This window comes from Bemisia tabaci, chromosome 2 (genome assembly GCF_918797505.1).
Source record: "Bemisia tabaci chromosome 2, PGI_BMITA_v3".
NCBI classification, from domain to species: Eukaryota; Metazoa; Arthropoda; class Insecta; order Hemiptera; family Aleyrodidae; genus Bemisia; species Bemisia tabaci.
The window spans coordinates 58189471-58256262 of NC_092794.1; the positions used below are offsets into that span (position 1 = coordinate 58189471).

The following is a 66792-nucleotide window of genomic DNA, read 5'->3' on the forward strand; positions in this document are numbered from 1 at the left end:
TCAATTGACTTTTGAGGCTATGTATGGGTACACGTTGAACCAATCGATATCAATACAATCTTACGTATTGGATGTATCGAATACGACCCATGAGGCGAATCTGGAGTGATACAACTTCAGTCCAGTCCAGTTGACCATGATAGCCATGATGAAAAACATTATCTGGTCCAACATATTTGAGGAGTCGGGAAACATACTGGAAAGTTTGGAGACTTAATCGCAGCGGTAGAAAAGTAAACCATTTCATGGCATGGGGCAACTCCTGGGTCCGTCAAGTTCAGTTGACCTCTATTGTTATATTAGAGCCATATTAGCTTTTTCGTCACCAAAAACGAGAATTCCTCGAAAATCTCTGGCTGAAATCTACTTTCTAGGGAAACTTTGATTATGTAGGATAATACACACTTGGGGACAAAAGTGCGAAATCGCGTATCTCCGTTTGCAACGTTGCATATTTGCAGTTATTCTTCGTGGTTTCCTTGAAAAATAGTTAACGCTCATCGAAAACTTCCTTAATTTTTCCTCTCCATTAGCAGAATATTCTGTAAAAATGTCAAGCCATAAAGTTGGCTTTTTCTCGAAAAAACCGAATAGAAGCGGGCATTTTGAAACACCGCAATAGAGATCCGTAGTTTCGCACTTTGATCATTGATATGCACCCCGTTGGACAAAACTTATGGGGTCACCGGAATCGTGCGTTGTCATAAAACAACCATATCCTAACTTAACATAACCTTACCTAAATTAACATAACCCAACCTAACCTATAATCTCACTTATCAATTTGCACTTAAAACCGCAAGGGCTATATAAATGCCAAATTGTAAAATAAAATCAGGGCTGTTTCAACATTAGCCGGCATGTAAAAGGTCATCAATTTTGGTGGGAAATATAAAACAAATATGGTGGCAACATAGATATTTGTATAAATGCGCTTTTAGACACAGTTCTAGTCATGGGGTCATCAAAAATGGCATATATGTATATGGCATTGTGCTCTAATTTTGAAAAGCCACTAATCAAATCAAACTGTTTAGCTGACCGATATGCTTAAACCATCAAAATACAACCCCGTAACTAGCGCAACTGACCCATGGTATGGTCCAGCCCTTACACTCCTACTCATGCACGGTGCGTTGTGCCCTTCCGACAACGCAACGGTAGTGAACACGACGTGCAAACTGGACGCGAATCACGGAGTCAACAACTCATAGGCTGCAAGTGTAGCGGCGCTGGCGGTTCAACTTGAAATAGATCGTCCACAGACGCGGCGTCGCGCGTCGCGCATGATCCGGAGGCGCGTTCTTGCGAGACGTCATCAGAAGTCTTCGTTTAACGTCCTCATCGTCACCGATCATGAATGATAATCAAAGTTCAAGTTCAGTAGATAGAAACGGAAAGGACATTAAAACGTCCATTTTCTTCTACACATGGAACGCAACCTAGATCGTAATTTGAAATGTGTTCGTGGAGATTTTAATAGTTTTCTTTCATTTTATATTAAATCTTTTTTTTTTTTGGTACTGAATACAACTTTAGTTTTAACCCCTCCCCCCCCCCCCCCGATTGCGGAATTCCATTTCTTTTTTTTTTTTTTTTTTTTTTTTTTATTTTATCTAAATTCTTAGTTCAACGCTTTCTTACGTCTGACCTTGGGAAAAAGAAATGAAGTAAAACTCAAACCTTATACCTACATCTCAAGTAGCAGTGATTGCGATAAATAGCGATTTTTTCGGTTGGTTATCGCGATTATATCTGTGGCAATACATCGAGATATTATCGCATTAAAAATCGCGATATATGGCGATTAAATCGCAACAAATCGCAATATTTGGTTCGATAAAATCGTGATCAATTTTTGTCGATAAAGTCGAGATTAAATCGCAGCAAATCGCGATTTTTATTTCGAGAATATCGCGATAAATTGTCGGGTGATAAAAGCGCGATTTTATCGCGATATATTCGAGGATAATCGCTCAGATGTTGATGATCTGGCGATTTTATCGGTGATAAAATCGCAATATATAGCGATTTTTCCGTTGAGAAATGCTATACTTGGGACCGGGAAAATAGAAAATTGCCGTGTTTCTAGGGCAGCCTTTCGACACTGGTGATTCTTTCTATTCTAAAAGCCCGAATTAAAACAATATAAAGGTTCAACTGGAACTTTTGATCTTAGTATGGCTGCAATCATTCTTTTTTATGTGCGGGTTATGTGATCTAATAGTACAAAAAAGACTGTGGCATCATCTGAGCTGAATAAAAAAGCGAATTTTAGATTAGGATTTCCGATTAGGAAAAAATTGTCGATAAGTCTTAATGAGATGACGAATTATTACTTCCCCTATTCAGTTATTGGAGTGATTTTTGTGCCGTGAGAAAATGAAGAATAATATGTGAGTCAAGGCAAAAACTTATAAAAACAGTCACACTGAATATTTATCTATTAATTTACGTCGGATTCGTCTAAAACTTGCGGCACGCCTGTTTGACGAGGAAAAGTCTGGTTTAAAAAAGACCGAGAACGATACGGAGCCAGGAAGTTTTTTTTCTTAATGATACCTATAATATAATTTAGAGTCCCTTTATACCCAGAGTTGAGACAACTCACTTTTGGTTGGGCTGAAAGTGGCCTAAAAAAAAATCCAATTCTGATTGGTTCTCGCTCATGGAGTCCGAAACGAGTGCACCAAGATGGCGGTACCTCGAATGTGAACAAGAATAATGAAAATACTACCTAATTGTGGTTTATCAAGAGTAAATTGTTATTTCCATCGGTCTAAAATGAAAATAGATTAAGGAATTATTCACAAACCAATCTAATTTTCGTTTTAATTGATCAATTTGTTGATGTTGTTTTTGTGTGACAGACATCGCAGGATTCCTGATCCTTATCCCTCAATATCGTTCGTTTAGGTGCACTCGTTTCGGCCTCCATGGCCAGCCAAGGCCGGCTGTCAGTCAGCTGATAATCGAGTTGTCTTAACTCTGGGTATAAAGGGACTAATATACTTGCATGTGGACGTTGCAGGGATTTCTATCCTTCCTTATAGCCATGCTTGATATGGATTGCATTTTGCAAAAAGGAACCACTAGCATTGCAATGTTGCTAAGATTGTGCAACTTCATTTGTCTTGGAGGAAAACCCCGATTATCCATTAATTGTTTCTATTTTACTCGCTAAAAACTGTAAAATTAAGACAAAAATTACAATCTAAATTTCATAGTTTTTCACGATTTCCGCAATTTTATTGCAAAGGATGAAGTTGCACAATCTTAGCATCATTGCAATGCTAGTGGTTCCTTTTTGCAAAATGCAATCCATATGATCAAAGCTGATCTTCTGTTCAACTAGGTTCGCATTTAATTAAAATTGTGTTTTATTTTATCATTCTATTTCAAAAACAAACGTTCACTCTGATACTGGGAATATACATAGCAACCATCAATTTTTGTAAAATTCGTCGTCTCCCAGACGGAAGAACGTAACTCCATTCCAAGGTTGCAAAATTGACTCAAACAATTCAACATCGAACAAGAATAGACCTGTTCAATTTTTGTCAAAATTTGGTCTGATTTTCGCATAAAATCATAAGAAAAATCAGTGAATTTTTGAGTCAGAAATGCCCGAAATTCTCCTGGTAAAAATGCAATCTGTGCAAGGAAATTTGGCAACATTGAAATGCAGTTACGTTCCTTCGTGCGGGGAACGACGAATTAGGGAACATTTGTTCAAAATTTAACTCTGTTCGACCCTTTTATGCATTTCAGTTATTCTTAGATGGATGTATTTATAAAAATTGTTGCTACATCGTTTTGGTAAGGCTATATTTTAGAAATTTATGATTCAAGGGCAGACCAACCCCACCAGGCATTATATGGGCAAACAGTGAAAACTATAGGCACAGAAAGGCCGGCAAGAAGATACTGCACCCCCCCCCCCCTCCCCCGCCTGGGTGCGAAAGATAGCCAGGAAGGACGTTGGTGCCAAACCGCTCGGAAGATTTTCAGATGGAAACCTCTTAACTATGCACGAAATGAAGAATGAAATAGAGGGATAACAAAACCCGCTACAGAGTAGGGGACCTTGCTCGCTTGTTTGGTTCAGTATTCTGCAGTGCTAAGGAAGAACACCGTATGAGCCATCAGTCGTTGCCAAATTTCCTTCGAAAAACAACGAATTTTCAGGAAAAATTTCGAATATTTCTTCTCCGATTTTTTGGAGGATTTTGTTCGATATATGATATAAGTCCGAAAATTTGAAGGAAAAATATTCACAACTTCCTTCAAAAATGGATATTTTCTGAGAGGAAATTTGGCAACATTCGAATGCTCATACGGCGTTCTTCCTTAGCACGGCAGTAATGGAGATACAGTGCTGTCAAACTCTACTATCTGAAGACTCTTTTTTTTCTAATGTTGCGTTAAAGTCTCCAAAATGTACTCAAGGTTCAAAACCTTGTGCAACCCTGTTTTTTCCTGCGTGAGGCGATACATCTTCACAGAAGACTCCTTCTTTAACATTCTGCGTCAAGTCTCCAAAAATATTTTGGATATGATGTACATATTCCGAATACAAAAGACGTATTTTTTCGCGTCAATACTCGCGTTCGCTCCAGATTTGCTACGTATCAATGATGCCTGTAAAACCACCGGAGACACTAATATTGGATTTGGGTAAGAAAAACGATCAAATGCACAGAGGCAACCAGCTGCGGAGTAATTACTTCGTAGGTATAACTGAATGTAGAAAAATGCCGATAGATTCCTTCATTTTTTCCTTAAATTAGAGCAGCAATCGCGTTAAAAAACGGTTCCGTGACGAGCGTGACTTACGCATAACAGCACGATACCATTAAGGCATATAATTTCCGTTAGAGGGTGGAGGGGCGAGGGAGTGAAATTTCAAAAATAGAGACCGAGAGTAATGTTGCTATGCAAGTGCAATTATTGTGCATCGCCTTTATGTTACACGAAACCTGAACTTGCCTCCGATTTCTATATGCACACAAAACAAGTTTAAATGACGTAAGAATAGAGTAAATTTGTTTTATTGACCTACTTTAGGTTACTTTACGGATGGAAAGAAAAAAGTCACGAATTCTTCGTGACCGCAACATAGCAGTGCCTTTTATTCAGTTTTAAAAAATACAGTTGATTTGAAAGAAAATTTTAAGTTTAGTTCCAAATTCTCATCAATTTAGATGTGATTTTGGTTCCTCTTGCAAAAGGCAGTTAATTTTGTTGTAAAACTTGGGGAAGAACATGACAGGGGTTATCCCTAAAATTTTGGTACTACTCCAATGTTGCTGGATCATATGGGCATTTCCAATTGATTATGGTAGTAGCGCGACATCTGGGTTAGTAACCAATTTATTGGGGATACTACCACAGTTAATTGAAGATGCACTTATCATCCAACAACCCCTACCAGCCCTACCTCTTCTTCTCCGTAAAAAAAAAAAAAAAAAAAAAAAAAAAAAAAAAAAAAAAAAAAAAAAAAAAAAAAAAAAGGCGCAGAATCTTATCGACGTTTTGAGTTCCATTTTGTAAAATAAGGTCCATTTTATTCTAGAGAACAATATCGCAAAATCTAACCAACAACTATTGCTTTTAGCTCTATTCGCAAAAAGCAGCTCAATGTCGCGGAATAATAGATATAATGAGGGAAAAATTTGTTTGCCACGCATTTCTCTCCTCGCTGCGAGGTGCGACATCTTTCTACCTCGGTGAACAAGATTGGCAATAAAGAGTCTTGTCTCGCTGCATGTCAGCGACCAGCCAGGAAGGGGGAGGGGGGTGAACACTCCCGCGCTCGCGTATCCAGCCCGCAACATCCAGTAGTTTCGTTACTACAAGCAACAAAAAAACCGACTCCTAGCCAGGTTATTCTTCTTCTCGGCATTTTTCATCGGTATTTCTTTCGCGAGAAAGGAAGCCGGTAAATTGACGCCTATATGATTCAAGTTCAGGGGCGCGATGGTTTCAGAGGTTCAGTCGGTGAGTGCGAGTGGCGGCGTTTAGGACGAAATTTTGGCGATTTGCCCAACGGCTCACGTGCTCTTCCTAGTCACTGGGACTAGTGTTTTTGGAATTAGCAACGATGAAAAGTGTGGTGATAGTGCTTATCAGTGGTTTGATATGTCAAGTTTTCGCCTCGTTCCCGTTCCTCGTAGCGCCGCGGTCGGCCGGTGTGTCCAAAAAGTGCAGGATCCAAAGTGAAATCTACGCGCAATCTTTGGCTAATTTGACTCAATGGGCCGTCAAAAGTAAGTTCGACGTCAACATTTGAACACATTTCGACGGTGTAAGTCGGCAATCACATAATTCGGTTTGCGATGTTGCAAACTTCCTGCCATTTTTTTTTAACGAAAAACTACTCAACGGCAATGTTTTAAAACTGACGTGATATTTCTTCTCTGTGCGAAGAAAATTCTGCAAACATTTCAATGAATGATGTCAATTTGATCTCCTTTAAAAAAGTAACATAGAGGCGGAGATTTTCAGACACCGCAAATGAGATATGGGATTGCGGACTTAGGCCGTCGATTTCCCGGCTTACCTACTTACAGATTCCAGATAGATTTTAAAATACTCCGTTAAAATAAATAGAAACTTCCGACTATTGCTCACTGACCTGCGAAATTTTCCTTGGGACGACGGGAATGTTATTTAAGGGACTTGGAGGACAAGGCGCAAAAGCGCAGTTTTTGAAAAACTTGAGATTTTCATAAATTCAACTAAAACTAGTTTAAAAGTGTATTCTGTGAAAAATCCACAACTGAAATCAAACTTTACAGCATCAAAAAGTGAGTTTAAAATTCCTTTCCGCCAGAAGGCTCCATGTAATTTTACAACTTTAAGCACGTATTTCTCGAAATAGCAAAAACTGCACTTACACGCTTTGTCCTCCGAGCCCCTCATTTGTACCTGTGTAATACGGAACATAATTTTTTAATTTACCGATAGGAATATCGAAGAATAACAATACCATAATGGAAGTCTCTGTAGGACGGCCGGAATCATGTCATATCCTTTTTTTTTGGATGACAGAGATTCTTGTTACGACAACAAGAATCCGTTCATGACCATGAGAAACCAAATTTTTTCGAAAAATTAAAATAGAGACGAATAATATGTATTGAATGCTCGTTTTGATCCAAAACAAAAAGGTTGATGGTCGTTTTTTGACTACGAACGTAGAGTTGAATGGCTAGAATAAAAACTTTCTTATCTCTATTACGGCAAATAACAATCCCCTTATATGTTTTTATTATTTTTTTTTTTTTTTTTTTTTTTTTTAAGAAACTAATTAAAATATATCCTTGATCCTTTCTGAGAATGTTCAACCGACTGAAGAAAATTCAGAGAAAATTTCAAGAAAAACCAATGATTGTTTTTTTTTAAACGATAAAACACGAGCAAAGATGTGTTTCCTTGCTTTCAATCGGAGGTATGCATTTTACGACTGCGACGATTAAAAGCAATTAATACAGATAAAAAAGTTTTCATGTGAATTTTAAGACTCAGATCAATCTTCTATGTTCTTTCATTTTACCATCGATTGCCCTTACGAAGACAATCATCTTAAAGACTGATACTAATATTGCAATTTTACCATCATAAGTAGCTTATCAGCACCAGCATCAACTCGCAAGTCATGTAAACTCTTTGACCAAAGTGTGTGTTTTTTACGATCATTTAAAAGTCAAGACGTCGTGATCCTCGAAAATAATTCAAAGATCAAAAACTATCTCTTGACGTTTTACTCAGTTTATTCGAAGTTGGAAAACATGTTCAATGAAAAATTACCTTCACGTATATCACTGCCTCAATGGATATCATCGCACTAGAAAATACTAAAATTTGTGAGGCAACTTTTCCTCATTTTTGTTTAAAAATGGTTCATTTTATTAAAAGAGTCGTGAAGGCTATCTAGTTAGTGTTTCAAAGTTTCTAAAAATTTTCATGACAAATCAAAATATACGAGGGTTGAAATGGGGGCTCACACACACACACACACAAAATTGAATACGTTTATTTCGGATCCATAGGGGAAAGAGCTGAAATTCATCCAATCCAAAAACAGCGAATGCTTCTTCTGTACTTTAAATTCATTAAAATTCGAGCAATTTATGAGCTTAGGCTATTAAAATTCCGATAATTCTGCACGACATGTTTTATTCTGGACGGTGGCGTCGGTGTCGCTCGTATTTTTCTTCTTCTTTTTCTTTGCATTGTTCAGTGGGTGGAGGTACGTATGACGTCATACCAAAAATGACTATTTTACTCCACTTCCCTCCATCCAAGAACCGAGTGTTGGATTAGGCTTAGTATGCTTACAGAAAAATGTTTCATCTAATATTTCCCGGTAAGGCTCACTTTTTATATAAGCTGGAATTCCTCATAAATCAACCAACATGAAGTTTGCGCAAGAAGTGTTTATTTTTCTACGAAAAACACAGAGGTATCACACATTCTTTCCAAATCATCTTAAGAGCTAAAATAAAAAAAAAAAAAATCACTGTCCCAGTGTTCAGTTCTTAAGTTAGGGTCAAGGACCCACAAGTTAGGTATTCAATGTAATCCTAGCTCTTGTCATTTATTAACTAGCCCCTAAATTAATTTTTCTTGATACACGCGTGTAGTTGAAATTATTTATAAAGATTTGAAAAAAAAATAATAAAAAAAATCTTAAAATATTTTAATTGAGGGTGTTCGATGGGTTCAGGTGCAACTCAAGAATGAGTTGAACTCTCCATGTAGAGGAAAGACTACATAGAATTACAGGGTTGTCACTTCGTGTTACTCCGAATTTTTTAACACTCGTTCAATGATATTCATGGACGATGTCAAATATTTTGGTTAGCTTTTCTTGTGAAAATGTAAAAAATAATCGAAGATTTACGCGGAGATACGCACTTTACGACCTCAGAATTTGACATGTCAAGATGGTCATTTTTAGCTTGGAGTTATGACTTTTGTGCTTTGCTCATGCCGAAATGCGCCGACAAAATCTGGTTTGCAAGAAGTAAAAATTGACAGTTCGGAATACTGTTATATGTGTGAGAAAATTCAAATTTTGGGGCACCGCTTGACCAAGTTGGTGACGCATACTCTGCTTTGACACTAGTTGCAGTTATTTCACTTTACTGGACCGAAAGTCAATCCCAATCATCATTTTTTCCTCTCAAATTCATGCTGAAAATGATTTTTCAGCGTCGAAAAGTTTTTATGCCGTTTATCCTTATTAAATCGCCAAAAAATCTAGAATGAAAAGGCAATTAGAAGTCATATTTTGCGTTGACATCACTCTGTCGTCGCTTAAGAATTAAAGGAGGCGAGGTTTTAGTTTCATGACTGCGTACCCTCATTATTCAAGGCATGTTCTATTACTAAATTTTTTGTAGGCGTGAGTGTGTTTGTTTCCCTCATAACATTCTTTCTGAGATCCGGCACGGATTTATTTTCCCCTACACGTAAATTACCTTCGCAGTGAATTTCTGTTTCGCCTACCAAGAGTGAGTTTTTAGTTGTGATGCTCACCCTCTCTATAAAGATTGAAAACATCTTGATGGGTCTAAGTGTCTGTTGCTTTCAGGACTTAGGCGGTGTTGAAAAATCACTACGCATTGTTACAGCGATTCTTAGACCCCTCCCGACCTCTCGATTTCACCCGTACTTGAAGCAAATATCGGTCGAGCGGGCCATATACTATAACATTTAGTTACAGTAAACAAACCAATCGTATCACAAACTAATCACGGTAGGTACTTACTCACCTTTCAGTGAACTGACGGTGAATTTTCTTTTAAGTGTGATGAGGTGACTAACGCAATTTTGCGTCCAAAGATTACATGACACTTAACAGTTTTCCTTCTAATCTCCTCCATGCTTACATTTTCCTCGATTGAATTGTTCACAGTAATGCGATTTTTGTAAGTTGTGTGGATATACTTCATTTTGATGCATTGGCGGATCCAGCAATTTGGCAACACCGGATTTCCTCCATTTAAACCTATGAAAAAGTATCGATTCTTGGAGGGGCCAGGTGCTCGACAAGAATAGATTATTTAGCATAGGTTTAAATGGAGGAAATCCATTGTTGCCCAATTGCTGGACCCGCCTCTGTTTTGATGGTGGAAGTCCGCAACAACGTATCTCGGTTTGTGACATGGCAGACTTCCTGTCATACTTTATTTTTCACATGGAAAACTACTCAACAGCATTTCTCAAAAACTGCCATGATTTTTTTTCTCTGTGCGAGGATAATTCTACGTAAATTCCAACCACTGATGTTGGTTTGTTCTTCTTTAAAAAAATGAAATAGGAACGAAGATTTTCAAACATCGTAAACGAGATACGTGGTTCTGGACTTACACCGTCGATTTCTTCCGTAATCTATGAGATTCAACTGTCAGAACATGATGTTGTGACCAGAACATGATGTTCTGACCGGAACATCTGGGCAGTAAAAAGGGACTGACTATTTTAGGAAAGAATAGGTCTGTTCGGTGAATTTCTTTTGCAAGGTCCATAGCTACCTCCTTGGGAAACACATATTCAATGTCAAAATCAAAGTTTGTAATATTGTTATTTATCTCCTAATTATCCCTTAAGAATAAATTTGGAAAAACGTTATTTATTTAGTGCTTTCAGGTATTCAAAATTTAATGACACAATTTTTTGTTTGAAACTTTCTATAGATTTGGGATTTGGGAGGCAATGAGACGCCTTAACGGTGAAAACTTAATTTTTTGGGAAGAATTTCATGATTCAAACTTCAGGCCGCTTGTCAAATTTTTGTTTACTCATGGGCAGCCCAAACTTTAAAAAAATTTTGGGTTGGATATTCCATTTTACAAATGGCGCCTCCCTTAGCCCAAAAAACTCCCTCAATTTAAAGAATTTTATTTTGCATCTTTGGGTAATTTTGCTACTTATTCCCTGGTAAAAATTGGCAGTAGAATCTGTGTTCCAAAATACCATAGACCTACAGCCGGCTGTAAGATTTTCAATAGTTTCTATAGCCGGCTACACAATTTCTATAGCCTTTTATAGCCGATAGCGATTGAGTATAACAGCCAGGCGATAAAGTGTATGCTAAACGTTACTATATAATTACGGATGCTAAGGACTTAGTGAGTTTTTGGACTACTGCTCTCTTTTTGGGCCGTGGTATCTTGATTTATTTTGCAAGGAAAGCTCCGTACTTTTGATGGATGCATGTCATTCCTAATATATTAGAGCGCCTTCAGTTTCGTATGATACTGTGCAATACCTCTGGTGTGAAATAGTTGCTTCAAGCGCCGTGGCACGCTGCGGCGGGCGGGCAGCCAGCGTGAAACGCGCATTGGCGCCTTCAAACCTAACAGGGATACTTCACGCGTTGCGCAATGTGTGAAGTATCCCTGTTAGGTTTGTAGGCGCCAGTGCGTCGCCGCTCTGCTTTGTGTTAGGCTCTAATAATGGGCCTGTTGCAAGGTGCGGGGATTTGCAAATTGATGGCTGATTCTTATGGCAAATTTTACGAAAAGAACGATGGCGCTACTAAAAAACCTTGAAATGACCTCTCAAACTCAAAAAAAAGCTGTTTTTGGAACCGACCCATTCAAAACGGTTGTTTTTCAACCGCCACACTTGTGATTGGTGGAGCCATATGTATTCTGTGCTTGTGACGTGAAATGATATGACAGACCTGGTTTATTCATCACTTACAATGTATTTTCCCGTAAGGAAATGGCTACAGAAAATCATATAGCTGGCTGTAGAATGCGGAGAAAATCATACGGCCGGGCTATATGAAGCGATAAAAAATTATGCAGCCGGGCTATAGTTCCTATCGCCGGGATATAGGTCCTATCGCCGAGCTATAGTTCCTATCGCTCGGCCTACACTTTATCGCCTGGCTGTTGCTTTTTCACCATCGATTACAAAAGGCTATAAGAAACTGTGTAAAAATTCGTGTGCTTTGGAAATCATTAAGTTTGATACGGAACCACCTTAATATTTACAAAACACACATTATATTTTCCTTTAATACATATTTTTCTTCATCAATTAAAATGAGAATAATCCATACAGGATGTGCAAACATTTCAAAATCATGAGTTGAATAACGCTGACTCCGGCAGATTAATGGGCCTGTTGCACCGATTTTTTTTATTGCTTGTATCGAAAGAGCTAAGGCTCCTGATGTCACAGGAATTTTCCTGGAGTTTTTTGATCACCGGAAACCCCCAAAAAATCAACTTAAAAACGCCTCAGAATTTGGATTTTCAAAACGGTCGTTTCGGGTCCGCCATACTTGACGTGAAATGATATGACAGACCTGGTTTCTTCATCACTTACAATGTATTTTCCCGTAAGGAAATGACAGCCGCTTTTCAAATGCAAATATCGAGTCAATTGATAATTTTTTGATCAAAATGGAAAGCAGGAATGGATTCCTCGTACGTTTAAATGGTTAAAACCTTCATTAGATAAATAAGAACCGACGGGATAAACCCTATTTTGAAGGAAGACTGTAGTCAATGGGCGATTGTTTACATCTGCTTAGTGATAACAGACATGGACATTAGCTCAATATTTGGCCATTTTCATGAGTTTTTACTTTTTCGTCACTATTTGAAGGTAAGTTTATTTTGTAAATCAATTGTTTAGTGCCTTAGGATCATGTTAAAAGCTGTAAAGGTATACTTTGTTACTTATTAATTCAGATCACACTCCGGCAGTCCAACGCTCAAACCTGGATGTAGCGAGTCAGTTGTTACTGCTTACTATTTCACCCTTTAATGCTTCACTGAAGACACCAAAATGATAGTATCAATCATTGATGATTAAAAAAACTTACCTTTGACAATACTGATGAGATGAGGAGACCGGTATGTTTAAGCTGGAGGCAAGGAAAGTAGACGTAGGATCCTTCTTCGGTTACCAGACTTTATCGATAAATTTTTCTGTATAGTGTTACATTTCAAACACACAGGATTTTAAAATAACATAAGTTAATAAAACGTGGGAACGTTCTGAATGATATTGAGATGTTTGTTGAAGAGTTAAGAATGATTTACACGCATTAAGAGAACATCCATGGTTTGAGCGCTGGACTGCCGGAGTGTGATCTGAATTAATAAGTAACAAAGTATACCTTTACAGCTTTTAACATGATCCTAAGGCACTAAACAATTGATTTACAAAATAAACTTACCTTCAAATAGTGACGAAAAAGTAAAAACTCATGAAAATGGCCAAATATTGAGCTAATGTCCATGTCTGTTATCACTAAGCAGATGTAAACAATCGCCCATTGACTACAGTCTTCCTTCAAAATAGGGTTTATCCCGTCGGTTCTTATTTATCTAATGAAGGTTTTAACCATTTAAACGTACGAGGAATCCATTCCTGCTTTCCATTTTGATCAAAAAATTATCAATTGACTCGATATTTGCATTTGAAAAGCGGCTGTCATTTCCTTACGGGAAAATACATTGTAAGTGATGAAGAAACCAGGTCTGTCATATCATTTCACGTCAAGTATGGCGGACCCGAAACGACCGTTTTGAAAATCCAAATTCTGAGGCGTTTTTAAGTTGATTTTTTGGGGGTTTCCGGTGATCAAAAAACTCCAGGAAAATTCCTGTGACATCAGGAGCCTTAGCTCTTTCGATACAAGCAATAAAAAAAATCGGTGCAACAGGCCCATTAATCTGCCGGAGTCAGCGTTATTCAACTCATGATTTTGAAATGTTTGCACATCCTGTATGGATTATTCTCATTTTAATTGATGAAGAAAAATATGTATTAAAGGAAAATATAATGTGTGTTTTGTAAATATTAAGGTGGTTCCGTATCAAACTTAATGATTTCCAAAGCACACGAATTTTTACACAGTTTCTTATAGCCTTTTGTAATCGATGGTGAAAAAGCAACAGCCAGGCGATAAAGTGTAGGCCGAGCGATAGGAACTATAGCTCGGCGATAGGACCTATATCCCGGCGATAGGAACTATAGCCCGGCTGCATAATTTTTTATCGCTTCATATAGCCCGGCCGTATGATTTTCTCCGCATTCTACAGCCAGCTATATGATTTTCTGTAGCCTTTTTTAGCCGGCTATAAGAATTCCTATGGTATTTTGAAACGCAGCTCTTATCGCCAATTTTCACCAGGGTTGTCAGTCTCTTTTTGTTCATTGGGTAAAAAAGCTATTTCAATTCACAGGAGGTACGCCGACATCTCTCGTTACTGTATACTTAATATCACTGTACTTGAGCACAGAAATTCATTAACAAGATTTTTTGATTTTTGGCTACTCATAATGATAAAAACAATAGTTAAGCAATTAGCCGATTTTACAAAAAAAAAAAAAAAAAAAAAAAAAAAAATTAAAATCGGCTAATAGCTCAACTTTTGTTTTCGAAATTCATTAGGAGATGGAAGGATGCGTTGGTTTACACTGTCTCCTATCGAGAATTCTACCAACCAACTAACCGAAAGTCCCTTTGTTTCTCAAAACACCTAATTCTCTTTTAATAAACTCTACCCATCTGACCCTTTCGAAACCTTCGAATTTCACCCTTTCTTAAAGTAACGCACGAATGCGACGCAAAATTTTCACGCAAATTGTTTTCGCAGCGACACCTGTCAACGGTATCAAAATCTGGCCGTGAGAGGATGGAGAATTTAATTGATTGGATTTTTCCATCCTCGTTACGTCAAGTCTCGAAGAGCTCATTTGCATGCAGACGTAGGATTAACGTAAAAGAATAATAAAACAAACAAAATCAGGCTCAAAATATTGTTGACAGTCATTGACTCGCGATCGCCGTGGAAACAATATTTTTCTTGACCTTTCCCGCTTTATTGACCCGAGGAAAAGGAGCAGCTGCAACACGCCCCCCCCCTCCCGCTATTGTTGCGGCATTTTGCGGCAAAGAGAGTAAAATAAATTCATAATTGTTGCAACGGCAATTCCGACACTGTAAATGAACTCATAAGAAGTGTCTCCATCTCAAACTAAGGGATTTCTTCTATTCTGATTTCTCTTTGTAACCACACCTGTCCATAGATGGCTGTTGATTCCTAGTCTATCAATAAAGGAATAGAAGCCAAAAAAATATATACATAAAAAAATTTTTAAAAAAATTAAAAAAAAATTAGGGATACCTACACCGATACACCCTCGACCGCTTCGCGCCTCATTCATATACGTTATTCGTTATTCTTATGATTTTAAATCGTAGAGTAAGATAAGATAGGTATATCATGGTACAATTTCCCAAAACTTTGGGTTGCTTTTGTGATTGACCATCAGCATTGCAAAGGTTGCTCGTCAGCAGTAAAACCAGTGTGACTTGTCCCTCGATTCCGGTGTTGCAGTGTGTTCTCTCATATTTATCTTTCTAAATCGAATTTTCCGGAAAATATTTAGATGGAAGTGGAAATTCCAAGGAAGGTAAATGACAAGACAGAAACCTGTTTTGACAACGCGCATTTGATGAATCCCCCCGGAGAATTGGAAGTTCGGTTGAAACTGTATCTGAATAATCCAGAGTTCATCGGACTTTTGACACATGATTACGTTCATGGCACATTTGGGGTTTTTGGTTGAATTATATTGATGGCTAAAGTTGGAAAATGGGTATTTCGGATTACGACGTCACAAAGTTTCACTCGGGTTTGAATTTTTGAAAAAGGGACAAACGAAGATTTTTCTTGAAAAATGGGATTTTTTTTCTTGTCCAAAAATGTTCATAAACATTTTAATGGAGGTGTGATCACAAAATCCAAAAAATGTTGCATGAATTTTGCTACAAGGTAGCTTTATGATGCATCGCAAACCCAGTCGATTCTTTAAAATTTTCCGGGGGAGGCTCCCTACACCACCTTTCGTACAACAGAATATTCCGTATCTGCCAGACTCGCCTGCGCCTCCCCGTTGTGGGTTTAGGGTTGGGGATCATTTTTTTAGGAGGTAAGTCCTACCTGGGAAAATTTGAGTTTTCTGTAGAATTGTGAAACCGAAATGACTTTCTTGTAAAAAATTATCTTTCTGCTATTATATACTTTTTAAGAGGGGATCTCAAAAATTCGCAAATTTCTAACTCGGATTGTGAAGTTAAGAGTGGATTTCAGGTTTCACGTGCTCATCAATATTTCTGAGTCATCCATTATTTGATTGGAAACTTTTGAGTTTACATTAGTCAAAGTTTAGGTACAACAGATTCACCCTGAATAAGATTCACGCGAGTCCCACTCCACTTCGCCTCCAATGAGGATAACCTAAAATTAAAGCGGGCCCTTGGATTCCTGTCATATGCGGGAGCTAGATGGTCCTCACGATTTGAAGCGCTCGAAAACAAGTTCAAAAGCCAAGAATTGGAGAAAATTCTTAGGTTAATCTCTCAAAAATCAACTTATTCAATCACGCTGAAACTTTGAAAATCCCAAGCTCAGAGCATTAAAATACCAATGAAATCACCAGAACCTAAAAAAATTAACCGGTATTCAAGAAAAACGAGACCAGCTATCACAGCATTGACCATTTAAACATACGTAATTTTATGCGATTAGGACGAGCGAATGATCCATTTTTGGCTGTGCGAGTACCAACGTTTGTTATACCGATCATTTTCGTTCGGAGCCACGCATCAACCACCTGAGCTGTCAGGTATTCACTCGTGAACATTCCTGCCTTTCGAGTTTTTCCCCAATCATTTTCTAAAATGTTTCCCCGGCCGGTTTATCCACTTTCCCGATACATTTCGTCGCCCCTCTGACGTTAGGGCGTATCTTAATTTACACGTGAGCCCCGAATTACGTATCAATTCATGCTTTCTGGGGCTCATGTGGAGATCGAGACATGCGCTTACGTCAGAGGGGCGACGATTTGTGTGCTAGAGGGCGCGGTTTACTCCCCCTCGCCGATCAGCGCGTCTTTCTGCCAACCAGTTTTGGAGTCATTTCCCCCTGAAATTCATTTAGCCCTTTTATCTGGTACGCAGGTGGATGATCAGCAATGCTGGGATACCTTCAGCATGCGCTCCCCTCCTTACTTGAGGAAAAAAACACGTGTAATTCCTGAGTAAAAACTATATTTTTCGAATTCGCACAAAATTCCGCCTTACCATTACGTTTATATCCATCCCAAGATTTTGCACGGATTATACTGAAAGTGAGGTTGACTGTTTTTGGAATTGTGCCATCCTGGATGGGACTAGGAATTTCAAGCCTCTTATTCGAAAACAACGGATGTTTCATTTCAATTGCATTGCATGACTGTTGTTGTTACTTAAGAAGATTCATTATAGGGCGTAACAAAATTATTTTCAAACAGGGTGATCGGATATTTATCAATGAAAAAAAAACATTGCTGTCCCCTATATTTATGTAATTTTCTGATAAATAGAAGAAAAAAAAGAAAAAAAATGTCGTTTTCCTGCATTTTTTCAATTCCACACATGGCAACTGATATCAACCGCAAATAGATTTTCTTCTTTAATTTTCATCTTTCTTCATTATAAATATTTGAAGCACATACATTAGCCCTTTTCTGAACTCTGTTTTTCCTTTTTCTGTTAAATTGCTAAGTTTGAATAAAATCTGCACTTTTAACTTCTCAAATTACTCGATACGGCTTGCGTATATGTGGTTAAGAAACTTTGATGATCCGAAATATTAAAGAAGGATACATTTGACTTCATTCTTGTAGTGTAAGCTTCGTCATATTTTCCGCTGTGACTATAGGCACCACTATTCTGATTTTAAAGGTCTCATTTTGACAGCGTGAGGCTGAGGCAGTCGACCAAATTTCTTTGATTTTTGAAGCATACAGATGCTTTTAAAGGCGCTTCTCAGGAAATTTATCGAAAAATAATCCAAAGAAAATTACAGATGTGCCGTAATCCTATACCCTTCCTGTCCTCAATGGGTAACGTTAAACTGCTTGGTTCGGACATTGACTTTGTCGTGCTGAAAAAAATTCGCCGTTTAAACATTCGGATGTTGCCAAATTTTCCAATTAAAATATTTATTTGTGCGGAAAATCTAAACTATTTTTCCTTGAAATTTTCAGATACTTTAGATCAAATTTCGTAAGAAAACCGAGGTTACCTGAAAAATTCAAAGGAAATTATTCGTAAGTTTTCTTGGGAATTCGTGTTTCATCAACAGACGTCAAACACGGAAAACGGAATTCTTTCCTATCGTTCGGATACGAACCACGATGTGACCGTAACTTTGAAAGTATAGTGAGGCCTCGCACGAGCAATTTGCCAGCAAACGTCCTCGCTGTAACTTTCGTTATTTCTTCTGTACTATCCCCCCCTCCCCCCCATCGGTTTATCACGGTCCGTTGTGAGCATAATTAAAAGGGCAGTTTTAAACGTGCAATTCGGCTCAATCAAAAATAGACGGTCTTGCTTTGGTTTCGCGATCTAATCGTCGTTTACGACTTAGTTTTGGTCGCCTCTTTTCCTCCTTATCGGGTGGCAGTCCAAATACCGCTTTATTGTTTTATTTTACACACCTCTAGACAGCTTTCCTAATGTCTAAAAAGAAAAAGAAACAAAAAATTGATAAAAGTATTGTTAAGATACAAAATTTGAAATCTCAGTATCTCTTCATCCAACCATTCCAAAAACACGAAAATCCATGCATATAAACAGGCCATTTCTACTCCCTACTTTGAAACGATAAATACTTGTCCATTTTCATTCGTGAAAATTAGAGAATTGACAGTGGATCGAAGTTTTTTGCCACTGAACCTTCACAGCCCGTTGCTACAGAGGGGTGCATACATTGACATCAGTTTAATTGGAGGAAAATGTATTATTTTTGTCGGGAAAATGAGCCCTTAAATTTTTTCGTGGTGATCTCGAAATATCCTAAATACTCCTGCAGCCTGATTTTTGAAACTATATTTAGCTCTGTCGGCAAGACAAAGCAAGACATATCCGTGCCGTCTAATTTGTAGATCTCTGATATCTTGTCGTGCTGACAAAAATTTCAACAATCAGACCGCTGATTCTTATCTTTTAAATGAGTCATAATGTTGAAGAGAAATGGCACCGAAGTATATCAAATGTCTCAACATTTTCTCTACTTTCCTACCCTGGTGTTAAAGTCACCCGCTGTTTCAACAGTCTTAGATACCATCATTTCATTTTTTGGATATCTGGAAGCAGATCCAGACACTTCGGAGGGGGAGAGGGGAGGTGGAAGGGGGATCCGGGAGGCTTTTCCTCGAAAGTTTTCGAAATTTTAAAGTATCTATACCTATGCTGTTTGAGTCAATTTTGTCACTGATAAGTATCAAATAAAAAGCGTCCTCCCTCCTTCTTTCCCTCGTCCCTTCCTTCTATTATCTTTCCTCCCTTTTTCTCTCTACTTTTTCTCGAGCGAACGGAAAAAGAGAGGGCGCTCTCACCCCCCCCCCTGGATCCACCCATGATTCCTTCTTATTTTTGATGAAAAATAAGTTGTAAGAATCCGAGCTTGTAGAATATTCATTCAAAATTCACCGCATTGCTTGATCGATTAATGTTCAATAGTGATTTTTTATTTCACCTAATAGCATTTTATGTTGCTTTCGTAAATATCTCGCATTGCGTCGCATAGACGGCTCTCAACGGTAAATCTTCTGAATCATAGATTTTATGTCCGCCAGCTCTACATGTTTTTATATTTATTTTTTTTTTATCAAAAGAAGTGGTCAATCTATCAGTTTCATTTACTGAAATAATCACAACAATGTATTTGCATTGATGTTTGTTCTTTATAATTAACATGAATATGTCAATCACATTCCTATGACTATTCATTGCACAGTTGCATAAAAAAGCCTCCTTTTTCCATCTTACTGCATTCTAATATTTCCGTGATCTGGAAATAGGGGAGCAATAGCATAACATTCAACTTTTCCTCTCGTAAACGCAAGAAAACTTAGGAACTATTTTGCGATATTTCTGCAAAAATATGATAAAATTTAAAATAAAACACGCATTTCCACTTGCGTCGTTGCCGATTGCAAAGCAGATTTATTGTTTTTCTTCCGAGGACAAATTAATGAACATTCTTTTGTGGAATTTCTACGTATATCTTTATTCACCCAGTTTCCCGCAGTTTCTGCAAACATATCAAACAAATATTAATTTATTTTTCTTAAAATATTGCGGCATAAGTGGAGATTGAAACGTCCAAGTCGAATTATGTACACGTGTTTTCACTTTCATCATCAGTATGCTCATCGAAATGAGCATGTAGTCCAAGTTCAAACCACAGCACTTTTTCAAGGGAATCCTCCAAGTAATATTTTACTTCAGGTAGATACAAGGAGTTCATATGCCTATCTGTGTGATTGTGTGAAGCTCTTAGTGATGGAAGCGAATGAAACCGCATGCTCCGCACGTCTAAATCATCTGCACACTATATCGTCGCTTGGTTGACATACCGGCGTAACTACACATTGAGATGAGCCCGGAAAAGCATTGAATTGTATGGAAGTTAGGGTTTATTGCCAAATGTAGTTACACTCTTAAGTCAGGTAGGCGACGATATGGGCAGAACTGGGAACTGTGCTTAACTGAACTTACTGACTTACGAAGAAGGTACTCTCTACTAACACCCCACTGGAAAAAAACCACATTGGATCTAGAGTACAGACTCTTAAAAACATCGACAAGAAAGAATACTCTTGATTCAATCAGATTTAAGCTTAAATCAAGAACCAAGCCTTAAATAAATTTTATTAGATTTGGACTATTAAGATTTTTATTCTTGATATCTTATTATATTCTATTTATTTTTTATTAAAATTTTAAGTTAAGTTAAACTAATAATCTTCAAAATTATAATTAAATCTGCTAGTTTAAATTTTTATAATTTGAGCGGATTTCCTTTTGATTTACCTAAGCTTAAATCTGATTGAATCAAGAGTATCTTTTCTTGTCGATGTTTTTAAGAGTCTGGACTCTAGATCCAATGTGTTTTTTTTCCAGTGCCCCATTTAAAGATGTCCGGTCTTCTCTTGTATTTCATGGAGTGTTTTATGATTTTTTTCAGTGTACGACGCCTCGGCGAAGCTCCCTCACGGGGTGATAGTGGGCAACAACTATCAGTTCGGGAATTTCGACGAGTGCATCAGAGCGCACGTGGACCTGGGCCCGGTCCAGGGTGGCACGCTCGATGGCCAGTACTGCCTCCTCCACTTTCAGTTGGGCACCGACGACCCCTGGCATCCGCCCAGATTTGACCTCGAGACGGACCCCTTCGAGTCCGTTTGGAATAAATTGAAGGTGAGTTCATTGTCTCCTAAAGGTGCTACTGACCATATCGTTGATATCAAATGAGGGGCTTGGAGATCAAGGCGCATAAGTGCGGTTTTTGAAAAAATTGAGGTATTAATGATTTCAATAAAACCTATATTTAATGCTAATTTCTGTTAAAAATTTGCTACCCAATTTTTAAGCATCAAAAAGTCAGTTTGAACTTTCATTCTGCAATGAGGATCCATGTAATTTCGAAACTTCAAACACGTAGGTATTTCTCGAAATAGCAAAAACTGCACTTATGCGCCTTGTCCTTCAAACCCCTCAAATGGACTTCATTTTGCCATGGAGAATTTGCATTTTTAACTTTTTTATTGCTACATCTGAAAGCGCTCGAAGAGCTGATCCCGCAGTAATTTTTATAATTTATTTCTGCATTGAGAAATAGTATAGTTAATTAGTTAGTTAATGTATTTTAAGACATTCAGCCTCACAGGCTATTAACGTCTTTACGGAGAATTTTGAAAATGGGTGTATACACGAAAGTTTAGATTTTAACATATGCTTGAAAGGGAGAAAATGTACCGCCTAGTGACGTCATCTGGCGGCATTTCTCATTCAAACATATGTTGTAGATTTTGTTATTTTGCCACATCTCCTCTAAAAATTTTTCAATTTATAAAGCAATGGTATCCTCGTGCTCAGTTCACTCAGTAATTTCCCCTTAGACAAGAAATCTATCAATTTCAGACATCTGCAAATTCTCCATTAGAATCTACAATTCCTGGCTCATTTATAAAAACACTTACGTGCATTGGGAAACTAATGGCACATACGCTGTTCCTTAAGTATGCCGGAGATTGCATTTTCAAATTGCAAAATGTAATCCAAATAATATTCGTGACAATGAATAGCTTGTTTTAAAAAGTGCCCGATTCCAGAAACAAAACAATCTTGATAAGGACAAGAGAGTGAATACATCCGGACATTTTCGTTGAATTATAGAAACTGTTGTGACATGAGTAATTCAGCTCCGAAGAAAAGTTATGTTCAGGGCAGGATTTACCTACTTGCCGCCCATGGGTCGCCTGAATTTTGATGCCCCCTTCTCATTCGTTTTGAAACATCAATAAAAACCATCCAGTGAACTTGCCAGCGGGGGAAGGATGCAGAAGACGCGTTTACTTGTGTTGGACACATTTTTTGGGAAAGTCCTGTCAACACTACTAGCAAAAGTTCACGGAACTTTGCGCGAAAGTTAAGTTCCGTAAACCTATCTCTGTGTGGAAAAGGCCTTCCATTCATAAGAAATGAGCGAAAAAATTATGAAAGAACAAACATTAATGTAGTTTAATGATTTTAACTTCCGCCGCCGCGCCGCGCAGAATGCACTGTGTTTGGCGCAATGCGTGAGGTATTCCAACAGTCTTGTAGGCGCTAAGCGTATCACGCTGACTGCACTGTCTTTGGCACTTGTAGGCGCTAACCGTTTCACGCTGACTGCAAAGACCGCACTATGTTTGATGCAATGCGTGAAGTATTCGTGCAGTCTTGTAGGCGCTAATATGTGTTACATGCCGACCGCCGCGCGTCGCGCCGAGTGCTTCTCCTTTTTATCTCAAGTCCTCGTCATTATTTCTCTCTAAGTCGCGCCGTTCCAGGCCAAATTGCATGTTTGGTTTCTCTCTGTACTCGACTAATTAAAGGTGCTGTCTCTTGTATCACTGAAAGACGACAAAATTAGAAATTACTATAGTATCAGGAAATGAGAGATTTTGTAGCCTTTTCTCGTTTGTAATTTTTTTCCTAAATCCGATTTTTTTTTATACCTACATTTAAAAAAATGCAAAATATGCCGTCCCCTAGATTTGCCGCCATGGGCCGCGGTCCATGTAGCCATCCCCTTAATCCGGCCCTGGTCATGCGTTACTAAAAATATGAGGCTTTTCCATCCTTCAATAGTACGAGCACAATGTAACCGTTCTTGAACCTTGGCACTCGGGCACTTTTCTAAACGAACGAAATTCATGCGTATTTTTTCAATATAAAATGAAAGCTTTTGAAAAAAATTCTAGGTGGCGGTATCCACCCCGGTCCAATCCTAAAAAAACTCCCCCTAAAAAGTTGACGACCAAAAAAAAAAAAAAAAAAAAAGTTAAAGACAGGGCTGCTGCCTAACTAGATATGCACGCAAAAGGTACGCGTGAACCTAAACAATTTTTTCTCTCAATAAAACTGAATTTTTATTTTTTTCGAGTTTGGCAGTTTTCAAAGCAAGTGATTAATTGTGATAAGGACAACTTCAACTCCTTAAAGTTGAGACTGTAACGGAGGAGTCGCATGTCAGTGTTGGAGAGTCCATCTCTGCAATTGTTCGGATTTTCTAGGCATAAACAAGGCAGAGCATAAATGAAATGAAACTTCAAATCAATGAAAAATTTGTTTACAAATCTCTACTCCCGGATTTGTTCATAGGAATTTGCCGCGGTTTCGTGATGGCTTTATTGAGCTGCACTGAAGGCTAAATACTTTGAATTGTTTTTAAATGATACTTTGCCGGAGTGGGGAATTTTACACGTGCAAAGACCTGAAACTTAGGAATAGAACTTTGCTGCATTTCAAATCGTTATTTTATTTGCACAAGGAAAAACTCTCCAGTTCAATCTTTTCAAGTTGGCTCGAGTTGGTTCGAAAAATCTGCAGTCCATTACCCAATCTGTATCTCTTCTATATGTCTATCTCATGATGAACCCTTTCTATTTCCCCCTTTTAATACTTTATGTTTCTTATCAACTTTGAAACTGCAGGAACGCGTGTCTCGTGTGATATGTCTAAAAATCTGCGCTCCCATTTTATTCCATCAAAGAAAAATAAAATAAGCATAATTCCTTAAAATCTCCAAAGAATATTTCTCCGTCAGACTCAGAACAGAAAAAACAGGAATGTTTCAAGCAGTGGCGTGGTGTGAATTGCGATGTATCGATTGTTATGCCATTAAAACCTATGGTAAAGAATCGATTATTTACGTGCTCGCTGCGAACACCCTGTTTATCGATCCTTTTCCATAGGTTTAAATGGCATAACAATCGATATATCGCAATTCACGCCATGCCACTGATTTCAAGAAATAATGTTGAGTACTTTTCCAAAATAAATTATAACATGAAGTCTGCAGCGTCAACCAAGTTACGCGTGTTTGCAGTATGCAGTTGGTATCTCATGAAAGAGGTATGTCACTGTTATTTTGAGTTACCCCTCAGGATTAACGCTAATTCGTGCGTATTAATGAGTGACTCATGTGTGACGGTGTGACGCACTATGAGCAATCCGTTTTGAATACAAGAACTAACTTGATAAACTTTCTAGACGAATTAAAAGAAGAAAATGCAAAAATGACTGCCGTCACTCATGAGGAAATGTTGGGTGTCAGTGCGTAACTTTTTCCACGCCTATTTGCATTTCTTGGATACTTAACGCGAGTCTGTGACTTAAGTCGCGGGTCAAGGTATCGTTGAACGCGTAAGACTGCTTCTAGGAACCGAATAAGCGAAAACGGAGTTTTGGATAGCACCGCTCAATCTATAGCGCTCCATTTAAACATTAATATTTCCGCATTCTGTAGAGAAGCAAAGGTGGCGTCATTGTTGTCATTCAGAGTATCCTTATTGGTTTTCCTGTCGACGTTCGAAATATTGAAATAAGACTAGATCGGGCTCTTGCAAATTTGTCTGCATTTTTGACTTATCGTTCACGTCAAATGTGATTAAAGCTTGATGGTTAAACTCGGAAATAATGCATTTCAATTATTGTGGCGCGCTTCTGAGTATTTTATTTTTTCAAAGAAAAACATATAAAATGTATTTGGCAAATTTTTTCATAAAATATCCTTTAAACGGATTGGAAAAACACATTATTTTTTTTTAAAAAAAAAAAAAACAAACACATTAATTGATTGTCAAATCAAATGAAAGCATGACGAGCAATCTGAAATGTTGCAGATGGAAACGATTTAGGTATTAGGTATTATTAGGTATTAGACTGCATTTTTGAAGAAAAAAACCGAACAAGGAGTGATGAAACGCACTCTATATAGAATGCAACTTCGTGTGAAAGAAAGAGAGTGCACAAGCTTAAAAGCATTTCAATGCTTTTAGTCTCTGGTTCCCACACACAGCCCCAAAGGTAAAGAGCCCAAGAGTAGAGATAATGGATCAGTCTTTGCACACATTACAAAATCATTTTTAGATTATTTTTCTTTACTGGGGGGGGGGGGGGGGGGGGATGGAACCCGGTGGCGGGGTCACTCGAATCTTCAGAATCGAAAAAACGTCATCAGCCGCTGTAATAAGCGTCACCGATGCTTTTCCGGGTGTGCATTTGGAGCTCATACTTGGAGAGAAGAAAGGGGCGCATAATTACGGTGCCTCTCAGTTGGATGCAATTATTCCAGAGCAGGTGTATCTTGGCTCCGAATCGAGAGCTAATCAAAAATTGAATCAACAAAGTATATAAAATTTATGGGGAATTTCCAAGTTCAAAGGATAGTTTGAAATGTCAAGGTTGACGAAGCGCACCAGTAGGGGAACACGTCAAAACAATAAAGGAACAAGTTCTACTCCACGGAGCCTGCGCTTTGCGATCAACAGTCGGAGACCTGCCCGACTGTGCGTTGCCTCGAGGGTCAACCGTGTCACACGCATGGTGCCGTACTTTTTGCTCGTCTTTTTTCTACAAAACAGGAATTCTCTAGCTATCACTTCCTCCAGCGGCTTTAATTTTTTTAAGGGGTTGTGAACGGTTGGTGAAGATGTTGCGGAGAAACATATAATCTAGGAGGATTTGAAATGGACCGTGTTAAACAGAAAGGAACCAAGACACATCAGCTCAGTGGCGTGAACAAAGGAGTGGGTCCAGGGGGTCTGGACCCCCCCCCCCCCCTACCTTATCCTCGTTAATTGTACCTTTTTTTAGGTTTTGGAGGGCAGACATAAATATTATCAGGGACGTACACAAAATAATGTAAATGGACCCCCTCCTTACAGAATTCCTAGCTACGCCACTGCATCAGCTATTGTCAAATTTAATTGGGCATTTTAATTTTTTGCATGAAAACAGTGGTCAAAACATCTTTGGGCATATTTCAGTGACATTTCTGCACAGTACGAAGATAAGTAATCCTTTTAAATTTTTAAAATAAATCGTAAAATCTTGTTCTTGTAAAAAATTAGACTCCTCAGTTAAATTTGGCAATAGCTGATGTGACTTGGTTCGTTTCTGCTAAACGTAGTCAAAGTTAAATAGGATTAGACTGTGGAAAAATTTTATGGGGACGATAAACTGTGCTCAATTCTCATTTAAAAATTGGGAGTGGTCATTGTTCTTCGAACAGATCCGACCACAGAGAAAAAAGAATCGTTGCTCTTGAAATACTTATACATAGATCCAGATCCCACCTACTTTCTTGGTGGTAGTTGTAATGCAATATTACTTTTATGGTACGAACTATTTCGGCTCCAGTCAGGGCCGGATTTTCCTACTTGCCGCCCATGGGCCGCCTGTATTTTGCCGCCCCCTTCTCATTCGTTTTGAAACATCAATAAAAACCATCAAGTGAACGTGCCAGCGGAGGAGGGGTGCATAAGACGCATTTACTCGTGTTGAACACATTTTTTGGGAAAGCCCTGTCAACATTACTAGGTCACGGAACTTTGCGCGAAAGTCAAATTTCGTAAACCTATCTCTAATGGACAAGGCCTTTCATTCATAAAAAATGAATGAAAAAATTATGAAAGAACGAACATAAATGTAGTTTAATGATTTTAACTTCCGCCGCCGCGCCGCGCCGACCGCACCGTGTTTGGCGCAATGCGTGAAGTATTCACGCAGTCTTGTAGGCGCTATGCGTTTTACGCTGAGCACAATAACCGCACTGTGTTCGATGCAATGCGTGAAGTATTCGTGCAGTCTTGTAGACGCTAATATGTGTTACATGCCGATTGCCGCGCCGAGGGCTTCTCCTTTTCATCTCAAGTTCTCGTCATCATTTCTCCCCAAGTCGCGCCGTTCCAGGCCAAATTGTGTGTTTGGTTTCTCTCTTAACTCAACTAATTAAAGGTGCTGTCCCTTGAATCACTGAAAGACGACAAAATTAGAAATTACTATACTCTCAGAAAATGAGAGATTTTGTAGCCTTTTCTCGTTTGTAATTTTTTTTCCTAAATCCGATTTTTTTTATACCTACATTTAAAAAATTGCAAAATTTGCCACCCCTAGATTTGCCGCCACGGGCCGCGGCCCATTTGGCCACCCCCTTAATCCGGCCCTGGCTCCAGTAACACTGCAACATTGTTCCCGCGACCGAAATAAAGGCTACTTTAAAGATAACACTGAAACTTGGACTAGAAAAGTTGGTGAGACCTGGAATCCTCTGAAATCGTTTTAAGATGAACGATTCTTTTTTTACTCTATAAACGCTCGTGTCAGTTCTAAAGTACACATGACTCAGAGGAATAAAAAGTAAAGCCGGTACAAAAAAGTGACAGTAAATTGATGGACTTCAACGCAGATCAGGGTTTCTTTTGAGATCAGTTTTCTTGAGCACAAGGAGATACTGGTGAGGAGTGATATCAGTGTCATTTGAACTGGTCTCAGTATTTTTTGGCACATTTAAGTGTTGTTTATTACGGATCTCAGTGCCAGATCTTCTCTAAGAGGGCTGATGCCTCTTGCCATTTTTATCCATTAGAACCACGCAGTAGAGGTATTCAAATTCCAACTAAGTTTTACCCTCTGCTTTTATATAAATAAATCGACATTGCCTTACAAATTAATTAATTGCCTACAATTTACTATTACTAAAGAAAAATGCACCAATAATAATTTGTATAGCTTTGTCCATTATTTCTGTAATGTTATTGTCTGTAAGAGGTTTGCCATGATGATAAGCTTTGATATCATCGGAGAGTCTTCCGAAACATTGTTCAACAGTTTGTCCAAATTTTTCCGCTGATTTAAAATTCGTTTTAAGGTCTTTCAAAATTTTCCTAGGGGGCAATTTCAACAAAGGTTTCAATTTTTCAGATATATCGTCGGTTGTTGTATTCTTCTGGTGCACTATCGCCTGCATTGTCTGAAAAAACCTGGTCCATTGTTTTGCCCTCTCTTTCACTTTGAAGAGATCATTAAACATAAGCTCGATTAACTTGATACCAGCGTGTATATCCTCGGAGTTTTTGTATCTCTGAAACATGGAGGTAGAACATAATCTCATTAAAATACTAGGAATAAGATAGGTCAAATCATTCATATGAAGGCTCATCAACCAAGGTGGGCTCCGGCATAATATTTGTGTCAAAATCACACTTACAACTTTGTAAAATATAGATCGTCCTACCTATAAGCTCTCCTTAAGTTCTGTTTGGAAAATATTAGCTTCTATAGTAATGCTGATAATTCTTTGGCAATGTTAATGATTTTCATCGCTTGTAATGTTGAAATGCCAAACTTCTGATTAGTTATGAATGTCGAGATCAATGTTAATAAATTGTGTATGTATATTCATTTTTGAAACTCGAGCGTAAGTCTAATCATTGTTTTCCCCATATTTTTGTTTAATGTTGTGGTCCTCAGAATTTTACCGAACCTGTGCGCTTATTTTAAATTTTTCATGCTTTCATGCTCAAGATCAGAACATACGCCGATTGCATTTAAGAAGTCGTTCATGTCGTTCAATACGTATCGCTTTAGGGATGGGGGAAGATGCCGGGTGGGTCTAAACCTCCGTTTTAGGTGCGTCATGGCTGGGAGGGAAGCCTTGCAGGGCCGCGCAACGTATCAATAAAAAGAGCGTGTACCGCCAATTTTCCGAAAAAATTATGTTGGGAGGCAATTTTGCATCCAAAATTATTTACAATACGCCAATTTAATGGGGGATCGAACCGAGCGTCATTGGATTGTTCAGGAGGAGGTGCAGACCTGTATGCAAAGGAGTGGGGTGTCGAAAAATCCGATTTTCAGAGTAGTGTATTTTATGAATGACCTCTAATAGATAGGTAACCATATTTATTTTATCTAATAAATAAATTAATACTCACCAGTACAACTGTCTGGTTATTTAGCTTTTCTGTGAGTAATTTATGATCACCCCTAAAGTCATGCAAATCCCCAAGATAATCCTTTATTGCTTTTGCATACTCGTCGATTTGTCGCGTTTGATTTTTTACCGTTTCTTGTTCTGCTTGCAATGAACTCCTCAACTGCTCCACCCTCATGGACATCTGCTTCTGTAATAACGATAAAGAGAATGAATTTGTTTTATACAGTATATTTTTTAAAATAACCCGTCCATTCCACGATAAGTCATCAACACTCTATTTCATTACCTATATCTTCTTCTCGGTACGTCGCGTAGCGCGTAGCCCCTTCCCTCGTGAGTTAGGAAAAAATAAAAAAAACTACTTTAATTTTTGAATTTTTTTTCGGATTTGCCATGAATCGAGTGTAAGTTAATTTCAAGTGACCACATCAAAAAGTAAGTTTTTTCAAGAGATGGAGGAGGAGAGGGGCTATTACTTACTTTATTGTAAAATCTCGTAAGAGACACGATTGTACTCGGTTTTTTCCCTCATATGTTTCTTTCTGCACATACGCACAGTGGCGGCGCGTAATGGGTGCTCGTGGGTGCAGTTGCACTCACATGATTTTGAGAGATCCCCCCCCCCCTTTCTTTTTAAATTTATTTTCCTGTCCTGGTTTTTGTCAGTGAAATGATCGATTGTTAGTTGAACCTACTTACAATTTACAATCCAATTCTGTGCTTCCTCAAGATTCAATAATAAGATCACGATTTGAGCATTAGCAAAGGGAGTGCACCAACTCTTTTCCTGCGGTCCACCTCGCCGCACCGAGGGTAGCCCGGCAGATAGTGCTGTCTAGAACGTAGCGGTGAAGGTAGGCAGGTATAAAAGTAAGTTGGGGAAACATTTACATCAGGAGTTATACCATGTCAAAGTTGCCACGTCCAAAAAAAAAGACTTGCCACGTCCGTCTTTTTTGCCATTGAAGGTCCAATGATAGGAAGCTCTAAATAGTAAAGTCCCAAAAAAGTATGCCCTCTAGGCATTTTTCCATTTCTTATGGCCCCAATAAGGACATTAATTTAAGTGACAAAAGTTGATTTTGCACCGTGTTGTGGGAGCCCGAAAGTTCACCGCAAAAATTGCATTGGTTTAAATGGGGAGAAATCAAACCCAGCAAAAGATACAAGTCATAATAGGAAATGCTGTCTATAAATCTTTTTATCAAATAATTATTGAGCTATCGAGCAAAAAAGTTCCAATGAGTCTTTTAAAACTGCGACCAGCAGAGTCTTCATGTATTACTTTGATACCTATCGATACGACGACGTGTAGGTACATAAATTTCTCACTTACCGTGGTATTTTTAAGAATGAGCAGTTTATTTTCCAACGAGGTTGTATATTTTTTTACCCTCTCTAGCACATTGGTAGACATGTTTTTTTGCTTCAAGTATTCACCTATAGCTTTGAAGTGTTTGTCTGCGGTTGATTTGTCCACCATGCCTTGCAAAGGTACCTTCTGTTCCTTTTCTTGCGTTTCGTTTTGCAATGAACATATCTGTACCTGAGTGTAAAGTACCGATAAATATAAGTAATTTATGTAAACTATAATAAATAAATTTCACACCATGAATCAAAATACAAATGACGTAAAGAGATAACCATTATTATTAAAATGAAAGGAGTTACATTGAATGGACTGAATCCTAACCGTTGCCACCAAAATTCAAAGGGTCTAATGTAAGAGCGCATGCTCAGTGACGTTTTTGGAAAAGAACAAACATGGCAGTAGATTCTAGGGGAAAAATAGTTATTGCACAACAAAAATTAAAACTTCTCGAGGCCCCATGACAATCTTGATCTTTACTCCTTTGTATCTGGAAACCACGAACTTCAATGTGTGACTTCCATTCACGTAAACTTCCGATTCACAGCACGGAAATAATACATAGGTAGTTAGGTATCAAAAGTTTTTGTTTTTACTGATAAAAAAAATTGCTCATTGCAAAATATTGCCTTTCTTCTCTTTCATTCTAGGTAAAAAAACGAATCTCTTTCTCTATCAAATTTGTCGTGATCTTTCTCGCATTTTTTATTTTTTACAATGTACTTTCTCACTGAAACACTTTCTTTAGTTTCCGACAATGATAGCAGGTGCCCATTGACTTCTGATGAAAAAATGAAGCAGGCGTGAGAGGGAATCTACAAACGTGATGTAAACACATGTTACCTCGAATTTTTTTGTGATTTCATCTGTTCATTATGTACAAAGTGTGAACTTTGTACCACTGTTTTTTATTGAAGTTGTAGGATTTTAGTTAAGCTGTACGTTGGTTAATGGAAACAAGAAATATGCACAGAAAATTGATGACAGAGCAATTTTTATTTAAATTCTTAAATAAACGCTAACCAAAACCCGATTAAGAATCAGATACGAATAAATAGTAGTATAACCTACCAATAAAGGAAATAAGATGAATAATTGTAAGACACTCATGCACGTCATATTTATCTCTTTAACACACTCACATTTATTTCTTTACTTTTTTTCTTCTTTTTTTTGGAGTTGCAAGTGATAACGTTGGATCACGAATGACGAAAATTGAAATTATTCTTGGTTAATCAATCGATCGATCTTCTGATGAGTCATATGCGTTGTAAACATCAAGTACAGCTCCAAAAAAATTGAGCGTTCTGAACAAGACGTGAAGCCATAAAGAATTTCATGACGTCATTCCAGTTTAAAGCATAACATGGTTTCTCTCCTCTTGATCTTACCAGTGATAAACATTATGATTCACAAATTGACCCGACCATCTCTTCTGGGGAAGTTATGGTGCCTGTCATACGAGCTTCAGGTATAAATCTATGAATACATCGTAGAAAAATCGAGTTTAAACACAGCTGAAGGTAAAACAGACGTATCCCGGCCTCTTTTTTTTTAGAATATGTACGACACTTCACAAGTAGCATCGAGCGGAACATTGCGACTTCACGCCTCGCGCCATGGCGCCTTCAATTTTGCAGATGCAACACGGACATCCATCAAGCGCGAATAGTTGTATCTCTGCGCCGTTATGAACGCGCGTCCATTCCCTTGCTCTATTTCTATGTTGTCCTGGCTCCGTTTGTCTCATTTGTAATGGTGCTTCGAGGGCTAATTGTAGGTTGAAGGTGGCTGGGGTATTATTGAAAGAGAAAAAGAGTTGATGTTACTGTGTAGATGCAGCAGAAACGCATGTTTGAACAATGACTTGCTCGGGAGCAATTTGAATCGATCTAAACAAATCTGTCTTTTTTTCTAAGTTTATAATTTATTTACTCAAAGACTTCATACAATTTTATTAAGTCAATTTTAGAACTGGAATCACATTGAAGTGGTGTACAACAATGTTACTCGCAAATGGCGGCTTGCAGAAGGGTATACATTTGCGATAGTGCATTCAGTCGGACGCACTGTGTGCTAACGCGCGTTTCTTAAATCACAGGTGTACGAGCGAGTCGTGCTATGCTCCCGAGTTCACATAAGTCGCAATGGATGTTGGATGACGGTTGGTCATCAAAAGTATATGACCATTTATCGGTTTGTGAGATAAGTTATACCTACCGTCCTCCCTTATTTCAGTAGGTAGCTCATTTTATCGAACTTTTTATGTCACTTAAGGGTGATTGTCGAGGATATGCAGAGCAGAGGCGGATCAAGCAATTTGGCAACAAAGGCTTTCCTCCATTAAAACCTGTGTTGAGAAATCGATTCTTGTTGAGGTACCGGGCCCCGTTAAGAATCGATACATTTCCGTTTGATTAATGGAAGAATAAAAAAGGTTGCCAGTTAGTTGAATCCGCGCATGAATGCAAAGGCTGCCGAAGTGTTGTGTAATGTTTGTACCATTATTGCATTTACCTCTCTGTTAAACGCTACTCGGGACTCTACTATGCCTCTACCTTCGGCAGTTAAGTTTCAATAAAGTTATACTTAAAAAAGTGGTAATTTTAATAGCTCTCAAATTGTTCCTACTAGGGTCACTGAAAGAAATCGAGTTAATAAATTAGAAATATTTGCACCATTGATCGGATATTTCTGAACTATCTAAGGGCACAGTACTTAAATTGCGCTAAAAAACCTTTGACTTATTATTTTGCTAACTAAGGGAAATGGTTCTTCGGTAAATCCGCCTAACCTCTGTGTAAATCTGCTAAACCTCTTGTTTTTTCACCAAATGTCCAGACAGTAGGTTCCAATGTTTTGCTAATCTACAAAAAAAAGATAGAGGACCCGCAGCAAAACGTCGAAGGCACTTCGCTTCGTAAATAATTTGGAATAGCATACATTTTTGAAAGGGGTTTTATTCAATATCTTAGCGAGAAGTTGATTTCAGTAGTTTCTGTCGCGCGAATCATATTCTATGTGAATTTCTAGTGAAGTATCATGTATGAGAGTGCTTAAATTCGTACCTTGTTTAATGGTCCATTCAACCTAAAAAGGTGAACATACAGCACTTTCCTAACTTTTCTCAGAAAAAATATTTTATCGGGAGAAACGAGGCAACGTTGGAATGCTCATACGGCGTCGAAATAAAATATGGGGCTTTTAAGCCACATTGTTCGATACCGCGATTATCCTATCGCGAGTTCGAATAATCGCGCCGAACACGGTGCGGTCGGCGTCTAACTCATATCAGCGCCTGCAAGACTGCTGGAATACTTCACGCATTGCGCCAAACAGTACGGTCGGCGTCAAGCACATATTAGCGCCTACAAGACTGCATGAATACTTCTCGCATTTAACGAAACGCAATGCGAGAGTCATTTGAGTTATTTGCAGTAACTATTCGCAGGGCCGGATTTACCTATCGTGCATCGGTGCAGCTGCACAGGGCGCCAGATTTTGAGGGGCGCTAAATTTTGGGTTTTTTTCTAAACCCTGCAAAAAATTGAGAATTGCGTCGAAAGTTCAGAAATGAAATGTGCATATGAAATGCCTATTTTTGTCCCACCAGAATTTTCTTCTGCAAAATTACATCAGAGAACCATTAATTTATTGCGTTCAATATTTTACCTATTATACCCCCCCCCTACCCTTTATTACCCTATTATATTATGACCTGACCCTAGACTTTAAGGGTCAAACTTTCTCTTAGTTTCGTAGTTAACAGTAACAGGAACAGGTACCTGGTTTTGGTTTCTGCCCCAGAATCATTCACTCACTCGAAAAAATTCGTTTTTAGTTAGAGTTAGCACGTAGTAGCCAAAGAAGACAGTCGGGTTGGGAAATGCGCGGGCGGGGGGGGGGGGGACGTGCGAGGGGGGCGCCTTGAAAATTTCTGCACAGGGCACCAAAAACGTAAATCCGGCCCTGACTATTCGACTACGCGTATAGGCACACTGAAAAAACGAGATTAGGACTGGGCCCTAGAATTGCTTCACCTCCACCGCCACAGGGGCAGGCCCTGCGCGGGTAAGGCCCAGCCCTACCTGGACAGGGTTTAGCTCTTACCAGGTAGGGCTGAACCCTGTAGTAGGTAGATTTGGGCTCTACGCGCGCCGGGCCTGCCCCTATGGCGGTGGAGGTGAAGCAATTTTACCTACCCGGTTAGGGCTGGGACCTTATCGGCGCAGGTACCAGCCCTAAACTCGTTTTTTCCGTGCACATTGCCGCTAGCTGGATTGAAGGTGCATAACGCTGTGAAAATGACTCTACATTCGACCGCGCTCCCTTCCCTGGCTTGCGCAACGTTAAAATCGCCGCAAAACTAGGACCGCGCGTCTATTTTTTTGACGATCCCTGCCCGGTTTTCACCACAATTAAAGGGTAAATATGCATCTCAATTGCAATAATCCAGAAACTTGGACAATGTTTACACGATGATTAACGATTAAACGGGATTCTGAAACTTGATTCGCGTAAAATTAATTTTGGTTTAATAAAAAGAAAACAAAACGAACGAAAATATCGCGTCAAGTTTTTGATGCTTATATTTCAGATCATTTGGGAGACTGAAAGGAAACTCATCAAAAAAAACTGTGTGTAGTTTTTGAAAAACATTTATTAAAAATAAAACATCAATGTGGTGCATAACGTTGCAATCAGAGATGAATACGCTTTCTCTCGCGTGCACCCGTCGGCTTTTGAATCCATTCATCTCTGAATTAACTTGAACATGGTTGTTCTGCTACTTTTTACGTGTAGTTTTTTTCAGTGGTTGGCGGCTGCGTAGCGGCCACAGACCCCTAGTTATATATAGTCCTGGGAATACTGATGCTGTTTTTTCCCAAGGAAATTGTTTTTATGCTAAAAATCTTCATTTAAGTGTCCAATCAAGTGTATTACGGTCAATTTTTTTGGAGGGGGGGGGGGGGTTAATACAGAAAAAATAAAATTAAAAATAAACGTAAGTACGCAGATCTGAAGATGAAACCAGAATATAAGAGAGATCTAAAGTTTTTTTTAATCCGTAAGGCTAAATTTTAGATACACTTAATAACAATTTTTTTTAGACTAAAAATATGTTTACTCGACTCTCAATCTTGAGAGGAGAAAAGGTGCCCTCAGTTGAGCTTCAAAATATTTTAGACTCTCTTTTCTCAAATTATGGTTTGCTTTTTCTACTTAATTCGATCCATATGCACATACGCAGAAATGGCAGGGGCATCCTAAATCATTTTGAGACTAGAGGGATCGAAAAAAATTTATATAGTCTTGAAAAACACCTCTTAGAGAGATTCATTGGCTCCTAAAAACCATTTAGCTACATCTCACCGTTTCGGCAAAAAGTAGCGATTGCCCGCAACTCTCCTTAAATATGCGAGAAACCGGCATGATAGAGATATAAAACCAGGACTAGGAAATATGATTCCGTGTTTATGGAAAAAAGAAATCATAAAAACTACAGCACAGGGAAGTGCGTCCACTCACGGTGAACATGAAAAAATTTCCTTGTTTATTGTTCATTCGAAATCTGCTCAATATCTTTTCTATAATTAGGACAAAAACGTAAAAATATAATGAAAATAAAAATTACGGATCTAATTATTAAATATGATTCCGACTGATTCCGTGCTTTATGTGGCATGATAAATGTTCGAAGAAAAAAATGATTTCACAGGGCCGTTTTTTATCTTCATTAACATTCTTCCCACGTGCGTTTTTATGTGCAAGGGTGTGCATTTGCGTGTGTATTAGCAATGACTGAGTAATACATCTGCGCTTACTCGAGCAGGTCACAAAGTATTTAGATGGATGGATAAATACTTATTTATGATAAAAGTCTTACTTTGTATCTATTACAGCTACATACGGAGATAGATCGGAGACAAGTTCAGTGCTGAAGAGATATTTTTATCGATGTATTAAGCGCACCTGAATTCAAGCATTTATGTTGGTAATGCTTGCATTTACACATCTATGGTAAAATTTAGAATTGCGAAGTTTGTCGCAAATCGAGTCTCTTTCCGTTGTTTCGTTTACAACGTTTTAATTTACAAGGAGAGAAAATTTTTGAGCGTAATAATCGAGATATCTGTCCACAGAACGATCCTAAAACCACATTTTTTTACTTAGTCGACGTATAGGTTACCGCGGACGCGGTCTGACATTCCATTATCGAGTGGCTGCTCCATCTGCCATTGAAACTGGGCCCAAAATGAAATCTAATATTTTCATGTATTGAAAGGCATGAATGATCTTGGACGCCCAAAAATGATATCGCCCCCCCCCCCCCCCCCCCCCCCCGGGAGGAAAAGAGGATGTCATATGAAAAACAGTGTTTTACTGATAACTTTTGAACAATAAGATATCGAACTAATTTTTTTTAAAAAAAATTGAAGGTCGTTTAAAGAGCTCTCTCTTCGTACATGCTTTTTTGTCATTTAATTCTGTATTATCAATGGCAGTTAAAACAATCTCTTTTATTTGTCCATCTTCAAATTATTTCGAAGTTATTTGGTTTTAATTTTTTAAAATTGGTTTCTGTTCACAGCCGTCTGGTGAGATATCAATTTGGAAGAGAAATTACTTGTATTACGGTGCTTGTGTACCGGCTTCTTGTACTCCTAACGACGTACTACTCACCGTTAAAGAAATGATGAGAAACTATCCGATCAGTGAAAACATCACGGTGAGTCTGGAACCAGCTCAGTGCCAAACCCGAAAGTCAATCACACAGTATAAAGAATTTTCATCTTTCGACATCCTAATCCTGTAAGTAGTACGTATACAGATATTATATATATCATATATAATGATGTTCAAAGGTATAATAAACATTACTATAAACTAAAACTACGTATCTGCATAGTAATGTTTTAAAATGTTCACAAATTTATTTTTTTTCAGAAGGCAAACAAATCCACAAGAAGCTTGTTCTTTGATTTTTTTAAAGTATTCCATGATCGTCGAGTAAATATTTAAATAAATAGGATTAGTTTCTGTTTTATCGAAACTACATAAAACGCTCGGAAATTTTGAAATTTTGCGATTGAGATGCGTAATATTTTGGAGCTCACTCATCGATTTTGTGACGATGGTGGTTATTAGTGGGCGCCGATTGGTTTAAGGAAATGCACTAGTGAATGGTTGTTAACGGAAAGGAATACTAACTGATTCTAACCCATTCATGAAAACATTTACCTTTAAAAGAAATCAATCCGAATAATTCATTTCTGAAATGAGGTGTAAATAGTTCCTTTGTGCTAAATACCACCCGAGAGAAAATGGAGGAAACGCCAGAAGTAAAAAAAAAAAATAAATACATAGTAATCAGATTAAATCTTTAGGAATAACAGAAAAAAGAATTTTTTTTAAAAAAAAGAGTTTATGAGCTTCATGACCAGGGCACAATTGAATTGAAAAATAGACACCTTTCCCAGTTTTAAGAATACCTACTGTATCAAAATGTCTGGTGATTTTCTTTTGATGAAATTACACAAGAACGGATATTTTGAAACACCTCGATTAGGATACGCGTTTCCGTAAATTTACTGTCGAAATTTGTCAAATATTAACAGATTTTTTCTCTTATTTTTCTTTCCAGATCTTTCCTCTTCGGACTAGCAGCTCTCGTTTTATACAGCACTGCGTATGATTTTTGGCATTACAGAAAACAAGAACAAAAGATAGGCGGTAAGTCCACCTTCTCTTCTTTTTCCGGGACCGCCTGAAATTTTGATCACCCAACAAATGAAAATCAACCACAATTCGCACCTTCCTGCATTTCGCACTCCTTCGATAATCCCCAGTAGCCTTATCCAAGATTTGACTTTGTTTGGTTGCAGCAGATTCGCCCACATTAGAAAAAAACTAGGGGATCCCTTACCACATTTTACGGGCCTTCAAAGGATCGTTTCGTGGCGATAAAAACCTGTATCATGATTTGAAGTTCTATAACGGCGAGCTCATCTTGAGGTTCATATATACCTAATGCCAAAAAATTAAGGGAATCGGCGCGAAAATGAAAAAGATTACATGAGAAAATGAAACTTTGAGTGAAACAAAGAATTAGCTAAAAAAGGAATGTCTCTCGCTTCCGTTAGTTTTTGTATTATGGGATTTTTGACACTCGGCGATATTTTTCTTTCAGGTGCAACTGAGCGAGTGCTGTTATGTTTTTCGGCTCGGCAAAATTTACCAGACTGCATTATGCCGCGAAAAACCGTCCCGGAATTCGATTTCCTCTCTGGCACACGCACTCTTTTCACGATCCTTGTCGTCTATGGTCATCGCTGGAGGATGAATGTCCAAGCCCCACTGCATGACGTCACTCCATATGAAGAGGTCATAATTTTTTTCCTTTTGGACGCATTTAAGCAAATGGAGTCCATTTACATTGAAAGAGATTAAGTGCCGTAAAACCTGAAATCGGCTTCATGCTGAGTTCTTGTAAATTCGGCGTTTCGTGACAATATCAGGTCTCTATTTTACAAAAGTAATTGGTTTCAACCAGTCAGTGAATCCCTCCGATGCCATAAATTGCCGAAGAAAATAAGCGCAAAAGCCAGAAACGGCAATTTTTCATTGTTTTTTGACGTTATTGTCGTTTTTCTGAAATGAGCAAGGTTTCTGGAAAATTCGCAAACGACAATTTTTCATGGTTCTCTTGATCTCCTCTGCTTAAATAGGCTAAACTATACGGTTTGTGTACAGTAAATACATCATTTAGTGGATAATCTATTGTATTATGCTCACCTCCGCTTTATTGACCACTTTCTTAACCATGCGTTAAAGTCTCCAGATATACAGCATTAGGGGCGATTTTGCACGTTGGCAATACTGTTTTCCTTCATTTAAATCCAATGAAAATATCGATTTAAGGTACAGCAAGCTGACCCACCAAGATTCGATTGTTTTATGTAAAAAATGGAGGAAAAACAGTGGTGCCAAATTTCAAGAATCGCCTTTGTACAACATTCATGAATGGAAAAAACAGACTGAACGTGAAAGCTGTAGTATAGTATGTAGATTCAGAGTGGGTCGCAAAAGGTCGGTAACATAACTATGATAGGTAAATGAGGAAATCGCATATGACTCAGCTATCGACATTGCAAATGTCTTACCATGTTTTACTTTCTTCTCATAAACGAAACTAGTATTATTTCAACGGGTCTCGGGTGATTTCGTTCTTTTTTTTTCTTGCTTTCGAATGCTAGAAAAATTTCATTCAAAAATGTCTAGCTCTTATATCATGCTGATTTCGATAATTTTATTGATGAGATAATTCTGTACAATCTGTATGCTTGTTTATCAACACACGGAAACTACTTACAGTCAATTTAAAAAGAATTAATCTCCTCTAGTTACAGAAGGAACATGATCGGATATTTAGCGATGTCACTATCGAGGAAGTGTTTTCTAGTTTTAGATTAAGAGAATGGTTGCTTAGTTAACTACACCATCAATATGATTTGTAAGTATGGAAATCCCTGCAGGGTTGAAAATTACTTTGACTTCTCTTTTCTTATAGCTGTAAAACCGCAAAGTTTATCGTGATTATTGTAATCCACGTATATCTGAAAAAAAAAATAATGGACATTTTATTTTATTCGTGTTTCAGAAAGCACGCGAATTCAGCGTCCTGATAACCTGCCTTATTGTTGTCAATTCCTTTTTGTCGATCAGTGGATTCCTAACTGGATACCTTTTCTACCCAGAACTTGAAAAGTGGGATGAGAGGAAGAAATTGAGCCCCAAAATCATTGTAGTCCCAGTAATCTACCGTCTTTTGAGGTAAATATTAGGTATTTTGATACTCTCATTAGAGGCAAACACGACATTTTTAGAATAGTGGCATGCTAAAAATCTACCAATCTTGCCCAAATGCATATGTGATGATTCTTGAAATTGATAGACAAAGCGTTGGACAAAGAAGAAAAAGAAAAATTCGGGCGATTCTATTGGTGGAAGCGGATGGTTGCAGTGGATGTAGGAGGTACGCACGACTACAGTGCAGGTATAAAATATTACAACTATATTTCATTTATAAACACGAATTTTTAGTGACCTGTTCAATAATTTTATATAAATCATAAATATCTAATCATGTGATTGAATATTTTAGTTCTATATTAAGTACACGTTGGGTTTATCTATATTATGATTGATTATAAGCGCACTGATAACTATTAAGTGAAAGGTTATCGTGTGGGTGTCTTACAGGGGGAGGGTGCAAAATAATCGACAAGAATACTTTGCGTTGGACTTGAACGACCCTTTACACACAAATAGGATAATAATCACAGATATTTTAATCATTCCTCTTTTTTTCTCGCGTACTAAAGGTTCACGCCATTATATGCAGTGGTAATTTTGTTGAACCTCTCCATCCTACCGAAACTTGGCGAAGGTCCTCTATGGCCATCGATGGTTGGTAAAGAAGTATCAAGATGCTCAAAAACGTGGTGGACCAACATGCTCTACATCAACAATTACGTCCAAGCTAATGATATGGTAAGTTTGACCAAACTTTTGAAATTATTGATCACCATTCGCACGGTGGCCAATGTTGCAAAATATGTACCTCGTTTTGTTACCTACCTACTTCTTTCTTACTTTTACATTTCATTTTATTAAAAAAAAAGACGCATAAACATCACTTCGAGGGATCTTTACTAATCTCTCCTTCTGCTGAATATTCAAACTTTACTCGATCGATAATGTTAATTCCTTTCCTTTATAAAAACTAGGCATCCGTGAAGATTTTGAAAAACCGCAATCTTAGATACGTCGTTTTTGCATGCAGCAGAGAAAATCAATCTAAAGTCTGATTAAATGGCGTCTAAAACTTACTGATTTCATCATTGGTTCATACGGAGGCACGAGCTCCGTTTAAATGTTTAAGTTTCACTCTTTTTATGTTGCGTTTCTGCATATGTTTCAGTGCATCTACCAGTCTTGGTACTTGTCAACCGACTTGCAACTCTTCCTTTTGGCTATGATACTTCTTTACATCACCAAGAAATCCGAAAAAGTTGGTCTGACCCTATTCAGACTGCTGATAAGTGGTTCAATACTTTGGCATGGCATATTGCTCTATTTGAGGAGTGACTCTCCTTATCTAGCCGTCGATGAACAGTAAGTCAATATATTAATCATATAAAAGTGAGCCAAGTAGGAATACGATACCTAAAAATTTATGCAGAATTTTGACCACCAGACAGGTTGAAAATTCAAATACCATGAGATATAATGAAAAACTCACGTAGAGCGAGATGGACATGGTGATTTTTACAAATATCAACTCACGAGCTGAAATTCTCTCTCCGAGAACAAGAATTAGACTCAATTTACGGTCGAAATTGATTTTGAAATAAGATTTACATCTTTCGACCCTTAAAATTGCCCAATCAGGGGCGTCCTTTGAGAGTGCCGCGTAACCGTCCCCCTCTCCCTAGAAATTTTAATATGTCCTTTTTTAAGTAATTTTCGTCAATTTGTGTCAATCCAAGGGCATTCTACGAGCCTTTTTGAAAGTCTACCCCTCTTTTCAAGCAAATTTTGGTTCCTCTGAACAACTTCTGCCCCCTCCCATTATTTGGCTGAAACCGCGCCTTTGATTGTACCCCATCATCATTGGCATGAAATAGCATTTTTTTAAAATTTTCTCTCAAAATGTTTACTTTATATTTTTAATTGCTTACTCCGATATTTAATGTTTACTTATTTAGATCGATGCGAGCTATTCCTGACGTGTACTACTACGTCACGTATTACATTCCAGCGCATTTTCGTCTAGCACCTTACATGATCAGCACTCTTCTCGGCTTATTGCTCCATAAATGGAAGGACACCCCTTCTAACATTTCGACGGTACGTCTTTATTCCCTCTAATCTCATTCTTTTCAATGCTACATACAGCAGGTTGAGTCAGAAACTTCCTGTGTGAACCTCAAATTTTGATTTATTTGTTTCATCCCTCTCGCGATTTAGCAAAAATTAAAATTTTGCGTACCTCGTAAAAAAATCGCGTATCTCGTTTTGTAATTGAAAGTCAGCCTGTGAGTTTTTTCCCCAAATTTGAAGCATACTGTCGGTACCGCCAAGTTGTTCACGAGATTCAAAATATGACGAGTTACAAGGTGGAGAAATGATGCTCGGTTCACACCATTCCGCGGGGAAAACGAAGCTGAGCAGTTCCAAAAAGTATAATTAGAGTCAAAAAATATGTGTTAACTCTAATGAGTACCAGTACAAAACTGAGGGGGTTTTGTGCAAAACCCCCTTGTTTGACAAACTAATTTCTGTTTACGACTTTCAGTTTGTGGCAGGAGAAAATATACGGCCAGTGGAACTCGAAAATATTCTTAACTCAATTTTTTTTCGAGAGTGTGGTTTGGTTCATCTCTGATCAACTCGCGGTCCAGTTAACACTGACTCTGGCGGAGATTCTACGAATCAACTCTCAAGCGGACAGCTGGCACCTCTAAATTGGACTGCATTTTGCAATTTGGAACTATAAATTCTGGCTCTTCTGAAAAAAACACTTATGTGCATAGGGAAACGAACGGCACATACGTTGTTTTTAAACCGGGCCAGAATTTATAGTTCCATACACACATATAAGTCGCTTTACAGCACTTCCTCGCGCTCTACGACTCCTAACCTCCGCTGCTCTCTTTCAAACCACAAATCTTGGGGGATTGAGCACCTTAACATTTCCGCTTCAATCCCTTCCCTCCAACCTTTCACTGGGCGCCCTCTGCGTCTTCTCCCAAGAGGAACCCAATCAAGGTCCTTCTTCGGCAACCTGTCTCCTGCCATTCTCTGGACATGACCATACCAAATGAGTTGTTTTGTCATAATATCATGCACGATGGTCTGCTGGGCATCCATGATCTCCCGTACCGTCTCATTCCTGACGCGATCCTTTCTGGAAATACCAGCGGATCTACGCCAGAAGTCCATCTCTGTTGCCTCTAAAACCTCCCGGGTCCGCTGTTTCATCGGCCATACTTCACACCCGTAGGTTACTTACTATGCTCTTGACAATCGCGTTGTAGATCCTTCTTTTGTTCTCTTTTATAGTTCCAAATTGCAAAACGCAGTCCAATTGTTTGTCCTTTTTTGATGAGTGTTTCCCAGTCGATAATTTCCGTCACATCTTGTAATTTTTTCAGCTCCAGGCAAACCTCTTAGGAGCCGGTCTGGTCGTCTTCATGGCAATCGTCAAAGAGAGTGGGAACCTCTTTTCTTTATTGGAATACGGTCTCAGGTTCCATCGATTTGCCACGGCGTTCTATGGATGTCTACACGCTGCACTTTGGTCGCTTGGCTTTTCTCTTCTAATCATGCTCAACTTCCGTAAACGGATAGGTAATTCTGTAAATTATTTAAAGGAGTCACATCGGCCATTTCATAGGAAAATTGAATTCTGAAAAAGATGTTATCGGATATTTTTTCCTTTTTGAAATCGAATCGTTCAAAAAAAAAAATAAATAAATAAAAAATAATAAAAAAAATAAGAAGGAAAAATGCATTGTGTCCAGCACCCCACCCCGAGGCTTCATCGAAAAATATGTTGAACTAAAAATTCTATGAATTTTGACGCGGCTATCTAAAAAAAAATCGAGAGAGATGATGGAGGGGTCAACTAATGTTTTTATTGTTTTCTCTTTTTTTGTTACATTATTTTCTGATCGCAGATTGACTGCCCAGAGCGTCAATTTCTCTGACTTTCTCTGACAAAAAATATAATTTATTTTACATTGCATGTCATTGCAGTGGTACTGATTCCTAATCCAATATAGAAATCGTGTAACTTTTCAGTCAACGATTAAAATTTACCTTCCTCTAAAAAACGAAGAAAAGGAAAGAAATCTTAAAATCAGAAGAAGGATAGAAAGCGCAACCAAGATCCACACATCCAAAGAGCAAACAATCCGTCTGATGGTGCGGAGTGAGTTTTAATTTTACTTACTATGAATGCAGGGTACAAATGAGAAATTATGTAGTATCAAATTAATAGCAACGAATTGATTCCTTTCCTTTTTCTTTTTCAGGATGGGCGATACTGATATTCAACTCTTATCCGTTTTTGATGATAAATAAATTGTCATTTGGTACATATTTGATTCACTCGATAGTTCATACTTACGAATATGCATCCTTACGTGTACCCAAAGTTCCTAGTCGATTTCATGAGGTAAGTGATGATCCTGAGGAATATTTACTTTTCGGATAAGTTTTTCAGTCAATATATGATGGCTTATTGTGAATGAAAATATGAACGTCAATAAAAATGAACAAAATTGTAACTTTGAACGAAAGTTTAATCGAGATTTATTTAGAATGAGTGGGTAAAGTAGCTATAACTGGAAATATCAGATCTTTCCGCTCAATAAATATATCCACGTGATAGGTACACTCTTCTGAGGACTCTGTGAAGAATTTTTCGAATACCACGGTATATGAGAGTAAAGGGGCTCGGCGGTCCCAGAGAATGCTTTACTAAATCTTAAATCTGTGCGAGAATTCCTTCTCCATTATTTCAAGCCAGTTCATGGATTGGCCGATTTTCCAGCTACTTCGCGGTATGGCATATGTAACCTGTCATTCCGTGCTATGGACAAAAAACTTCCCATTTCGTAGAATGGAATCCGTAAACGGGGCATAACATTTGCATTATGTAATGGAAAAACATATCCCACCAATGAGGTCTACCCTCACTTAGAGAACAATGAGAAAGAACGCGATTTTTCCCGAATTTTCTGCAGGGAATTGCTGCCTCTCCTCCAACTTGTCATCGAAAGGTTTTATGGCAATAGGCATCGGTTACGGCTTAAATGTATGCAATTTTATAAAATCCTATTTGACCTTCATCCTTCCAAAATCACTGCTTCGATGTCCTTCCGAAAAATCAAGTGTACGAATCACAAATAGATTTTTGCAAGATTTGCAGACATTGTGTTTGATAAAATTTTTTTCTTTAATTTCAGTACTGGCTCACAGCAGGAGACATTGTATTCACAAACGCACTTGCCTTGGTTTTGTGTGTTCTCGTTGAAATGCCATCGAGTAAACTAGTCAAACTCTTGTTCTCCAACGCAAGGTAAGCATTTTCCAGTCATTAATGTACAAAATGAGTGCAAATCAGTGCACACATACGCAAAACTCATACATTTTTTGTCGCCATTGTTTCGAAATTAAATTGAAATCGGCTCGGAATTATGATTTTAATTCCTAATTATTCCTCCTCCAAAAGGTCTAATAAAAAAAGAAAGAAAGAAAGAAAAAAAATGCCATACCTATATCAGATAATAATTCAGCCTGAATGTTTAGCACTGTTTAAAAAAATACCACCCGTCTTTTCCACCACGTATACGTAAGGATTCTCTTGAAAATCGAATTTCTCTGTAGGAGTTTTCCAGATGATGCAATTTTTCCCAAAAATGAAACACGCAAGGACAGGGTTTCAGGACATTCCGTCAACGATTTTTTGTCCGCGCACCTGTTTTGTCCAGTAGTTTACGTCCATGCGTAAAATAAGCAACAGTGACTTGGTTCAAGCGTTATATTTTAATCTGTATATAAAATTATATTGATAATATTGAAATGAGAAAATTGAGAGAGAAGGAGGTATTGTTATGTTAACTCATTTTTTAAATGAAATGTTACTTTCTTCTTTTGATTAATCTTTTCTAATTGTCATCGGTGAATATTTTTAGTTTTATTACTATCCTTAAATTGATATATAACACTTACCTCAATATGTGTAGATATATATTTTTTTGGGGGAGGGGGGTATTATTTCATTTTAAAAATATTTACATTTTTGAAACTTATATTTGTAAAACCTTTTCCAAGCGATGGTACTGATATTTATCTCAGTGAACCGTAGTTGTCTTGAAAGAAATTATACAAAACCCGAATAAAAGAGGAAAAAACCAAGAAGCACGCAATCTTTTATGTTAGCCCATTTGTAAAACGATCTTTCAGAGTCAAACCCATCCAGTTTTGAGCATTTGGTTGCGCGTATACCACGCTGCAGCACATTAAAATCACAAAATGTAAAAGAAAAAATTGAAGTGCTTTGGAAATCTTTTTTTTTTTTTTTTTTAAATCAATTTTGATGAGAATAATCAATGCAGAGTGTTCAAACATTTCAAAATCATGAGTCGAAAAACGCTGACTCCGTGAGTTTAAATATTTGAGTCAAACACAGCGGAGCGGCGTGCTGCCAGCACGAAACGCGCATTGGCGCCTACAAACCTAACAGGGATACTTCACGCATTGCGTAATGCGTGAGGTATCCCTGTTAGGTTTGTAGGCGCCAATGCGCGTGTAGCGCTGGACGCCCTCGCCCGCCGCTCCGCGGCGCTTCAAGCAACTGTTTCGCAACCAATGTTTTGCACAGTATCATACGAAATTAAAGGCGCTCCAACATATTAAATATGACGGCTTATTTTAATAGTACGGAGCTTTCCTCGCAAAATAAATCAAGATACTAGGGCACAAAAAGAGAGCAGCTGTCCAAAAACTTACCAAGTCCTACCATCCATATTAAATAACATTTAGCATAAAACAAGCAAACCCTCATTTTCCCAAGACATTATACATTTTCATCCTGAAAACTCGTAAGCCAATATCGTTTGTATTTACTTGTGGGCCAATTAACTTGGGTCTCAATTGGTAAGTGGACCGAAATCCCCCGAAAAACGCATGGACGTAAACTACTGGACAAAGCCAGTGCGCGGACAAATAATCGTTGACGGCATGTTCTATAACCAAGGACAGGGAAAATGTCACTTTCGGATTCAACAGTCAAAAATACGAAGAGCCCGTTTCAGATAACTTTTCCTTCTTCGCTACAGCATTCCGCACCCACCGCTTATGGCGAAAAAGGAAAAGTTATCTAAAACAGGCTATAGAAACAAAGGTATGGAGAACTTTTTTGCTTTTCCTGATTCGATTCGAAAGTTCCCTCGTATCGGTCAAACGGCAAATTATTTATCAGCCGTTGCGTGTAATTCTTCCTTTTCTTGTGCGTGATGGCGTTATTCTTCGGTGATTTTGGCTGCTCAAGCAGAAAATGTTACTCGCACTTAATCGCAAAAATCCTATTTCTGTTCACATTGCTAGGGGATAATTTTCCGATGATCCCACTCTAGCCATGTTTTTCTATTTTCATAAAAAAAACTAATAAAAAAAATAAGGACTAACCAAGAGAAAAGTTAAAAATGTGAAAATTATAACATATGTGCTTTGTTTCAGACCTAAACCAGAGATTAAAGATCCACAGAAAATCTCTCGATTGGATTCAAACGAAAACTTGCGAGAGGAGGTTAAAAACAACGATATCATGAAACATGCAGCTTCCAACGGAAACGCCAAAAATGGTTTTATGAACGGACACGCCAACAAGGAGATGGCAATGAATGGAAAAACCGATGGTTTCACCCCTAATGAAAGGCACGAACTTACGCACAGAATTAGCTACAATAGGGTGGCAGATTTAATACACGGATATGAGAAAAAAGAACTTTAGGCCTCTCAGAGTAACCGGATGGCCGGTTACCATCTGACTATTTTTGTTCTTGACTCCAAGGAGCGGTATCATAAGCAGATCTCAATGTAAAAATCACCCCTTATAAGTATCGAGACTTCATCGCCTCTTTGCTGAACGAACTTGATCGTTAGAAACCTATTTTGCTATTTTATGTATCCTTAGAAACCACTCGGCAAACTGTAGGTCGATTTTCAAAAATTGACCCGCTGCAGGATTCATAGCAAAACTTTATTTCTCATTTGTCGAATGACTTAGATCAATAGCAGTCGAATCTGTACACTAGAAGTAACCAGACAATCATGTTAAATAAATGCACTGGACGTGGCTTAATGCATTCTCCGCATTGTTACCAGAATAAAGTAGTTTGTACCGCGCGGCGTGGCGCACCGTTTGCTGCCATATTTTAGCCGAGCAGACAAAACAGTTCCTAAGGGTGAAACAGTTGTCTATCCGTCCGATTGAGGGCAAATATACCGTTGCGCCATTGAAGTCTCGCTCCGTGCAGTACGCGCCTTCAATTGGAAAAGTTTACCAGGAAGTGCACTTACAAGTCGAAATAGTTGCATAATCCTTTAAAATGAAGGCGTTCCACGGTTTATGCTTACTTTGACACCACGTTCTGTGGCGCGTGAAGTTTTACTTTTTCATTCTGGCCAGGTAGCAAAATGTAGCTCCCATGATACTATGTGTAGGAATACTTACATCAATGAAATACCTGGAGATTGACATTTTCGTATTTTCAAAAAAGAAATCCATCTTGAGACTGAAATTCGCAAGATGATGCCTGAAGTTGAAACTTTCGTATCGATGGCTAAAGTACGACACCACGTATCTTAATTGCGGTGTTTCAAAACCTCCGCTCCTAGTTTACTTTTTCGACGAGGAATAAGTCAACTTTATAGCTTGAAATTTTTACAGAATATTCGACCAGCAAATAGGGAAAATCAAGGAAGTTAACAGGAAATTACGTTGACTAGTTTTCCAAGAAAAATATATGACTAAAAGTCTACGACGTCACAAATAGAAACACGTGGTCTCGCACTTCAGCCATCAGTAATCAGTATCGTGAGGTGTTTTAAAGCCTAGTTCCACTAATGCCTGCCACATTTTATACTACCGAAGAATGGTCGGCCATTCTTGAAAAATTGCACACCATTTCTCTCTTCAACTCAATGATATTCTTCAAAAATTTCATGCGAAAATATTGATGAGTCCTCGTGGAAATGTATAAAAGCATTTCCACAAAAGCTGCGCTATCGTAGTTATTTCCGTAAGAATGCAAATATTTTTATTTCTAGGAAAATTGAACCGATTACTTACCAAATCTCGTAAGCGCCAAAATTGCGAATACGAGGAAAACGAGAAACAAACGTTTTATTCGATCTCTTGATAATCTTCGAATTCCAAAAAATATATGTTCTTCTAGAAGGAAATTTTGCAATCAGACATGATTGATTATACCAGAGAAAACAAAGAAAAAACAACCCCTCCACTTCGCACATAGTGGTTAGCGCTTACGTGATTTGGAAAATAATATGTTCAATCCCCCCCCCCCCCCCCCTGTAAAACTACCTCAAGGGAGGTATGCATACATGTATAGTCATAAGATTACCAGTCAATGATAGTCCGTCTCTCAGAATATTTATTGACATTAAAAGGCTGAATGTAATCTAAATTTTTGGAAGAATATTGACTATCTTTGTACATAGAATGTTTAAAAAATAATTTTATATAATTGTGAAGCTCATTCTTTTGTGATGCACCGATGCTCTTTTGCAGGGTGCGTAAATTTTCAGATGTGAATATTGCCAAATTATCTCCGTTTTCATAAAGAAAGGATAAAACGGATTAGTGAGAGGTAGAAGCAATTCTTTCGAAAATGACTAGTCCGAATAGATCCGTTTCCCATTCCTCGCCATGAATCCAAATCAGTGGCGTGGCGTGGCGTGCTTTGCGATATATCGATCGAACTGTCATTTAAACCAAAAAGGATCGATGAACAGGGTGGTCGCAGCGAACAACTTAATAATCGATTCTTTACCATAAGTTTAAATGGCATAACAATCGGCACATCGCAATTCACGCTACGCCACTGATCCAAATCGTGAAAAGTTCCCAGCCCATTGAGTATCTTTTTTTCTTTACCATGCAATGTCTCGCTTGGAAATGATGTATAGGTAACTTTGTTCGATGAGTGTTTACCATTAGATGTATTTACGTTAGATGATAAGTTGTAGTGTAGGTAATTATTTATTTCTTTGTGCCTAATAAACTGACCAAAATAAAATTCCCAGAAAGCCTTGGTATAATTTAAATTCCTAATGATCCGTAAGTTAACGGCATCGACACTCACGAGCGGTGACCGTAGAGGCGACCAGGCCCGCCACAAGGGGGGGGGGGGATACTGGGACTCTGGTACCGGGGCCCGGGCCCGGAGGGGGCCCCTGTTACCCGTGAGAAACCACTACGAATTCACATGCAACCCTTGTTCCGTAAGAAAAAGTGAAAAATTTACCCTAAAAATTTCGTGAAAGGTGAATAGATTTTCAGGAACAAGCTGGGGCACTGTAGAATTCGTCTTAAATTTTCAAAGAAGTATACTTCTTGGAAAATTTCTAGCAATTTTCAAGATTTTCAGTACAGAGGGATATTTTTAGTAACTGCGTTTCATTTTCTTCCGTCGTCAGATGCTAAGGGTCTCCAGTCTAGGCGTCCTCGACTTCAATGGCTCATGGCTCAACTCTCTTGCCATAGAAAAACGAAGGGGGAGTCCAGGGGGGCTAATTTCCAAGGGCAATAGTCAAATAAAAATTCCATGACACAACTCTCACCAAAAAACTATTTTTTTAGAAGTGCAAAATTCATTAGAGCGCTTAAAAAACCCATAGCCTTTTTTTTTTTTTTTTTTTAAATGGCCATTGATTCGGACACATTTTAGCATATTGTGAGCAAACTTAATCTTGAAATTTCTCAAATTTCAAAAATGAGAAGCACCTCAACGAGCGTTAATGACAGCGCAGAGATACAAGTATTCATGCTCGATGGATGTTCATCGAAGGCGCGATACCGTGAGGCATGAACTCGCAATTCGCCGCTCTATGTTGCTTGCGAGGTGTTGCTCAGATTCGGGAGAAAAGTTAAGAAACAGCCCGATTACGTCTCTCCTATCTTCGGTTGTGTTGCTCACGTAGCCTCTGAAGCGCCACTACACATAAAACAAACGGAACTAACACAATATTAAAATGGAGCAAGGGAAAGGATGCGTGTTGATGACGGCGCAGAGATACAACTATTCATACTTGATGGATGTCATCCGTGTTGCGTTTGCAAAATTGAAGGCGCGATGGCGTGAGGCGTGACTGGTCATGCTCCGCTGTATGCTGTCAATGAGGTGTCGTTCAGATTCGGGAGACAAGCTAAAAAAGGAATCCTGAATATGTCTCTCCTATCTTCGGCTGTGTTGCTCATGCAGCCCCTGAAGCGCCACCACACATAATAAGACAAACAGAGCTAACACAACATTAAAATGGAGCAAGGGGAAAGGATGCGTGTTGATGACGGCGCAGAGATACAACTATTCGTACTTGATGGATGTCCGTGTCGCATTTGCAAAATTGAAGGCGCGATGGCGTGAGGTGTGACTGGTCATGCTCCGCTGTATGATATCAATGAGATGTCGTTCAGATTCGGAAGAAAAGCTAAAAAAGGAATCCTGAATATATCTCTCCTATCTTCGGCTGAGGAGACACTCAATTTTTTCCTCTTTATTTTAAAGTTGATGTCTGATTCTTTCCTTCTTACACAATATCTCACTTCAAAAAGGATGGTCAGGTCAATATGACTCGGACTGGGCATCAAAGGATTAAAGTGAGCTATTAAAACTCAAATGGTTAAGTCTGCTCTAAGTTAATGGCCTGGACCAGAGTCTCATTATCATGACTGATGCAAGCTGGTCTGTTAGATGAAAGGGGAGTAACCATTTGCTATTAGTGTTACGTATATGAGGACCTTTCTGACCAAACAGCGTATAGCGAAAAAGAACAGGTGTCAAAAAATCGTATTTAAAGTTTTCATTCATACTCAGGTCCCGGTGTGTCGACGGAAGTGAACCAAAACTGTTTTTTTTTTCTTAATCAATTATATCCCTGTGGACTGAAATCCTTCTGAAGTTACGTTATAAGCTGTTTGCTCAGAAATAGATTTCGAAATAGAAGAAGAATTTCAACGCCGTTTGTCACATTCGAGAGATCGACCAGCACGCGTTAGTTAATAAAAACGTGGAGACAGTGGATCTTTCCTTTCGAAAGCTCGCAACCTGTGCTATTCAAGGCAAGAGCGTCGCAATTCCAATGATGGTTTTAATGTTTCTGTAAACCCAAATGCTTTACTCATGGAAAATAATGCTTATCACCGTCGTACCTATTTCATTCTTTTGACCATTTCTAATCCTATGAGTTCGTCACTCTGAAGTTTCAAAAAATAAATGTGTATACTTTTTTCCTCCTAATGAGGATAATTATTTCTTAGAATATTGCTACTGTCCTCTCTTAGAGCGGTAGAATAATGGAGAATTTGCATAGGTACAAAATTTTTATTGCTTCATCTGAAAGTTCTTAAGGAGCTGATTTCGCGGTGTTTTTAATAATTTTCTGCTGTTATGGGAGATATAGTATTAAAATAGATTTAAAAGTGAGAAAATGCACCACCTAGTGACGTCTTCTGACGACATTTCCCATTTAAACACATGTATTTTAGCAAATAAGATCATTTTGTCATATCTTCTCCAATAATTGTTCAATTCATGAACCAAGGGTATCCTCGTGCTCAGTTCACTCAGTAATTTCCACTTAAACACGAAATTCATCAAATTTCAGACACCTACAAATCCTCTATTAGTTTATGCTGTAACATTTACTTTTAGGTTCATGCTAGTAGAATGCACAAAGTTTTAACTGAATTTAACTTCTTGAACATCGGACATATCTGACAGAAACTGAAAATCTTCTACTTCTCCTTATTCCTTGTGGACTTGGCATTTATTAAGACTTTTAAACAAAACAAATGAAATTAAAAAAGTATGAATTTTATTTACACATTTTCAGTAATTCGTACAATAATTACACAAAATTGTCTTATCATATTGTAACAATTTTCAAAGGAAAAGTTTGCAAGTTCCAGTGCGATGAATTTCTGATAATAATGTATGACTAGCTGTATTGAATTACGACAAAAACAGCTGATCTGCACTGAGATTGAGGCATAAAATCTTTAACATAAAAATAAGTTGTGTAAAGGACACAGAAGTAAGAGCTCAGAACAGCCCAGCAATTTTGATCGTAATAAAAGAAGTACCTCATAAGCAAAACAATCACAAAAAACTAAAAATGATTTACATAATTTAAGTAGAGAGCAGAGTATCGGTTCATCCACTTTTCTTCTTAGGAGGAAAAAATTTAGAGGAGTAAAAATTCTATAGCCGAACAATTCAATGCGTGAAAAGGAAAGTGAAGGGGAAAAAATGAAAGGGTTTTCACATTTTGGTTCATCTCTCTCAGAAGAAATTCCAAGATACACTAGAGTTGTTAAAAAATTAAAGCCTTGACTGGGCAAGCTCTTAAAACACTAAGAAGAGAATTTCTGACAAAACTGATGGCACCAACATACTTCAGGCCAAAATTACATGGGGAAACTTTTTAAATCCCAAATCCCAAGACTTTGCAGAAACTGCATTTTATGAAACAAGGTTTTACTTGCCTAAAAATCTGAATTTGACAAAAGAATAAATTCTAGATATTGCGTTTACTTTATATCTCGCGCATGTGTGACCATCCAAGGGAGAAGGAGCTAAGGGCCAAAAATCTTATTAGTGCTTCACAATTGTTTCATGAACATTGTGGCGCGAGAAAATGCCCAAAAAATCAAATAATACTAGGGCTATAAAGCTTGAGAAGTTTGCACTTTAAAAACAAAAGATATTATGAATAGCTTTCTATACATTTAATCTGCCATTATGCTATGCTTGGGGCACAAAATGTCAGGCTACAATAAAAATGTATGCCTCTAGTTGGCACAAGAATGATTGAGCCATCTGATTTGCCACATGGCAAAAATCCTCTCCTGAAAATTAAGTCTCCGTGCACTGAGGTCCCTCGTCTCGTGAATGGTCAGAATTGATTGCTTTTGCAGATTCAAAATAATGTACAAGTAATTATATGATTTGAAGTACACTGCTTTCACTCTTGGAGTAAACTAAAAGATCACAGATAAAAATGCATAAAAAGTTGTCAATTAAGAGAGAAGACTTGAATCCCAAACTGAATATTTGAAAATAAAATAAAAGAACAGATAAAACCACCATGGTTAAAATAGAAAAGGAACTTGTTTCCTCTTCTTGTACACAAAACTAAGAAATAATTCATCTAACTTGGTTTCCTTATCTATTTTACAGTAAGCTAAGTTGGGAATACAAGACCAAAAAATCTTCAATAACAAAATTCTAACGATAGTCAATCTACCAGAAAAATGGTCGGATGCATAATACCTTCGATAGAAAATTTTAAAACATCATGAACATTTGACAGGGATAAATTTGGCATTAATGTACATAATACTTACATATGTTTTTATTATAGACACTTACAGCTAAAAATAATAGTTAACACAGGTATCGAAGGACGTAGGAAGGTTGTCATGGATACAGAGTGTCCATGATCTTTTCGAAGGCTTAGCAATAAGACAAGGCGAAAGAAAGGTTTAAGCTGTAAACGGTTAGGAGGTCCACAGACTTCAGTAGAAAAACTTCATTGTTGCCCTGTCCAAAAAAACTAAACTTCCCCTACTATTTTTATCAATGTTCTAACCAAAATGCATGCCAACAGCTAAAAAATAGGGTTCTCTTTCCTTCTGATAGTCAGGTAGGAGAGGTTTCCGCATTAATTTGCTTTTTTGCAAATGATAAGCTGATGTTGTTTAGAAAGTAAAAATCATAGTTAATTGGTTTAAGCATAGTTAAGTCACTATTTAACTCATACATAATTTTGAAGGGCCTCTAAACTTATTAATAAAATAACAATTGACAAATAACTACAAGCAGGCACTGGAGTAAAGTTGTAGAAGGCAAATCTAAGATTACATAATTGGCAAGCATGAAGGACATTTCTTAAAAACCATTGTGATTGTTGAGACACACTGAAAAAAAAATAAATAAAACACACCTCCAGTGTTGTCTTTTCAAATGATACATCTTTCCTTATGTCTTTTCACCTTGCACTATCATGGAAAAAATAATTCCATACTCGAACCTAGAAGTTGCGATTTTTGGTGACATTTTACATTTGAGATGGAAAACAAATACTCTTATAAATAAAATCATAAGAGCAACGCATATCACAAAATGTATAAAGGGCAGCATGCTTCGGGAATTGGACAGCGAAATGGTCAGAGGACATAGCCCCCTAGTTACTTTTATTTTCCAAAACTATGTGCGCCTAATCCTTGCTACACAAGGAATAACCTAGAAAATTCAAATCTTCAATGCAGACTAGTTTTGCAAAAAACAAAAAATACAAGCCCACATTTTAGAGGATGTACTTGAGACGCCTATCTTTATTTTCTTTAATTTTTTTTTTATTTTATCTTAGCTCTACCAAGAATAATTTTCATAAATTTCATCCTGCAATGTGTTGTCCTTTAAAAAACGAAAGGAAACAATTCAACAGGATATTTTAAAGAATGCACTGAAATACATTTTTCTTCTAGTATTCAACACCCGTGATACTCTACAACATTTTATTTTGAGAATAAAATATGTATCATTTTTTTTTTAAAATAAATATCACATAATTCCTTTATCCATGACAACCTTCATAAAAATTAATCAATTAAAAGTATTCAATGAGGATATAGGAAAAAATTCATCTGGCGGAGGGGAAGGGTGAAAATTTACGTTGAATATACAATCAACACATCACTAACAAGCAGTGAACTCTGAAAAGATAAGTTCATTCAATCGAGCTTCAGCAAAGTAATAACATTCCTATACATGACAGTGCAAGGCTCTCTGTGGGAAACACTGCCCGGCAATTTTTAAGAGTATTAAGAATTAAGTATAAGACAGTATTAAATATTAAGTATTAATAATTCTTTGGTTGTTTACATGGAACAGAAGCCGTAAAAACAACCTTCAAAAATTTGCAGAACAACGTGAACAGCTCTTTACCGCTATATTTTTAATTTGTATTGCTTTTTTCCATAATTTTTGGCTTGTGCCTGACCCATTGATAAGTACCCATTGGATATAAACCCTTGATAAATGTAGTGAAGCATGTGTAGGCAAAAAAAAAAAAAAAAAAAATATTGAACGATAGAATCAGAAAAAGTACAATTTGAGCCTTACACCTCAACGAATGCTATCATCACGAGAGATATTTAACCTTATAATATACTTATTTCAATTTGGCTAAGAAGTAAGTCTCTTGCCCTCACAAAAACGACGTTTTTTAAAATATATTTTTCAAGATTTTTTTTAAGTTTGATGAGCACTGTGATGTATCAATTCATTTAGCTCATCATGATTAGATCATAACAGATGTAAAAAGTATTTCGGAGACATAGCTAAAAGGGCGAAATTGAATTTTATCAAATTAACTCTTTCTGAGGCCAAACGTTTGGCAGTTTGTCTTTTGTAAAAAAAATTTACAAGTCAAATAAAGTGAGTATTAGGTTACTCTGACTCATGTAATGGTCATAATTAGGAATTTCACAATAAGATATACCTTGGAGCTCAGGGAGACTAGGTTCATTTTTGTACATCATGTAATAATACTAATTACTAATTGATAATAATACAAAACGAAGTGCTTTTCTAAACATACTGATGCTGCTAATGATGTTGAATACATTTATCAATACCGTAGAAGTTCGATTTGTCATTTTTATGCCACTAAACTTTGCTGCAAGAATGATGGACTTCATCCAATAGTCGATGTAACAAAAAAAAGTGAGTAAGACAAAAATGACCAATAATCTCATTGATTAACAATCGACGACAATCAAACAATAATCTCATCTTATTCATTCATTCACCACCTAAAATACCATCAATCGAATAGAAGAAAAAAAGAATCCAACAAACCGGTTTAAGAAAAAAAAAAATAAACGGTAATTGAAAAGTCCTCAGGAAAACTACAATTATTTTGTATACTTCAGAGGCATGAAACATAAATTCACTTTTAGATAATTATTTGAGGTATCCCCAAAATTTCAAAAAAGCCCCTTGTTTGGATATTAACCTTCTAAAAAAATTAATGCACAACCTCCTGAAAAATACTGATTTGATCTGAGAGATGTTCTTAGAAGTATCTCAAGATCTCAATTAAAACAAGTAGCAAAAGCTACCTGCTGAGGGGGCGCCGCCCCCCCAGACCCCCCCTTTCAAATTATATATGTGAGACTTTGAGTATCATAGAAGTCGTGCGGCGACATGCCGAATGAAATGCCACAATTAAAATTATTGGATCAGATGATGAGCTGATAAAAGCCTTACCTAGTAATTTGGGAACATTTCTGACACAGTTTGGTTGCTTTAACTATCACTTTGGTTTGCGAAATACAAATCGTTTTCACTTCGTATGTAGTTAAATTTGATTTTGACTGACTTAGTTTCTGATGGATTCAAACTCATAATATACATTTAGGTTCCAGGGAAAGAAAAATGCAGATGAGCTACACTTCACATGAATACAGATTGATTAAAAATAAATAATCCGAAGAAGTGATGGAATAAATGATAATTGTTTACTAAAGTAAATACTATACCTAGGATTCATAGGAATTTTAAATAAAATCCCACCCATCACTAAAATAACCCATATCGACGGTGAAACTACCAAACCACGTATCTCGTTTGCGGTGTTTAAAAATCTACGCTCACATTTTATTTTTTTGAAGTAGACCAAATCAATATCATTCCTTGAAATTTACACGGGATTTTCTCCGCGCAAAGAGGAAAAATCACAGAAATTTTCAAGACTGGATGTTAAGTAGTTTTTCATTTAAAAAATAAAGTATGACAGGAAGTCTGCGACGTCGCAAACCGAGATACGTGGTTTGGTAGTTTCACCGTCGATATGTATATACTCAGGGTGCCTGCTCTCGGCTCGATTTCGCCGAATGGAATTCTTTATCATCGCGGTTGTCCTTGTTGCGTGCAGGAGGAAATGAAGGCGCGCTCGCAGTAGCAAGAAGCAGACGCGCCAGGTTGCTTGCGACGCGTGAATGTAGCTTAACCTCCACAGATTAACAAACCGTCGAGCAGCCACGCGAAAAGTCCTATACCTACATACCGGGTGTCCGTAAAGTAACTGAAAAGTGGGTATAATTTTTGAACAAAAAAAGATAGAAGGTCGCGGTTTGTGGCATTCTTCATCATTCAAAAGGGGAAATTTTTCGATGGGGGGGCTTTTCCCGGTGGACCCCCCTGGGGGGGCCCCAGGGGGGGCAACTTCAAAAATTTAAATGGCAACCCCCATTTTTTTAGGCATGGTTAAAAAGAACTTAAAAGGACAAGAAAAATGGCGCAAATAAAATTAAAATCGGTTATTTCGTTCAAAAGTTACAGCCGGTCAAAGTTTTAAATTGACCACTTTTCAAAAAATCGCCGATGAGCTCCAAATTAACGGAAAAACAAAAACAAACCAGGAATGAAAAGTTTGAAAAGTGCTTTTTAGGAAGAGAAAAAACAACTGACGTTGTCACAAGTCTGGATGGCACTGTTTCAAAATAAAATTTCGGAAAATTCAACATGGCGGCAAATTTGAGGAAACGCAAAAAATGAAAATTCCAGAAACTGTTATCTTTCAAATACCCTCTAGTTTAAGGAAATCAAAGGTATCAACTTTTATTCCTTTATTTGGCCAAGTAAGAGCAATAATTTGCTGACTTAAAAGTTGTCGAGCGGGGCGCCTTCAATCGTTGGAGTATGCGACATCACAGGATTAAGTGTGCTGTCGAAAAATGAAGCCGATTTGAAAATGCGCTCCTCCTTTGGGATGCTTTAGAAATTTTTAAGGTCCTCCTCCTCAAATTTAACGAGAAAAAAGAAGAAAAGTAAAATTTAGCAATTTTTACCCACAAACTTGGCAAGCCAAAAAAACATGATCTATCCTGGTGGGGTAGGGGCGGTGGACATTTTTGACATTTCTCTCTCTGAAAATTAAAAATCCAAGAATAATTTTAATTCTCTAACTCCTGGCATTCCAATTTCGCAAGGAGGATAACTGCTACGCTTCACCGTGTCACCGATCAGATAGTGCATCAGATGTTACCGAAAAGATTGGTGTCTCAAATCGTAAGGTTGAGATTGTCAATAAGATAATCTCAATTCAGATAATAGTCAAGAGTAGAACGGCGTCTTCGAAATTGGAAGCGTAGCAGATATCCTCCTTGCCAAATTGGAGTGCCAGGAGTTAGAGAATTAAAATTATTCTTGGATTTTTAATTTTCAGAGAGAGAAATGTCAAAAATGTCCACCGCCCCTACCCCACCAGGATAGATCATGTTTTTTTGGCTCGCCAAGTTTGTGGGTAAAAATTGCTAAATTTTACTTCTCTTCTTTTTTCTCGTTAAATTTGAGGAGGAGGACCTTAAAAATTTCTAAAGCATCCCAAAGGAGGAGCGCATTTTCAAATCGGCTTCATTTTTCGACAGCACACTTAATCCTGTGATGTCGCATACTCCAACGATTGAAGGCGCCCCGCTCGACAACTTTTAAGTCAGCAAATTATTGCTCTTACTTGGCCAAATAAAGGAATAAAAGTTGATACCTTTGATTTCCTTAAACTAGAGGGTATTTGAAAGATAACAGTTTCTGGAATTTTCATTTTTTGCGTTTCCTCAAATTTGCCGCCATGTTGAATTTTCCGAAATTTTATTTTGAAACAGTGCCATCCAGACTTGTGACAACGTCAGTTGTTTTTTCTCTTCCTAAAAAGCACTTTTCAAACTTTTCATTCCTGGTTTGTTTTTGTTTTTCCGATAATTTGGAGCTCATCGGCGATTTTTTGAAAAGTGGTCAATTTAAAACTTTGACCGGCTGTAACTTTTGAACGAAATAACCGATTTTAATTTTATTTGCGCCATTTTTCTTGTCCTTTTAAGTTCTTTTTAACCATGCCTAAAAAAATGGGGGTTGCCATTTAAATTTTTGAAGTTGCCCCCCCTGGGGCCCCCCCAGGGGGGTCCACCGGGAAAAGCCCCCCATCGAAAAATTTCCCCTTTTGAATGATGAAGAATGCCACAAACCGCGACCTTCTATCTTTTTTTGTTCAAAAATTATACTCACTTTTCAGTTACTTTATGGACACCCGGTAGAGAAAAAAAAGGAGGTATTTGCATCTTGAGGTTTGTTTACCCTGTGACGTAGGTCTGTACAACCCGGCCAGCGAAATCCGAAATTCGAACTATGAAAAATTGACCATTATTTCCGATTTTCCGAGGTGTAAAATACACAACTCAGCAGAAGAAAGAAAGAAAAATCGATTCGATATTTCTGGAGATAAATGTATGGATACGGACGATATATCAACGTTGAAATATCGATACAATATTTTGGTCTAAAATATCGATAGTCAGGTGGCGCGGACGCGCGGAGCGTCTTTGGGAGGGGAGGGGGAGGGGGGGTTGGGCGCGTAGACGATAGAATATCGCACCCGAACTGAGCCTTAAGGCTCGAAACGCTGATCAATGTTCCCACAAAAATGACGCGGCGCAACGGCTGCAGCCACGCCGGAGCGTGACTGTAAGAGGAGGAAGGGGGGAGGGAGGGCCCCCTTCGGCCCTGAGCAGACCGACGAAAGTAATAAAAAGCGAGGGTAATAAAAACAAAAAACTCAAGTTTACACGTGCAGAGCTCGAGGCATTGGAGCCAAATTGGTCTGTTTGTTATTTAGGGATAGTGTCCTAGCCTAAGTTTATTTAAAAAACAATTAAATAAGAGGAAGGATTTCAACCCTGAAAAATGTCTCCGGGACCACGACAGCCTGTGACCCTGGGATGTTTGTCAGTTGGACCAGAGAGATGGACAGAGATGGACCATTTTTTTTAGGGAGCGAACAAATCAAAATTTTGAGCCTTAAGTTGGTCGCAACCATATCCGGAAGTCGTTACAGTGACATTTTTGTGCAATATGCTTCTGTGGAAAGTGCAATACTTAATGAATACTTTTGACAAATCGTGTTTTTTCCGGTTTGCGCTTCAAACGTGATTTATTTGTGGAGTGTAATACGTTCCTTTTTGAATTGAAAAACTCGTCAGATGCATTAGATAATCGAGTACAGCATCTCTCTCTCATTTCTTAACGCAGGGGGCGGCAAATTTTGCATTTTTTCAAAATGTAGGTTTAAAAAAAATCGGATTCAGAAAAAAAAAAATTACAAACGAGAAAAGGTCTTTCGGTGACACAAGAGACAGCACCTTTAATTAGTGGAGTTAAGAGAGAAACTAAACACGCAATTTGGCATGGAGCGGTGCAGCAGTGATGATGAGGACTTGAGATAGAAAGGAGAAGCCCTCAGCGCGGCGCACGGTGAATCGAGTCAATGAGAGAGGTCGGAAAAAATTTGGGAACTTAAAACGCTCATAACTCCGTTTATACAAGAATCTAATGTTCTGCAAGCTGTTCCACTGGTTTTCTCGTGATATTTTCTTCCCGTATCACCCCTTGAACTTTAAAATGTGACGAAATAAACATCAACATTTGCAGTTCTTGTCAAAAATTTCATGTCCGACCCCTCTAATTGACTCAATCCACTGTGCGGCGGTCGGCGTGAAACGCATAGCGCCTACAAGACTGTAGGAATACTTCACGCATTGCGCCAAACACAGTACGGTCAGCGCGGCGCGGCGGCGGAAGTTAAAATTATTAAACCACATTTATGTTTGTTCTTGCATAATTTTTACCTTCATTTCTTACAAATGGAAGGCCTTGTTCACACATATGTAGATAGGTTTACGGAACTTAACTTTCGCGCAAAGTTCCGTGCGAACTTTTGCTAGTAGTGAGGGGCATAGTGTCCTTTCTTTTAATTTTTCTTGTTTTGCCGGTTGAAAATGCGGGTGTGATCCCTGCGAAACGTCCCAGGTTTCTTATTATATTTTATGTGTTTCTTTTTATTATTTGCGTCCTTAGTCCCGTTTTAAGTTGTTTCTCTGTTACTGTTTCGGGCCGATTAAGTTGTTTTTTATTGATGTTTCGAAACGAATGAGAAGGGGGCGGCAAAATACAGGTGGCCCATAGGCAGCAAGTAGGTAAATCCGGCCCTGTTTTTTAAATGAATTTTGAGTCGAATTTACGTGAGAAATTGATTTACCAAGATTATTTTTCTTAATTAAAATTAACTTTCTTTTTAATACAGTTTTTACGTAAATACATTTGTTCGTAATTTCCAATACTTTTTACGAAATTTTTATGTTAATTTAATTGTTATGTAAATTTGACTTCCTTTTCCGACTTTTTTCTTTTTTCGCGTTTTTCTGTGACTTTTAACAATTTTAGACTTTCTTTCCTTACTCTAGTAAGGATCTAGTCGTCAGAATCTATCCTGAACGACAACTTACATTCATGGAAAATAAATCTTTAAATGTTCCTGACCATTTTTTACCATCCAAACTCACTAGAACACATTGTACAGGTATATGAAAAATTTGAAGAGCATCGCTGTCAAAAGCTAAGTTCTCCTTCAATTTAGCTCTTTTTGTATGGTCTACAGGTAAGGACAAAACTAACTGTTTTTGCTAAACGCGTACTGTTTTTTATTCATTAAATTTGAAAGTCTCAATGAAAGCAAAGCTATGTCCAATCACAGCTAGGTATTTTTATTTTGAGACTGCACATCCCAATTTCTCCCACTTTTTCAGCCGAATTATTTTTTTTTTTGGGCTAGATTTTGGTTGGTGCAGTAATTCTGATGGTTATTTTTACGAGAGCTGTCCCAAATGAAACCGGACTTTTGTCATAGAAGGCAAACCGAGCGTCGTAATGAAGTTTTCTTGGGCTTGTTTGAAAGCTGATAAGCTACTGAAGATGCTTGTTTTTACAGAATGCAAACATTGGTCTTGGTAAGGAAACTACACGCTTTGGAATAAAGGAAAGTCAAACTCGAGTTGCGATTTTTGTCTTTATTTCAAGAAAAATTTAGATACAACTTTAAAAAAAAACCCAGGTTTTAAGTTAAAAACTTCGTTGCAATCTTATACAAATGCTTAAAAATAAGGAAATCAACATTTTAAGCAGCTTACCAAGTCATCACCTATCCCCTTCAAAATACTCGCCAGCTTTGTCGATGCATTTTTGCCACCGTTTCTTCAATTGGGAGAAACACTGTTGGGAATCCTCAGGTTTGAATGATCGCAATTCCTTCAAGGTGTTCTCTTGAATTTCCGGAATGGTTTGAAAACGTCGACCTTTCAAGGTAGATTTAAGTCGTGAAGAAAAAATCACACGGAGCCAGGTCAGGTGAATAGAGGGGATGAGGGAGGACACTCATGGCATTCTTTGCACAAAATTCGCGAATTTGGAGGGATGCTTGGGCAGGTGCATTATCGTGATGCAGAAACCAGGAATTCTCTCTCCAAAGCTCGGGCCTTTTTCTGCAGACATTTTCGCGTAATCGTCTCAGAACACCATTGTAATATTCTCGGTTGACAGTTTCACCTTGAAGGAATTGCGATCATTCAAACCTGCGGATTTTCAACAGTGTTTCTCCCGATTGAAGAAACGGTGGCAAAAATGCATCGACAAAGCTGGCGAATATTTTGAAGGGGATAGGTGATGACTTGGTAAGCTGCTTAAAATGTTGATTTCCTTATTTTTAAGCATTTGAATAAGAGAGCATTGAAGTTTTTAACTTAAAACCTGGTTTTTTTTTTAAGTTGTATCTAAATTTTTCTTGAAATAAAGACAAAAATCCAAACTCGAGTTTGACTTTCCTTTATTCCAAAGCGTGTAGTTTCCTTACCAAGACCAATGTTTGCATTCTGTAAAAACAAGCATCTTCAGTAGCTTATCAGCTTTCAAACAAGCCCAAGAAAACTTCATTACGACACTCTGTTCGCCTTCTATGACAAAAGTCCGGTTTCTTTTGGGACAGCCCTCGTAGAAAACTATGATGGTGAAACCTAAATTTTCCAATGATATTTTATCAGCATAGTAAACTCAACCACGACTTCAATCATAAATAATTCCATTTAGCGAAATCAAGCTGAAAGGCACAAGTAAGGGTTCATGAAAGTTGAAGTCATAGCTCAACATTATAGGGTAGGTTCAAGTAACTTTTAACGTGTTTTAGACTTTTTTTCTTACCGTAGACCCTGAAAAACCACTTAAATTCAAGGAAAATAAAGCCTTAAATTTTTATACCCATTTTTAAATGTCAGAACTCACTAGACCACATTATATTCATGATAAATTTGAAGAATATCGCTGTGAAAAGTTGAGTTTTCCGTAGATTTAGCACTTTCCGTATGGTCTTTAAGGTAATGACAAAAAGTGCTAAATTGAAGGAGAACTCAACTTTTGACAGCGATATTCTTTAAATTCATCATGAATATAATGTGGTCTAGTGAGTTCCGACAGTTAAAAAATGGTTATGAACATTGAAAGATTTTAGTTCGATGAATTGAAGTTGTCCCTTAGGGTCCATTAGCGCTAAGGAAAAAAATTCTAAAACTTGTTTGAACCAACCCTATAATATTCTCCCACAGGATTCACTTTCAGACAGTAATAATTAATCAACATAAACATCAACCATTACTGATAAATCATCAAAGATCCTATTGGGCGAAATTCAGCCAAAAAGCACCAGTTTGGAGTCTTGACATTTTGGCCACCATTGGTTGCTTATTTACGCTATTAAACTGTGACTCGATGATAAAGAATGCCATAGGGCGACATTCCGCCGAAAGGCACCTGTGTGGGTTCTTTACATTATGGTCACAGTTGATTGCTAAACGCTACCAAACCATGGCTAAATGATCAGAAATTCCATTTGGCGACACATTTTAACACTCTTTGAACATCTGAGGTATGAGTTCTGGAAATTTTGGCTATACTTGGTTGCTAAACGCTACTTAACAGTAAATGTTCAACAGTGACTTGATGATAAAGAATGCCATAGGGCGACATTCCGCCGAAAGGCACCTGTGTGGGTTCTTTACATTATGGTCACAGTTGATTGCTAAACGCTACCAAACCATGGCTAAATGATCAGAAATTCCATTTGGCGACACATTTTAACACTCTTTGAACATCTGAGGTATGAGTTCTGGAAATTTTGGCTATACTTGGTTGCTAAACGCTACTTAACAGTAAATGTTCAACAGTGACTTGATGATAAAGAATGCCATAGGGCGACATTCCGCCGAAAGGCACCTGCGTGGGTTCTTTACATTATGGTCACAGTTGATTGCTAAACGCTACCAAACCATGGCTAAATGATCAGAAATTCCATTTGGCGACACATTTTAACACTCTTTGAACATCTGAGGTATGAGTTCTGGAAATTTTGGCTATACTTGGTTGCTGAACGCTACTTAACAGTGAATGTTCAACGGTGACTCGATGATAAAGAATGCCATAGGGCGACATTCCGCCGAAAGGCACCTGTGTGGGTTCTTTACATTATGGTCACAGTTGATTGCTAAACGCTACCAAACCATGGCTAAATGATCAGAAATTCCATTTGGCGACACATTTTAACACTCTTTGAACATCTGAGGTATGAGTTCTGGAAATTTTGGCTATACTTGGTTGCTAAACGCTACTTAACAGTAAATGTTCAACAGTGACTTGATGATAAAGAATGCCATAGGGCGACATTCCGCCGAAAGGCACCTGTGTGGGTTCTTTACATTATGGTCACAGTTGATTGCTAAACGCTACCAAACCATGGCTAAATGATCAGAAATTCCATTTGGCATAATGGAGATGTTGTATGTGTGAGGAATTTGAGATTTGACTGTGTAAAAAGTCACGAGAAACACGATGGTGCCACTGGTTTTCTCTGAAATCATCTCCCAAGCTCAAAAAAAGCACTCAAGTTAAGGCCAAAATGGAGGGAATATACCACCCTACCCTGAGAGTCAAAGCCTAGATCAAGACCTATTCTCCATGCAAAGATAGGGAGCTAATACTTTGACAGGGCTACCAATTTATCTGGGGACTCCAAAACTGAATACAGGGCAACCCTGCTAATGTATTTGCTCCCTATCTTTGCATGGAGAGTTTGTCTTCATGTAGACGTGGACTCTCAGGGTAGGGTGGGATACCCCCTCCATTTTGGCCTCAACTTGAGAGGTTTTTTTGAGCATGGAAGATGATTTCAGAGAAAACCAGTGGCACCATTGTGTTCCTCGCGAACTTTTATACAAGAATCAACAGTCAAATTGCAAATTCCTCG

The 66792-nt window shown here is 37.9% G+C and overlaps 2 protein-coding genes across 3 annotated transcripts; one reads left to right on the forward strand and one right to left on the reverse strand.

Moving 5' to 3' along the window:
- The first annotated feature begins 5844 nt into the window (after positions 1-5844).
- Positions 5845-50666, forward strand: LOC109030161 (O-acyltransferase like protein). The gene is made up of 13 exons (XM_019040990.2): positions 5845-6269; positions 21063-21295; positions 37325-37545; positions 38378-38466; positions 38924-39117; positions 40394-40566; positions 41118-41286; positions 41717-41910; positions 42504-42645; positions 43953-44148; positions 44835-44977; positions 45771-45883; positions 48046-50666. Exons 1-13 carry the CDS (start codon positions 6104-6106, stop codon positions 48317-48319), a joined length of 2307 nt encoding a protein of 768 aa, XP_018896535.2. The 5' UTR covers positions 5845-6103; the 3' UTR covers positions 48320-50666.
- Positions 28045-31964, reverse strand: LOC109030163 (uncharacterized). 2 transcript variants are annotated; one of them, XM_072295934.1, is made up of 4 exons: positions 31804-31964; positions 30700-30909; positions 29362-29550; positions 28045-28508 (listed from the first exon to the last, which is right to left on the reverse strand). In XM_072295934.1, the coding sequence occupies exons 1-4, from the start codon at positions 31849-31851 to the stop codon at positions 28107-28109; spliced, it is 849 nt and encodes a 282-aa protein (XP_072152035.1). In that variant the 5' UTR covers positions 31852-31964; the 3' UTR covers positions 28045-28106. The 2 variants fall into 2 exon arrangements, with proteins under 2 accessions (XP_072152035.1, XP_072152037.1); XM_072295936.1 differs by lacking the exon at positions 31804-31964 and adding an exon at positions 31576-31758.
- Positions 50667-66792: the final 16126 nt, after the last annotated feature.

What these genes read in the sequence shown, in the direction of transcription:
- LOC109030163 (XM_072295934.1), bottom strand. Translation starts at nt 31,851, where the DNA reads ATGACGTGCATGAGTGTCTTACAATTATTCATCTTATTTCCTTTATTG. An exon ending in TCATCTTATTTCCTTTATTG is followed by an intron (nt 30,910 to 31,803) that starts GTAGGTTATACT and finishes CTTTACACTCAG; the next exon opens with GTACAGATATGTTCATTGCA. An exon ending in TCATTCTTAAAAATACCACG is followed by an intron (nt 29,551 to 30,699) that starts GTAAGTGAGAAA and finishes TCGTTATTACAG; the next exon opens with AAGCAGATGTCCATGAGGGT.
- LOC109030161 (XM_019040990.2), top strand. Translation starts at nt 6,104, where the DNA reads ATGAAAAGTGTGGTGATAGTGCTTATCAGTGGTTTGATATGTCAAGTT. An exon ending in CCGTTTGGAATAAATTGAAG is followed by an intron (nt 21,296 to 37,324) that starts GTGAGTTCATTG and finishes TTCTGTTCACAG; the next exon opens with CCGTCTGGTGAGATATCAAT. An exon ending in TCTTTCGACATCCTAATCCT is followed by an intron (nt 37,546 to 38,377) that starts GTAAGTAGTACG and finishes TTTTCTTTCCAG; the next exon opens with ATCTTTCCTCTTCGGACTAG.